This window comes from Benincasa hispida, chromosome 2, assembly GCF_027475165.1.
Source record: "Benincasa hispida cultivar pf3 chromosome 2, pf3_genome.v1.1, whole genome shotgun sequence".
In the NCBI taxonomy this organism is placed as follows: Eukaryota; Viridiplantae; Streptophyta; class Magnoliopsida; order Cucurbitales; family Cucurbitaceae; genus Benincasa; species Benincasa hispida.
The window spans coordinates 18,078,365-18,150,453 of NC_143479.1; the positions used below are offsets into that span (position 1 = coordinate 18,078,365).

The 72,089-nt window shown below is 30.9% G+C and overlaps 1 long non-coding RNA gene across 1 annotated transcript; it reads right to left on the minus strand.

Moving 5' to 3' along the window:
- Positions 1-9,540: 9,540 nt before the first annotated feature.
- LOC120070812 (uncharacterized) lies at positions 9,541-11,674 on the minus strand. The gene is made up of 2 exons (XR_005480026.2): positions 11,532-11,674; positions 9,541-9,815 (listed from the first exon to the last, which is right to left on the minus strand). It is a non-coding gene; the product is annotated as an uncharacterized LOC120070812 (long non-coding RNA).
- Between the last annotated feature and the right edge of the window lie 60,415 nt (positions 11,675-72,089).

Sequence of the window (72,089 nt, forward strand, 5' to 3'; positions counted from 1 at the left end):
TGGGAAACAACAAAACAATCAGATTGACAAGATCTTAATGACAACATCTTCTCGGAACGAAATGTAAGTTTTTATTTTTTTTCATTAGTAATTGTGATACAAGTCTATCAGTGATAGAAAAATATTAGTTTTGGTCTATTAGTAACGGGGTCTATTAAAACACTCAAATAATTGTAGGGAGAGAGCCTATTAGCGACATAGTTTATCAATGATAGACCAATATTACAGCATATATCATAGATAAATAGATAGACCATATCAGTGATATTGGTCTATCAGTAACGGGGTCTATCAGTGATAAACCTATATCATTGATATGATCTCATTAAATTATGTCACTGATAACTCCTACCTATGGTTATCTGAATATTTCAAATCTCATAAAAAGAAGGTATTCTATATACAGTACTAATTAAATATTATGTTTTCAGCTCTCTTTAGTTCCTATTGTTGCATCAGAAGAAGAAACGGCATTAGATTACTTAAAAAAATTTATGAAGATGGAGAAGAAAAGATTGGAGGAAGGAAATATGTTGCAAAAAAAGATAAAAAGACTTCTTTATAAGAAGATATTGAAGGTCTAAAAAGGCAACACAAAGAAGATTTAGAAGATCTTAAAAAAGGACAAATGGAGATTCTCATTTTGTTAGATTCTCTAACGAAAATTGTAAAGCAAAAGGTTGCACAAAAATGTCAAAGTGAAAGACAATCTCAAGAGTCATTAAAAAAAATCATCCTCCATCTTTGAGTCTCAAAATGATAAATGCCAACATTGATGCTAATATTGATAAAGTAGTTAAATATGCAACTACTTATGCCAAGGAGAAAGAGGTAAAAGTATTAAAGCCTTTTAGTTCTTTATTTTTTTCCCCTAATGATAGAATATATAAAGTACATATAGTTTACTGACAACATTTTCATTTTTTTTTTATTGGTATACTAATATCTATATAAGCTTGAAGAAAATTGTGAGAAAGAGAAGAAAATAGAAGAAACCATTATTACTAAGGGAAAAGAGGTATCCATCTAGTTAAATAGCAGGTTATTGCTATTTTTTATAAACTTCAAATGTGTTGCTCATTAAAGTTAGTCAGTGATAGATTTCTATCACTGATAGAATGTTGTCATCTTTTTATTAAAGTCTATAAGAATGTTGTCATCTTTTTATTAAAGTCTATACTAATATCTACAGAAGCTTGAAGAAAATCATGAGAAAGAGAAGGAAATAGAAGAAACCATTATTACTGAGGGAAAAAAGGTAACCATCTAGTTAAATAGTAGGCTATTGCCATTGCATTTTTATAGACTTCAAGTGTGCTGCTCATTAAATTCTATCAATGATAGGTTTCTATCACTGATAGAATGTTGTCATCTTTTTATTGGAATCTAACAGTACCAACATCTAGTTATTTTAATTTTTTTTCAATGATAGACTATATCATAGAAAAAGTACATTGACAACTTCTATAATATCGTGCATTGGTACACTTATATAATATATTTACAAAAGATTGAAGACAATGAGGAATAAGACAATGGACATGAAAAAAGGTAAAAAATGGTGCATGTCAAAGCAAAAAAAGTGAAGGTATAACAATTGTCACATTTCCTATATTGCTTTATGACTTATAGACTCAATATATATTTATAAACTTATAAGTAAGTATTGACATTTCAGGTTACTCAACAAAAGGAAAATACAACGATGCATATTGAAAATGTTAGATCGAAAAGACAGTCTAAACCATCAAAGAAGATGTTAAAGAATGCAAAAGACCAGAAGAAAGCTTTTCCAAAAAAATAAGATATTCTCCTAGAATCAAGGATATTGCCCCTAGTTTTGACCTAAAAATCTCTCAAATATAATAATGTAGTTGTGGCTTAGTTTAATGTTGTGGCTATTAGACCGTAGTTTTTATGGATATTTTAGTACTTTCATATTGTGGGATATTATACCTTAGTTTTTGTAGATACAATAGTAGTATCAGTGATAGAAACCATCCATGATACACTTCACAGTGACATTAACCTGTGACATTAACTTTATAAGTAATTCATTTTGTCATATAAATATAGAAAATTGTTGGATCGTTAGTTGAGTCAGTGCAAATTATGTACCTTTGTGCTTTCTATTTTAAAGTTTTAAAGACTAAACTCTTGTTATTATGATCAGTGATAGATCAATGTTAATGATAGACCAATATCAGTGATAGAAATCACAGTGACATTGCTTGAAATTGATCATAATAACTTCATATGTAGTTCATTTTGTCGTATAGATGTAGAAATTTGTTGAATTGTTGGTTAAATAAGTGCAAACTATGTCCCTTTGTGCTTTCTATTTTGAAGTTCTAAGGACTAAACTCTTGTTATTATGTATTTGGTGGTCAGTGATAGATTAATGTCAATGATAGATCAATATCAGTGATAGAAAGCTAAGTGACATTACTTGAAATTGATCTTACTTTCTTTTGTATGTACTTGATTTTGTGTTTTTATTCTATAGAAATATGTTGGGAAATTCTGTACTTTCTATTGAGAAAAAAATTCCAAGGACTAAATGAAGGAAATCGGAAGCGAGATTTCCATGAGCAGCGGAACAAGTTTATTCCAAATTACAATCATGAATCAACAATACATTTACAGTTGACTTCAAACAAATGGTTATACAATTCAAATGCAGAAATTACCGCATGAACAACAAATGAACAATGAGAAAAACTCTACGCACATAGGCAGAAACGTCTCCACGGTCCGTTGTGCGACCGCTCGAACAACAGCGACCAAAAATGCTCGATCTACACGACCGCAACATAGCAACGAACATAGCACGAACACTTCACGCTCGTCCTTAACAAACTCCTCGGTCACGAACTCCTCAGCAACACGAACGACCTCTAGAAAACCTCGACGGTGTCTGACACTACCAACAAGGTGACCTTGGTATTCTCGGTGTGAGAATCTAGAGGGTGGGCTCTGTTCGGACTTGGTATGAGGCAGACGAACGAAGGAAACAACGATCGCGTACACGACTAGATAATTGGAAGATGGAGGAGACCTATTGTATAAGTCGATGACCAATCGTTTAGATAAAGCTAAGCGATCGTCTAGCAAAAGCTATGCGATCATTTAGCTCATTGTTTAGCTCGGTCTGTCACCTACAGACACTGCAAGCTTGGACCAGCGATCGTCTAGCAAAACTATGCGATCGTTTAGTTAATACTGCACGATTGTTTAGCTATACTCTGCACGATCGTTTAGCTCACCTAGCCGACGTCTGTAAATCTGTATTTACTTGACGACCCAGTGAGTTTCTTTTGCGCAGAGAGAAAACTCAAAACTTTTTCAATCTTTTGTAAAAAACTTCTTTTTAAAATAGGAAAACCATTCTCCTTTTAAACTTACCATGATTTAATAACCACCCACTACTTTGGTTATTTAAAAGAAAAAGAATTAATTATCCAATAATTAATATTATTATAAACATAAATGATAACCAACTTATCATACTATATTTATAACCTATAGTTTTAATATTTCATCTCATGAAACATATAAACCATAGTTCTTTTTCTATTCCATGGTACTTAATGTAAATCTCATTTACATCAATCCTCCACTAGATGTATCTTATACATCATACCGATTATATCATATATAATCAAAATACCTCTTGTCAATTTGAACATTTTAAATCAACACCAAGAACTGATCCTCAACTGAATCCATTGAGCTACCAAGGGGACCTCATGGACCTGTAGCTCGAAGCTCCAACGATACGTGAATAATTGATTAAACTCTTTAGTCACGGGATCCACCATCCGTTAACTGCCAGACACTCCATTAAAGATCGACAGCTGAACTCTCCTTACCACAGATATATTATATGTCCATCTTAACCAATCAGCAGTGCGACAACCCTTCACAGATCGCTCGTAATTACAGCTGGACAAATAACCGTTATGCCCCTGTAGTTACATCTGTCTTCTTAAGTACCACTGATCCCTCTAATGAACATAAGTCATAGTCTTACTATGATCGAGTATTCTCTTCCAAAGAGAAGTTGTGGCCACTATGTTCAAGCCCCGGAATTAGCCCTTAAGGGAGCAATCTCTCTGCTTATCCCTACTTCGGGAAATGAGTGAATTTCATCCTGTGGATTGAGTTCTTAGCTCCCAGATCAGACAAGTCCCCAAAAAGGTAGGCATGTTGAGTGGCAATCTGGCCACTCTCCATACTATTCAAAGGATCGCCCTCAAAGGTAGGAGTTCCCAAAACACTCAGGATTGAGGTTGTGCCACCTATGGTCGTTTAGGTGAGATGTAAGTCTCTATTATCAACGATGTTATATACAGAGTCTAGTCATCTCGTGGTCTAAGTCTTATACAAACTCTTTGTATAGGACACCCCGCTCCACATCTCTATATGAATGGTTAGGATCTACCATATGTAATAGTTTACAATACTTGCAAACTTCTACAAAGCAGGCCGTATCCGTAGTGTCACCAGGATCAGGTATTCCACCTTAATCCTTATACTACAGACCTATTTAGGTTATCACTTAAGGTATGATCCACTTGTATATTACATATACATGCTTAAGTTCACATAAGATAACCAAGGAGCTTTGTTTATTGGATATGAGTAAATGTCAGAATTAAATAAAACATTTTTTATTCATTGAACAATGTGTATCTTTACAAAACAACGAGACTCAGGAGAATTAGGACACCAATCCCAACACTATATTCTATACTTTCAGTGGCATTACTCACATTGAATAAGAAGAAAATTGTATATATATACTATTGACAAAAAATGGAAAAAGAAAAAAGGTTATATATTTCTCAAGCAGAATGTTATGTTCTTATAAACAATATAACAATCACACCAATGGTAAAAATGGAAAATCCTACAACATTGTAAAAATATTGGCAACATAGTGATAGAGTAAACTAACATGCAGCGGAAGAAATCAGAATTAATAAGTACTTTAATTACACTTAATTTGAGTTTAAAAACATGCATTGAAACAAAAATTAAGTGAAAGGATTTCAAGAACTACAACCTTTGATGAATCTTAGCAATACCAACTTCTCTCCACGAATTGGGTCTCCAAAAAACCAAAGGACCACCACAAGGATCTTCTCTACTATCCTCTAACTTGGAATGAGAGGTGGAATATCAAAATTGAGGTTATTTGATTGAGAGAATATGAGGGTTTGTAGAGAATTTTTGGAAATAACCAATTTCAGCTTGCATAAGTTCTTAAATATGATCAAATCAGATGTATTTAAGCAAGTTAATCATACAATCATTTTAATCTCAACTTAATGACACCTCAACTAGCTGATTATAATTGGGCTAGGTGTTTCAATTGGGTGAAACCACCATAATTAGAAAGGAAATGTTGGAAAATTCCACTTATAATTCCACTCAAAGTGGAATTTTCCATTTTAAAATTCAATTTTGAATGTAATTTTAATTCTCACTAAAATTAGAGAATTAAAATCAAGTCTGAATTTTTATTTTCAAAATTTGAAAAATGTTTTATTTAAATAAATAATTAAATAATTTTAATTAATTAATTAATCAATAATTTAATATCAAATATTAAATTAATCTAACACATAATTCATACATGAATCCTATTTATGTAAATCAATATTTAAACCAATATTTAAATATTCTAATCTCTTCGATTTCGTTTAATTTAAACAAAATTAAACCTTTTATTTATATCGAATATAATTATGAAGGAACTCTTATACAAGAGTACCTCTGAGCGAAAGCGAATCTTTCTAAAGACATTGTGACAGAATTTCCACATTTACATTCAAACAAACAGATATGCATCAAACTACTAAATTACCAGCATGCTTTCAGATAAATAAACAAGAGAATGAGTAAACTTACCAGTTGAAGACTCTCTTCACAGCAAATCTCGGTCTCTCCACGAACGAACGCTCTCGCTGGAACGACAAGTTATCGTTCAGCAACACCCGATCGTCTACCACGAATGGACTCCACACGAAAAGATGAAGAACGGAGAGTGACACCAAAATTGGAACCCTTAGTATTCTCAGAGTGAGAATCCAAAGAGTGGGCTCTGTTCGAATTTTGTAGAAGGGAGGAGGAAAAGAGATCGTATACAACGATCAAGCAAGTGGGAGAAAGGCGAGTCTATCGTATATACAAAGTGCTTGATCGTTTAGGCGAGGTACACGATTGTGTAGGAAAAGGTAGGCGATCGTCTATACGATCGTTTAGTAAAGCTCGGGCTCTAAGCGATCATTTAACAAAAGGTAGGCAATCATTTAGTAGAAAGCGCGTGCGTGTAAGCGATCAAGTAGTAAAATGTGAGCTATCGTATAGTCTCTCAATTCACTAAGCGATAGGATGCAAACACTTCGTGAGCAATTATCTGCGATCTTTTCAAAATGAAGACAAATTTCATTTTATTCTTCAGTTACGAAAACCGAATGGAACCTCCCAATAACGCACAGTTACGGAGAAAACGACGGTCAATTATCCCATAATTTCCAAATTAATAATAATAAATATAATCATATTATATTCATTAACCTATAGTTTAATATCATATATCAACCATAGTTTTTTCTTCTCCACTAGATATAAATCATATTTATATCCAGTTTCCTCCAATTAATGTATCTCATACATAAAGTCAATCATATCATATATAATTAACCAATTCAATTATATCATATATAATCGAACTCCCTCTTGTCAATTTGAATATTTCAAACTGACCCAAAAACTTATTCTCAACTTGAGTCTAAGCTACCAAGGGGACCTTATGGACTTATGGCTCAAAACTCCAACGGTACGTGAATAACTGATTAAACTCTTTAGCCACGAGATCAATCATTCATTAACTGCCAGACATTCCACTAAAGACCAACAGTTGAACTCTTCTTACCACAGATATATTTCTGTGTCCATCGGATATAACCAATCGTTAGTATGATAACCCTTCACAAATGCTCGTAAGTACATATGAGCCAATTTACCGTTTTGCCCTTGTAGTTACATCGTACTCCTTAAGTACCATTGATTCCTCTAATGAACAATACAACATAGTCCTACTATGTATGGACACCTCTTAAGCCATGAGAAGGTGTGTGGTGCCACATCGTTCAAGCCCCAGGATCAACCCTTAAGGCAGCAATCTATCTACTTACTCCTACTTCGGGGAAGAAGTGAATTCCATCTTGTGTAGCTGAGTTCCCAGCTCCAAAATCAGACGAATCCCCAAAGTGGTAGGTTTGAGTTGGCGACCTGGCCACTCGCACCCATACAAATCAAAGGACCGACCTCAATGGTAGGAGTTCCCAACTCACTCAGGATTAAGGTAATGTTACTTATGGTCATCCTAGTGAAGTGAAGTCTTTGTCATGAACAACGTTATATAACGAGATGTTAACACTTCAGGGTTAGATCTTATACAAACTCTTTGTATAAGACGCCCCCACTCGTATATCCCCACACGAATGATCAGGATCAGACCATCTGTTTATAATACTTGTAACTATTCTACAAAGTGGGCCGCATCCGTAGCGTTATCAGGATAAAGTTTCCCTCCTATATCCATATACTACAGACCATTTTGGTTATCACTTAAGACATGATCTACTTGTATGTCACCACATACATGCTTAAGTTACATAATGACAACTAGGGATTTTAGTTTATTGGTTTGTGATCAAGCAAATAAAACATCCAATGTACAAAGTCAAGTAGTGAAGAAAATATCATATATTATACATCACAAGCGTTTATAGTCCAACTTATAAACCATGTCCCTCTCTGGGCTCCATTGTTCAAGACCAGGAATCAACGCTTAAGTTCCATCTAACAGAACTATGTCTCCAACTATCTATCCGGTCTTACCCCAAAATGAAAGGCTTATTGAACAGTGCTGTTCGACTACTCTCACGTATGCAGATCAAAGGATAATTCCGAATAAACACGAGTTCATAGTTAGAACAGGATTAAGATCGAGTTACTCTAAGTCATTAAATTTGAAATAGTCAATTTTAACAGTAAACGGTCGTTATAAAGAAAAGTGACTATTTTGAGGTTCGATCTTATGCAAACTCATTGTATAGGATGCCCCCACTCACATGTCTCCACAGGAATAATTTTGAGATCATTTATATCAGTATATAGAGGTACCCAATCTCATCCATATATTTATACACTATTTTGGCTTTATACTAAAACTTGATCCTATTTTATGTCACCACATAAAGTTAAAGTATTTATATTATAGCCATGTATTCATTTATTAGATTTTTATAATAAAATACAATATCAACAACAATTTATTGAATAAAATACTTAATAATACTTTTTATTAATAAATAGAATATATTAACAATATTTACGAACTGCGAGTTTAAGACATTCCCAACACATACACGTTCACATCTATAGAAATTACATCGATAGTAAACGCTACATCATTGTATAGATGGTGGAAATTTACATGTTCTACGGTTGTGACCAATACGACGACAATGACCGCATTTTGTCTAACTTTTTTTCCTCGTCAATTGATAATATTCTTTGTTTTCGAGGTCGACCTACTGGACGCTTAACAACTAGAGGTAATATACTCATGTCAATTGTTGTAGGTTTCCAATTAGCATGGTTCCCAACTGGATGAACAGACCAGTATAACATGAAATAAAGGTACTTGACAAAAAATACTTAGGAACAAAATAGTAAGTATCCATATTGCGTCCACGAAGAACAGCAAGTGCGTGGGCACATGGAATTTTATCAAGATCTCAAACACGGTACATGATTTTGAATCTAAATGTACCATAAAGTGATTGCTTCCATCAATCACTTGAAATTCAACATCATTAATTGCATTAATCTGAGAAAAATGACACATAGACAACAAATTAATTAAGATCCATCAGTGATAAAAGTCTATCAATGATTGAACTCAATCACTGATAGATTTTGCAATACATCCCATGAAAATAAGTAACTTTTATTGTGAAGCTTCTTGATATCTAATGTTGTGTTCGTAATTTTCCCTCAACTCAGTTTTTCAAAACGGTTTTCATACAATATGCAACTTTACTTTTATCATAAAACCATTTTTGAAATAATTGTCTGATAGAATCGAGTAGTGATGCCACGGCTAAATCTCTAAGCTCTTTTAGAATTGCATTTAAGCATTCTGAAATGTTTGTAGTCGTCATCTGATATCTTCTCCTTCTACAATATGCACAAGCCAACTTCTCGAAACCAACATTACTAAGATGGTCTCATATGCTAGGATATATAACCTTCATCCATCTCATATTTAGCTCAAAATCAACAACAGTATATGCTTTTTCACATCTAAAAAACATATTATCAATAGAAGAGTCCTTATATGTCAACTTCAAACTTCTCGAAAAGGTGTTGCAAACAAACACAATATTCAGCAGTTGGAAAAACGTTTTGAACACATTTCAGAATACTTAAATGTCGATCATATATAATAACTAAACCTTCTTGATCCCCTAACTTCTCTTTATATTCTCAAAAAACCATTTCCATGATGCATCATTCTCGAAGTCTACAATACTAAAGGCAAGAGGAAAAATCTGTTTGTTACCATCACTTGTTGACACCGTCAAAAGAGTTCCACCATATTTACATTTTAAAAAGGTGTTGTCAAATGATATGTTTGGCCTACAATATTTTTCACCCCTCAATACACAATCCAATTGCCATAAAACAATACTTAAAATGCCTCTTGGAATCAGTTTCATATGTAGTGAATGAACCTGCAGTAAAATAAAAAAGATATATCAAAGAATAATTACATCCTATTTTACAATAGATCTATCACTGCTAGATCAAATATCAGCGATAGACCAATAATATGCTCATTTACTATAAGATCTATCACTAATAGACCAATATCAGTGATAGACCATTTAAACAAGTCCATCAAATACTGGTTACATACTCATTGAAAGCTTGATTCATTATTTATAAAGGATAGGAGAAAAAACCAAACTTGGGTTCATTTCTTCTAGCTTTGTAAAAAATTATAGGATCAAGACATAAAATTCCTTTGCACCATTCCATAACTTCATAATATATTCTTCCACCCTCCAAGTTTTGTAGTAGCTAACATACGCATGTTAATCATAATATCATCCGGAGTCAAATGGTCACAAGGGCTAAATTCTTTTATCATATAATCACCAATCAATGATGAAGATGCTTGTCTATGAGAAGTTTGAATATCATTTATAGAACAAATTAGCAATTTACTTCCTAAGTTTCCATAGTTCCCCACTCTTATAACGAGATGCGAACGTACTATTGACAATCACCTTATGAGCACTTCAACTCAATTTATTTAGAATTTTATCTCACAGTCTTGAACTCAAAGTTGTTCTTTATAGCTATGTAGTAAAAAGACTTTGATACTATTTCCTTACTAGCAAATATATCATTCTCTTTCAAATTAAATGTAAAAGACAATCTACTAATATGAACATTTGTTAGAATGTTAAAATCATCATTAATTGGAGAAGAAGAAGACACGACACATAAAAATTTATCAAATCCACTATTGGAAACCCCTTCTAAAAGCATGAACAACTAATGGATGTCTTGTTTTGTTCTTTAACTAAATTCAAAAACCAAGTAACATCATTATCTTCATGAATTTCAACCACAGTTTGAATGCCATTGATACCAAAATCTAATAAGATCGATAATTATATTGAAGAAATAGATACATTCAATTGAATTTCCTTTAATATCAAACTCACAAAACTCTAAAAAAAATATAATCTCATTGACCAATACGTCTTTAGTCTTGTAATTCAAGTAATTATGTTTGTCATCCCACTGTCCATTATGAAATACCGCTACTGCAAGCTTAATCATATTTCCAAATCACTTCAAGAAACATAAATTAAACTCATAACATTGATAGACTAATAGAATAAATAGAAAACAATATATGTTAGTGATAGACTAATATCATTGATAGACTATGATATATATTAATCATAAGTAAACTAATATTGAAGTTCATGACTGATTGGAAAAAAAAGCCTAAATATAAATAAAAACAGAAATTAAGTTATGGAAGGAAAAATTAAAGTAGATGAAACTTGTAGAAATCATCAAATCCACTACTAACATTAGCATATTTCAGTTAAACATCAATGAAACCTAAAACATTACAATTGAAAACAAATTAAAAAAAACCTAGATGAAATCGAATAAGAAATTGAGGAAGATGACCTAAACATGGGAAAAGAATTGCACGAGCAAAGGATGAAACAATACAAAATCTTGAGTAAGAAATACCAAATCGTGAGTAGAAATACCAAATTGCGAGCAAAAAATGGATCAATTTTAGAATTGTTTCTCTCAAAACCGTTTGGCGAAGAATGAAAAAGACGTACTTGAAAAACACACATTAACTCGAGTAAAAAGAAGATAGATGAAGAAGACGCGGGAGAATGAAAGTGTACCTGAAATCGCACCTACCTGAAGAAGATGGCATGAAGAAGACGGCGAAAAACAAACACAAAGGCGATGAAGAAGACACGGACAAAAGAATGTTATTTTAAGAATAAAAAGAAAGGTAAATCATATCTTCCTAAATATTCTATATATGCCATTAGTTTTAAAAAAGGATATATATATATTTATTTATAATAAAAAAACATCTGCTACAATTTTTTTCCCTAGAAAACAAAACTAAAGGCCCAAAGGCTCAGAAATAGATTGAGTTGGGCCTCTTGAAATAAAAGTTTGGGCGAGCCTAGCAAAAATGCACGGCCCAAACAGAGCATTGACCCGTTATTTGAAGAAAGAGAAATAGGAAGAAATGGCCACTTACAAACCTTCATTTTAAAAATGGCTAATAAGATAAATGAATTTGAAGATATGACAAACTGATTTTATATTTTGAAAATTAGCAAAACGATTAAATAAATAATTAACTAATAATTTGTGAATGTCATAAATACTCTCATCTTCCATAGATTATGTAAATGCTAACAAAGAAAATATTCATTCCTCTAAATTAGTTTGTAACTAACCAACCAAATCTCAATTAAATGATAAAAAATAGATAACACAAAACAAATCAAAAATGGGAGAATCTAAATTAGGTTGTAACTAACCAATCAAATCTTAATTAAATGGTAAAAAAATAGATAACATAACAATTCAAAAGTGGGAGAAAAGAAACCCAAGAACATACCTCGAATAGGTGTCATGCATAAATACTTGCAAAAAATATGGTGGATGGACGATACTTAGTTCAAAATCGTAAATAATAAACACAAATTCTCAATCAAATATAACAAATCTTCAACAAGTTCTATGATAATATAGAAAAGTAATTAAGAAAATAAAAATTAAATAGGAACTTTTCTTTTTTAGATAAAGTGATATTTGAAAATAACATAACATTTATATATATATATAAAAAAAAAAGGTAAAAAGAAGGGAAAAAAAGAAAGAAGCAAATAACAATATTACACCTTATTAAAGGAAAAAAAAAGCAAATAACAAAAGAGCTTATCATTATTCTTTAGTTAATTAAATTGTAATTTTAATATGTTGTTGGAGAAAAATTGGTGAAAAAAAAAAAAAAGTAAATAATGACTACTTAGAGAGTTGATAGTTATGAGAGATAAGGGACTAAAACGGTTGAGAACAAAAAAATAATTAGCGGAAAAAATAATTATCCGCTAATTATTTCTCTTCCTCTTCATCCCCTTATTTCGAATTCACCATCTCTATTTTCGTCAAGCCTCCATCGCAGTTTGTCCTATCGACAAACTCATCTAGGAAAGTTTGTTGCTTCATCTAAAATCTCTCATAGTCAGGACAATGAGTTCAAAGCATGATACAATATCTTTACGTCGAAGAATCACAACAACTCCACTCCTAATTTGCATAAATTGATTAAGAAGGAGCAAATACTTCTCATTATCAAGATGTTCTTTGATGTTTAGAAAAGAATTGGTGAAGAATTATTCGGAGCATGAAATTGTATCATGATTGCACTCCAAGAAAATCGACTCCTCTGTGAAGAAAGATTTCAAAAAGTATTTATTGCATTGATTTTCAATAATTTGAGATATTAAAGAAGAAGAAGCAAAATAAATGTATAAAATAAAAGATAAAGTGAAATAATTAGATAATATAAGATTTGAAAGAAATAGAAAAAAAAAAAAAAAGAAAAGAAAAGAAAAGAAGGGAAGAATTGGAACAATAAATATAATGTGAGATTTGAAAAAATACAAAAAAAAAGTTAAATAAATAAATGAAAATTTGAGATAAAGTGAGATTGACGATTCTAATAAATAGTAGAAATTTTATAGGTTATAATATAGGAAGACCAAAATTTAATTACAGTGTAATATTTACTATTTTTTCAAAATGATAGTGTAATTATGTTGTATGTCTGAATATCTCTTTCAAAGATGACCAAATTAAAAATCTATTGAATTATGTCCCAATCGAAATTTAGATTCAAATTCGGCTACTACTTTTTTTCCCATTTTGTCCTTGATGACATCACGATCTCCCTTATTTCATGCAAAACAAATCTCCTAATTTCGCTCTTCTCCAGATTTACATTTTATAGATTATTTTTTTCAACATCATCTATTTTCTTCTAAAAATTCTACCAGATTTGTGGGAGTTACTCGTCAGTGCCCCCTTTATGAACACACTAGATTTCTCTCTTTTGTACATTATTAACTGTTACATTTGTCTATTCAACAAATTTTGTTTTGCTTTGAGGCCAGGCACATATACAGTGTATTCAAGTAATTTTTTGTTTCATTTGAGACTAGGGCAACAATTTTGTGTTTCCAAAGCTGGGCAGAGTTGAAGCCTCGTCGAAGCAGCCTATGAAGTATTCATGCCGTAAGATTGAACAAATTTTGGATTTTGTTTTTTAAATTTGAAATTTAATTTAACTGTTTTTAGATTCCATTGTGTGCGATTTGATATAATTTAATTATATATTTGTTTATTTAGATTTTGTAGGGTGTTAGGTTGTTAGGGGTATTTTAGACCATCCTTAAATATAAAATAATTAATTAAATAATTATTTGATCATATATCCAATAAAAAAAAATTCAATGACTATATTTCTAAATGATTAATTGAATTTGGCCATTTTTGTAGGTAGCCCTTGAAGAAGGGCACTGAGCTTCGTAAGCTTATTATTAGAGAAATCGTACAAAATAGCCATACAAATATCCTTAGTTGGATAAATGACCATTTTCTAAATTGTATGATTTATGGCCTAATTATGTGATAGGGAGGGGCTCACTTCCCTACTTACTTTTCCAACTTTGCCCTCACCAAATCCAATACTTCCATCAATTACGGTTGATTATATTTTGAGTTGACCAGTAAAATTTAAACTTTCATTTGAAAAAATAACAAATTTTTTTAAAAATCGTGAAAATGGTAAAGCGGATTATAATGTTAGAAAATCATAATTAGCAATCAAAACTAGCCCATATATATAACGGAATTCTAAAAGTTATGGATAAACAAATACACTATACTTAAACAACTATCCCGATAAACAATGACAAAACCATTAGCAATTGACAAAATTGCCCACAAGCAAACCCACATGCACAAGTTTAGGAATTCTAAAAGTTAACCACTTAAACAACGGTCACAATGAGCAAGTGTAATAAAATCAAGTTAGGGATTTCAAAAGGATTACAACATTCCCAAAACAGCATTTCCAAAAATAGTTTCAAGGGAAGAAAGAAAGCGCTTCTGCCTTGAAAACAACTTCATCGTAGGAAAATAAAGACGTGCTTCTATTGCCCTAAAATTGTTAAGCCTCAAACATCATCAACATGAGTACAAAAAGATCTTCTCCACGGGTATCGACTCTTGACCCTTGCCAAATATTTTTTTTTTACCATCAACGTAAAGAACTACTTTAATGGGAATACTAGATTGAAATGACTCAATCTTGGAAATCAATGATTTCAGTATTGCTATGAGGTTGGGAAGAATGATCAGTTTGCCAATTCATTATTCAAATGCAGTGTATTTCCAATGTTTTGGGGCAACAGATGAGACATGGTCAACCATTACACATAAATGAATTTGGCTAGACTATGATAAAACTGACATCAATCACAAAATATCTCTATCTTCAACAATCTTAATGACCCAGTACATTGTCAAACAGATATAGTTAACTCACCCGAGGGAGAAAGCTTACTTTGGATATATATGAATTTGATGGAGTATATGTCTCAAAAGCTCGAAAATCGTGGTAATAAGAATTCTCATCCCATCAACCAATTGTAAAACCGTAGTAAATACAATAGCTTGAGAAGAAAACTATAACAAATAAAAAATCGATAGTCACTTTGTGTAGGTAACAAAAAGTTGTTTTACGATAATGATTTTTTATAAAATAGTGACTAAATATGAAGTATGTACAATTGAATCCAATAACATATACAAAATAATTTAAATCTTTAAAAATATGAAAAAAAATACCCGATTAATTTATTAAGGATATGTATAAAATAATGAAAAACAATTCAAACATTTGAATAAATTTAAAATTTTATTAAATAAAATGAAATTTGATAATATATGGATTTTAAAATATAAATTTGGTAGAAAAATTCGAATATTTAATTCGATTAATTCGAAAAGTGGTTAAACATAATCTAAATTAATAATAAAATCTGTATTTAAACATTAAATACGTGAGGAAAATCAAGAGGGTGGTTATTTTCAGGGTGATTATTTTGAGGAAGGCGGTTATTTTTAGTTTTTCACCCAAAAATTCGTGGCCATGTGTATTTTAGTTGCCATAAATCTTTCTCAGTGCCAAGTTGACGTCTGTTGTAAAGAAAAAAACATTAAAAAGTTTGATCTTTGAAAAGAGACAAATGCAAGTCCTTCTAATTTCGTTGAAAATATGTATATACCTTTGAAACCCTAGCCCTAGCCAAAATTAAAGATGGAAGAAATGTGTTATCCCTCTTATAGAAATAAAATGTGTTGTTATAATAGATTTTCAATAGAACAATGCAAACACAAGTATTTGCATTTTTTTTCAAATTTATTAAAAGCCTTCTTTACACTATTTTTTCTTTGGTATTCCAACACTTTATAGATTTTGGCTGAGTTGCAAATATACGTGCGCTAAATGCTTTTGTCTCTTATCTCTTCTACCATTTTCTCCCAATTTTAAGTGAATTTTAAATGCTCAAATATCAATTATTTGCATGTTTTTCTCAAAGTATTCTTTACAATATTTTTTTTTAACATTTTGTTATTCTAACATTTAACACTTAGATTTTCAATGAGTTACAAATACCATGCACTAAATGTTTTTGTCTCCATTTTTCTATAGTTCAAGTGAATTATCATTGCAAATACCATGTACTGTATTACAAATTGTAATTCTTCTAAAATCCATTAAAATATTATTGTTTGGTTTAAAATAGATTTTTTTAAGTGAAGATTAATCAAATATAGGTTGTTATAATTTTCCTTAATTGATTGGATACGAATTTAATTATTTAGTAATTTTGTTGACCTTTCTTTAGTTGGATGATTTCTTGATTCATGTGATTTTGTTTGATTTTGTAGGATCAGTATGACAACCTTAAAGGGGTGAATGAAGTTTATTTAATTTAATAAAAACTTTTTACTAATGTGGATCTAATTAAATAACCTAAAATTTTTGCTAACGAGTAATTTAAACAATTATTTCATGCAAAATAATTCAACTAAAAAAATCCAAAGAATTTCTCCTTCAGGTACAACTTATTTGTCAAATACTTAATAAGGTAAATCTCATCTAGCTTAGTCCATACCTCTTTTGCAGTGTTCTGGTCATTCACTTATCAGCCAAGTACAAAATATTTGTACTTTCAATTCATCATCTGTCATGTTTGCAAGTTTCTTGTCTGATTCATCAGGAACTTTTACTACCTTCTGCTGCACGAGTAGTTGCCCTTATTTTCTTCTTCCAAAGAGAGAAGTTTCCCTTCCCATCAAATCTCTCCACACCAAACTTAGTCACCATTCTTACTTCCACAACACTGATGGGAAAAGCAAATGAAAATGAGAAATAGCCTTATTGGCTCTATTATCAATTGTGGGTTTTAAGCAAACAAACCAAACTAATGAAACTAAACAGAAGCTATGCAATAACAGAACAAATCAAACAATGCTAAAGAGAGGAAAAATGAGAAGACAAGATTTATAATGGTTCGACCAAATAAGGTCTACGTCCACTGTAGTCATTTTTATTAGATAATTTTATAGCTTACTCAAAGTACACAGCAGGAGAACAATAACAATGAGATAACTCTATACTTTACTGATCTCAGTAAAGGACCCAATTACTTCCTTCAACATAAAGAGGACCTCTGCATCAGCTCACTTAAAGCTTCCCCTCAGAACAAGGAAAATATCCCTCAAAATCCCTCAAATAACTCAGAAAATTGCTATTAAGATTCACGTTACTTCTGTTGCTTCTCTGTAATTGCTCTCATCCACGATTCCTTCAACTTCGCCTAGGGATTTTATGCGAAGCTATGATAATCACACTCTCAACTCTTTGGCGCGCTTTCAATTGATTCTCTATAACAGAATTTGTTAGGAAGATTCGTGATAATATTCCGTTAGTTTTATAAATCATCCCACAGAAATAATGAGACTAGCATCCAGAAGAAATAAAATTAAGCTATAAAAAAAACCATTAAAATTAAATTTAAATCAACCACCAATCATCTATCATCTTCAACCAAAATCTCTTGGACGGAATCAAAATTGAAAGGATCTATGGATAAAATTTTCATGTGGCATGCTCAACTTGATTCAATCTCTTGATCCTCCTAATCTTTGGATTATACAAAATAAGAAATTTAAAATTCATCAAACACAAAATCTCTCCATTTTCATAGGCTTTGAGGAGTTTTAATGATGTCATTGAAATGAATAGATACCACCCAATCTTTTGGCATGTCATCAATAACAAATTCTCTTATCCACGAATCTTCTCTTCTTCCACAACTTTGTATCATCCTCCACGCTACAATTTTGTAACAAGGATACATGAAAAAGAAAGTTGCATAAACACTCCCAGTAAATGCTTGGAGAGTCACCCATCTCGAAGACCAACCTGAAAGAGAAACGATTGTTTCAATCCTCTCGTTTTGGACATTAAAACCACATATGATATATTCATACCCGTTCTTTTTATCTACACCAATTCAATACAGAGCTCCATCGAAGTAAGTACTATGGTTGCTAACAAGTAACAAGGATACTATGGTTGTTTCAATCCTCTGCTGAGCACATATCCTCCATTGCTTACTTTCCCCAAATGTAAAAACAACAAAGATGGAAAGGGATTTCTTTAAATCAAGTGAAACTCTGACTATTTTGTAGTGAGTTGTGTTAGAGCTAAAACCAATCCATAACAGTAAATTCCATTTGGTGGAGCATTCTTCAAATTTTCAGGGAGTTTGATGTAGTGATTAGGGAGGGATTTAATACACCGGGACAACGAAGGTCAGGACAAGATTTGGAAACTAAGAGCAGTCCGTTGCAGGAAGTGTTAGCTATGGAATAAGAGCCATAAACTTCTACAAAAGGAGAGGAGGCAAAAAATCGAAACCCTCCCAAATGTTTGGGGTCAAAGTCGACACAATACGTCTTCGATCCAATCGGTCCAGAAATACAGAGAAAGAAAGAGTATGGTATGATTTACAAGTTGAAGCATGATTTAAAATCAGATCATTCCAAAATTTACAGACTAGTCTGCAGAGGGGAAAATTGAAGACGAGGAGTTTGGAGAAGATTATCTGAATGATTTGTGGTGGAAGCCTCCGATTTATGTTCATACTTTCCGGCGGGGGAAGAGATTTAGAGTCCAGATAGTTTAAGATAAGGCTTTTGAAACATTAAATAAATAAATAAAGGTTATGAGATTATAGGGAAATGTAAGGAGACATTTCTGGAGAAAATTGTGGTACTTGATTATGGAACTGCTAGGGCTTTTAGCCTTTTTAGATTATGAAAAGAGCAATAATTAGGTGTCTCACTTATGCTCTACTTCTCTACCACACAAAAGATGAATTAAAAAAGAATATTTTTATACAAAATAAAAAATATCACATGGCGAAATTTTATTGGACTATACTCGGGATGTACCAAGATACCTGCATCCAAGGGAACACCTAAGTTTTTCTCTTATGAAAATGTAAAAAGGTATTTTTATAGACCAATATTACAAATCTCTAATGTATAAATATATAGAAATTTCAAACAGGTAGTTCATTACATAGAGAGTATTATTGTAAAAATTCAATTAGAGGCAACGTATCTGACTATAACATGGTAGTAACAGGAAATTTATTTGAATGTAAGAAGAACGTAACCTGCAAAAAAAAAAAAATCCGTACAATGCTAGCCACTTAAATATGAGTGAAAATCTAGAAGTTAGGGAGTTTGAAAATAAAATTCGAGAGAGAGAGAGAGTGTGTAGAAATTTGGGAGTTTGAAAACAGGATTCAAAAAACTTCATAGCTATAATGATGCATGTTTCGGAGTCCAGGCATCTAATAACCTAATTAAATCCTATATGGAAGATTTTTATTTATGTGTGTTGCTAAGTTTGACCATTTAATGTAGGGAAATTTGACATTTTTACCCTTTTGTAGGGTTTTTTTTTTTTTTTTTTTTTTTTTTTTTTGGAGTTTTGGACTCTTTTTGAAAGATTTGTTTTTTGGATACCCCAAACAAACTCAGTCGGAATAATTCTATGATTCTAAATTTGTACCTAGGTCCTACCCGACCAAGTGTATCCCGAGATCCTCGTACGTGCCTCGAGCCGAGGACATGACTGAGGACATGACATTCTGGTTTTTAGCCGGTGGTGGCTCGACTGGATAGTCAACAAGGTGGAACGAATTTGTTATTTTTATTTTATTTTGTTTTATTATATTTTGAGTTATGCACCCATTATAATACTATTTACTTATAAAATTTTGAAGGGGAGAGTTGAGAGAGTTTGACATAGAGATTGAAACGACATACAATGAATTTCTGAATCAGGTTTATATGATAATTGGTATAATTTAGATGAGTGCAATTGAGGTCCAAAACTCTTGCATTTATTATTAGAGAAATGATGAAGATATTTACACATTTCTAACATGGGAAAAGTTTCAGTAATACCTCCACACTTACAAAATATTCGACCACACTTACAAAGTATTCGAGTAATCAAGGGTTTCATTCATAGTATCTTGAGGTTCTCAGTTATTTTAATTCATAAACCTTGTTATATTATTTCACTTACTTTTGAGTTTGAATATTATTATTGTATAATGTGTGTACTTTAGTTTCTATATATCGTTTTATCCAATAATATCCACTTCAATATTCTAAATGTTGGATTAAATGCTTTGTTAGATGGAGTAAAATAATTGAGAATATTGAACGCTCGAAGAATAAAGATCATAACACATATCTTTTACATTGTTAGAATGATGGAAAAGAGACAATTTTAAAATAATATTTTTCATGAGAAGCTGTCACAAATTTTAAAATACAAAAACTAAATGGTTGGAAAGTAGAGTGCATATATAAAGTTGATCCAGCCACATATTTACTTTCTCCTAATAATTATTGCCATAAGAAGTCATTTTATTTAGTGTTTCCTCAAAATTATATTCACTCTCTCCTAATAATTACTAGTTGTAACGACGTGCGTGGCACGTGTTTCATAATATTAAAAATGAAATGTAAATGTATAACTTGAAATAAAAGTCTTATGGGTATAAAATAAAACACAATAAAGTGAATTTGAGTACTAATGAGTGAAAAATTGAAGAGAGCTATCAACAGATATCTTTTCCACAAAAATTTGATTTTTTTTTATCAATTTAAATCTTTGATATTAAGAGAAGAAACAAACTTCTTTCTCAAAAAAAAAAAAAAAACTGATAATATTTACATTTGAAATACAAGAACTTTAAAATAAAAGTAAATGACTTGTATTAAAATTAAAAACCTATTTCTAATATATCTATAACCACTCTTCAATTTTCTTAAAAGAAATATATTTTTTTTTGAAGACTAATCAATTTAAATCTCAATCCCAATCTCACACAAAAAGAATAAAAAATTAATTAAATATAAATAAATATAAATAATATTGTCAACAGAGAAAAAGTAGTTTAAATGTGTGGGAAAATGTAAATATATATATATATATATATATATATATATATATATACCCTAGAAAATTGTGAAAATAATTTAATGAGAATTTTCAAAAATAGAAAAATAAGGGAATCTATTTACACAAAGTAGCAAAATTTAAATTTTCTTTGATTGAGGCTAATAGAGGCGACAGAAGCCCATTAGTGTCTATTTAGAAACTGATAGAAATCTATCATTGATAGATGCTGATACAAGTCTAGCAGATAGATGCTGATACAAGTCTAGCAGTGATAGGAACGGATACAAGTCTATCACTAACTATTCGCATTTAATATTATTTATTTTTTACTATTTCTGTAAATAGTTTGATATCTTTATAAAAATTTTCCATAATTTAATTCATTCATAGAAAATATCTTCATTCAAAATTTAGTTCGATTTAATCTTAATCCAGTCTCGAAATTAGTACACTGAGATTTTTCTGGTTGAAAATTTTGTATGCATGTGAATGATTTTTCTTTTTTGAAAAATTGTTATGCATTTCACTCGAATATAATGAAATTATTTAAGAATGCTAGACAAAATGAGATTTTTTTTAAAACTTCAAATTACTTATCGTGAATTAAATGAGTTTAAAGCATTTTTCGTTTTTTAAAAAAGTCTTTTCACGTGAATGAAATTTTTTTAGATAATATGAGATTTTGTCAAAAAAAATATTTTTTTTATGTGAATTAGATATAAATTTTAGATATTATGAGCTAGAGATAAAATATGATTTGAAAAAGAGTTTTATTTAAGGTGAATTAGAGGTAAATGATAAAATGTGTCTTTTTTTTCTTTTCAGATCTACTGGGATTGTGAAAAAGATAAGGAAAATATTTTAATACATTTTTTTAATGTTTCGTGTGAATGCCAAAATAGGAAAGTAATTTTTTAATTTTTAATTTTAATTTTTTTCTATTTATTTAAGTTAGAGCAGAGATTATTAGAGATAAAATGAAGAAAAAAAATTGAAAAAATACATACCTGAGATTGAAAAATTGTAGACAATGTCTAAGAATAAAGGGAAAAAAATACAAAAATGTGAAAACAATGGGAAACCAAATTAAAAAAAATTATATACTTGAGTGCTACAAATAAATTCTATAAAGAATTAAAAAATATATACATAGGGAGACCAGGTTAACAAAATTAAAACCAAAACCAACAAATAAAAAAGGGAGAATTATTATGAATATTATATAGAAAATAGATGTCCATTGTTTAGTATCCCAAAGACAATGTGTCACCATTCATGTTGTCCATGTGCCATTTAGTTATTCATGCTTGGTGTCCATGTAAGTCCACATCCTACTTGTCACTTTGTAGTGACATTTGGTGGATCTTAAGAACACACCTACATTGGTGAGAATTCCACTTCCACCAATTTTCATATTATCCAATTTCTTGATTTTGGTTATTTTATGTTTTAGTTATTTTATTTTATAATTTTAGTTATTATTTATTATTTATTATTATATTATATTTTTCATATCCGTATTCCCATTGTACTCCTCAATTTTTATAACACGTTATTAGCACGAGCTCCTATCATTTTCTCTACTAAAGGTAGGTCCTAAAGGTATGTCGATTTTTCCTTATTCGTTATAATTAATAAATTAAATGTTATTTTGCATATTTAGTACTATTAAATTTCTAATATAAATATAATATTTTGTGATAGGGTTGCCATGACAAACCTTACAAAATTAGAATTCACAGCCCTTGACATCAATGACAATAATTATTTGTTGATATGTTAGAGAAGACATTTTCTATATTTCATGTCTCAAATATGCTCATGCAATAGCAATATCGAGAGAAAGTTTTAAACAATATTCTAAATAATTTCATGTCTTCTCGTGGCCGAACAAAATAACGAATTATTGATGAAAAATCATGAATCTCGACCAACTGGAACAACACCATTTCCTAAAGTGAATGCTGTGAATTTTAATAATAATCGTGGTCGAGGTCCTGGTCGCGGTCGAGGACGTGACTGTGGCAGAGGAAGAAATAATTATTATTTTCGTGGTGGTCGTTCTAATAATTTAAATTTCAAAAGAACCACATAAAATGATTATCACAAAGGAAAACCTCCACAAAATAAAAGTTCAAAGAGTGTTGAAAATAAATGCTTCCAATGCAGAATGACTGGACATTGGTCACGTACTTGTCGTACGTCAAAACACTTAGTTGACCTCTATCAAGCCTCCCTGAAGGAAAAAGAGAAAAATGTGGAAGCAAATTTTGCTACAAGGATAATGACATATTTAACCCATCCCATATGACAAATTTAGATGTGGCGGACTTCTTTGAATCTTCTGAAGAGAAGATTGACACAGTTGATGGCACATCAAGTGTTTCTTTTAACTTTGAGAATTCTAGACTTAATGTTGTTGTTTTCTTTTATTTATCTTCATGTTTTTTAGTAACTTTTGTATATTTTAAGTGTTGTTTTTCTTATTATAATTATTTTCTTTTAATGAAGAAACATGAATCATTTTCATATGTTGAGTGTTTAAAAAATGAACAAAGAAGATCTATGTCTGGCAGTGTAACTACATATACAATACTTACAAATAAAAAAAATACTTTTCTAAATTGACAATGCTGAAAACAAAAGTAAATACAATATCAGGTTCTGCAAACTTGATCGAAGGTTTTGGAAAAGTAAATATTATTTTGCCTAGAGGAACAAAATTTACAATTGACAATGTATTGTTCTCTAGTCAATCAAAGAGAAATCTTCTAAGTTGTAAAGAAATATGTTGTAATGGTTATCATATTGAGACTGTTAGTAAAAATAATGTGGAATATCTATATATCATATCCGCTATCTTAAATGAAAAACGTATATTGGAAGAGTTGTCTGCTTTATCTTCTGGATTGTATTATACTCATATACGAATAATTGAAATATATGCAACAATGAACCTGAAGTTCATGAATCCAGACATATTTACAATTTGACATGACCGATTGAGTCATCCAGGATTTATAATAATAAGGAGAATTATTGAAAATTCAAATGGACACCCATTGAAGAACCAGAAGATTCTTCAATCTAATGAATTATCAAGTAATGCTTGCTCTCAAGGAAAATTGATGATTAGACTATCACCATCTAAAGTGGAGATTGAATCACCCGTATTTTTAGAACGAATTTATGGTGATAAATGTGGACCCATTAACCCACCAAGTGAACCATTTAGATATTTTATGGTATTAATAGATATATCCAGTAGATGGTCACACGTATGCTTATTATCAAGTCGAAATTTACATCTCAAGCTTTTGATAATTATTGTATGTCAACTGGGATAAGTGTTGAACATCTTGTAGCTCATGTTCATACACAAAATGATTTAGTAGAATCATTTATAAACTGTTTGCAATTAATTGCAAGACCATTACTTATGAGAGCTAAGCTTCCTTCATCTGTGTGGGGACATGTTATTTTTCATGCCGCTTCATTTGGACGCATCAGACCAGTAGCTTATCATAAGTACTCGCCATTACAATTAGCTTATGGTCATGAGTCAAATATTTTCCATCTGAGAATTTTTGGATGTGCACTATATGTTTTAATTGCTCCACCACAATGCACTAAGATGGGTCCTCAAAGGAGGTTAGGAATATATGTTGGATATGATTCCCCATCAATTATTAAATATCTTGAGCCCCAGATGAATGATGTATTTACTACACAATTTGTTGTTTGTCATTTTATTGAGACAAATTTTCCAACATTAGGGGGAGGAATTAAGAAGTTGGAAAAAGAAATTACATGGAATGCACGTTATTGTCTCATTTAGATCCTCGTACAGATCAATGTGAACTTGAAGTTCAGAAAATAATTCATTTGCAAAATATCCCTCATACACCGGAAGGCTTCTAGCTTCTCCGCCTGAAGTTTTGGCAACAAATCAATTACCAAATGCATTTATAGATGCAAAGAAAATAACTTGGTCACATATATCAGCTGCAAATATTCCATAAAAAAATGATATCCCAATACAACAAGTTGTCACTAATGAGTCTGGAACATGCCAGAAGCGTGGTAGATCAGTAGGTTCCAAAGATAAAAATCCTCGAAAACGAAAAATAATTAATAGTGAAAAAGACTTGGCTGAGGATGTAAACACCCATAAAGAAAACCTCGACATGACTGGTGAGGAAGGTGAAATACCTAATGATAATAATGAGATTTCAATAAACTATGTCATGACAAGAAAAAAATGAAATCAAACAAATGTAATTATTGACAACATTTATGTGTATAATGTTGCTATTGAAATTATATCTGAAAATAAAGACCCTGAACCAAAATCTATTGAAGAATGTCAAAATAGAAAAGATTGGCTTCAGTGGAAAGAAGCAATCAAGGCGGAATTAAACTCACTTTCAAAACATCAGGATTTTGGACCTGTAATACTAGAAGGTGTTAAACATGTGAGATACAAATGGGTATTTGTGAGGAAAAGAAATGAAAATAATGAGGTTACAAGATATAAAGCAAGACTAGTTTCACAAAGTTTTTCACAAAGACCTGGTATTGATTTTGAGGAGACGTATTCTCTGGTGGTAGATGCAATTACATTAAGATATTTAATTAGCTTGACTATGTATAAAAGTCTGGATATGCATCTTATGAATGTAGTCACAATATATTTATATGGATCTCTTGATAACAATATTTATATGAGAATCGCAGAAGGATATAAGGTACCTGAGACATATACATCAAATTCCTAGAAATGGTATTCAATAAAGTTACAGAGATCACTATATGGATTGAAACAATCAGAACGGATGTGGTACAATTGTCTGAGTAGATATTTATTGAAAAAAGGATATTAAAATAATCCAATATGTCCGTGTGTTTTTATAAAGAAATCACAACTAGGATTTGTTATTATAACTATATATGTTGATGACTTGAATATAATTGGAACTCCTGAAAAGCTTTCAAAGACAATAAAATATCTTAAGGAAGAACTTGAGATGAAAGATCTTGGAAAAATAAAATTTTGCCTTGATTTGCAAATTGAGCATTTAACATATGGAATATTTATTCATTAGTCAACTTATATAGAAATTTTTTTTAAAAGATTTTATATAGACAAAACACATCCATTAAATGTTCTAATGGAAGTCCACTCATTGGATATAAAGAAAGATATATTTCGACCTCGAGAAGATAATGAAGAACTTCTTGGTCCTGAAGTACAATATCTTAGTGCAATTGGTGCACTTATGTATCTTGCTAATAATACAAGACCAGATATTGCATTTTTAGTAAATTTATTAGCTAGATATAGTTCTTTTCCAACAAAAAGACATTGGAACGAAATTAAGCATACACTCCATTATCTCCGAGAAACAATCGATATGAGTTTATTTTATTTAAATAAAGCAAATTTTGATATAGTTGGTTATGCAGATTCTAGATATTTATCTGATCCACACAAAACTAGATCTCAAACAGTTTATTTGTTCACATGTGGAGGAACTGCTATATCATGGCGATCGATGAAACAAACTATAACGGCCACTTCCTCAAATCATGCTGAAGTTCTTGCAATTCATGAGGCTAGTAGAGAATGTGTTTAGCTAAGATTAATGACTCATCACATTCGTGAAACGTGTGACTTGTCTTCTAATAAAAGCATTCAAATAATATTATATGAAGACAACACAACTTTCATAGCTCAAATCAAATGAGGATATATTAAAGGAGATAGAACAAAGCATATTTTACCGAAACTTTCTACACTCATGATCTTGAAGAAAATGGCGACATCACTGTACAACAAATTTGTTCGAAGGATAACTTGACAGACTTATTTACAAAGACATTACCAACCTCAACTTTTGAAACATTAGTTCACAATATTGGAATGCGACGACTCAGAGATCTTAAGTAATGTTTTCATGAAGGGGAGTAAATATATTATATTCTTTTAGAAGTATGTATTATGAAATATGAACTATTTTTCCTTCATTAGGGTTTTTCCCATTGAGTTTTTCCTAGTAAGGTTTTAACGAGGCATATTCTATATATATATATGGGCATCTAAGGGGGAGTATTATGAATATTATAATAGAAAATAGATGTCTATTGCTTAGTGTCCCAAAGGCCATGTGCCACCATTCATGTTGTCCATGTGCCATGTAGTTATTCATGCTTGATGTCTATGTAAGTCCACATCCTACTTGTCACTTTGTAGTGACATTTGGTGGATCTTAAGAACACATACATTGGTGAGAATTCCACTTCCACCAATTTTCATATTATCCAATTTCATGATTTTGGTTATTTTATGTTTTAGTTATTTTATTTTATAATTTTAGTTTTTATTTATTTATTTATTATTATATAAAAATATTATTTATTATATTTTTCATATCCATATTCCCGTTATGCTTCTCAATTTTCATAACAAGAATGACTTAACAAAATTAAACCAAAAGCAACGGGCAAAAGTAGGGAGAATAGGTTAATAAAATTAAAACTAAAACCAACAAAAAAAAAAAAAAAGTAAGGAAGAAAATGGAGAAAAGATACCTTATGATAATTGAAGGTTTAACTTAGCTATTTATATATCAATTTTTTATTTGAAATCTTAATTTTATGTTAAAAAATAAATTTAGATTTGTTATTTTGTAGTGATGTTTGTTAAAAAAATTAAAAAAAAAAGATAATAGTAATATTATTTTGAAATAAAAAAATTATTTAATTAATATTTATCACCATAATAACCTAATTAGATATCTTCCAAAAAGAAAAGAAAAATTAACATGACTGAGAGAACTTTTTTCTATTGTTATTATTTATGTGATATAGAAATTGTGATTTCTTTCAAATGTGAAACGCAGAATTTTTTTTAATGATAAACTTTACATCTTAAATCAAATATTAGAAATAACCAAATTTTAAACCAATTTAGTTTAAGAAAATTGCATTGTATGACATATTTAAGAAACCAAAGTCATGACTTCAACTTTATTGTAATTGGAGGTGTGACAATCACATAACAATCAGATAGCAATCATATATAAATTTGATAGCAATCACATAGAAATCAGAAAATTTTCAAGCAGGAGTTTTTTGTCATGTTTACAAAAAAAGCAAAACTAGGGACAAACTGAATTTTCAATTTATTTTTTATTAAAGTTGCAATTGCCCCTTTTCTTTATCTGTAATTTTAGTTTTTTAATAATGAATTTTGGATCTTCAATCAAATGTTAGAATCAATTATTAGAGATAACAAAATTTTAAAACCAGTTTAATTTACGTGTAATTCTTATTTATCAATGATAAATTTTGGATTTTAAATCAAATATTTTAATGATAAAATTTAGATCTTAAATCAAATATTAGATATTACTAAATTTTAAACCAATAAAATCAATGATATTTTTTTTGAAATCCACGTAAATGAGATAATTTTTTTAATGATAAACTTTGTAATCAAATATTAGAGATAAATTTAATTTACCTGAATTATAAACTATTTTTTTAATGATCTTAATGTAAGATTACGTGCTCTATACCAATCACTAAAAACAGAAAATGGGGAAAACAAATATTTCTCCCTATAGCCCTTTTTAGATAGTATAGATTATTATCTTTTTTTTTTTTTTTAATTTATCGTGTGAATGCCAAAAATAGAGGAAATTATTTTTTAATTTTATATTTTAAATTTTTTATATTTATTTAAGGTGGAGTAGAGATTATTAGAGATAAAATGAAAGAAAGAAAAAATTTGAAAAAGATGCCTATCTAAAAAATTGCTAGCGAAGTCTTAAGAATAAATGGAAAATAAAGGGAAAAAAACACACAAATGTGGGAACAATGGTGAACAAAATTAAAAAAATTATATACTCATAAAGGAGAACAGGTTAACAAACTTCAAACCAAAACCAAGAAAGAAAAAGGGAGAATGAGTTAACAAAATTGAAACCAAAACCAAAAAAAAAAAAAAAAAACAAAAAACAAAGTAAAACTCTGACTTTTTATAGCGTTTTTGTAGAGCTAAATAATAAAGTATGAAGGTATAGCTTATTTATTTTATAAAAACATTTAATAGCGTCTTTCATTAAAGTTATAGTATGTTTATATAGTTAAAATAATATGCCATCTTTAACTTATAATAGTACTTTTAACGCTGTAATATAGTATTTATAGCTTTAAACTTATGCTATAGTAAATTTATTTAGTCTTTTCTAATAACTATAATTACTATAATAATCTTTTGATAGAACTTTTTTTTTTTCACTATATATATTTTGTTATAGCTTTGCTCATGGTTATAAAAAGTACAATTTTTTTCTCAACAAGAATAATTTGTATAATTATTATTTATATTTGTATTAAAAATAAATTCATGACTCGAACTCAACCCACACATATTAAATACTTCATGACACATTAAATACCATGACTTTCATTCATAATAACATTAAAAAAAAAATGTAATCATTTACTAGAACAAAGTATACAAATGATACAAAATAAAGTAACGTATCTTTCATGTTCATTTTTGCAAGCCTTCTTTGTTCATTTGTAATTCCTAAGATTTTCTTGATCTCCCAATGAACATTTCTTTTGAAAGTTGATTTGTACCTTTTGATGGACACCTATTAAACAAAAAAACATAGACACATATTAAATAAACAAACATAACAAAAAAACTATTGAATTAATAGCACAAGTCATTTAGAATAGAATTATTAAGGGAAATTGCCGATTTTGATTTTTGTCTCGTGAGATAACTTCATGAGACAAAAGTCAAAATCGAGAATTTTCCTTAGTAATCCTAATCTAGGCTAGTGATACCAAATAATGACTATTTGTAATTGTTATTATTAAACTTTAAACATTTTACATGTGTTCTTTACTAGAACTCTATATTTACTCTTTCAAATCGCGAACATCTCCAAATATAAATTATCCATGATCAGAAGAAGCAGAGAAGCAAGAAGAACAAGAAGGATTACAGCAGTTTGTCCATTGAAGCCTATATCTACTTTACATGGTATATATTCTTTGTATTTTTCTGTTTTCTCAAGGTTTCATTACAATTCATTCCCCTCTAAACTATTTCTCTCTAATCATTTTCACACACACCGAAAAAATGTTCAAAATATGAGGACATATTGGCAAATATGTGAATAAATTGAAACTAAAAATCAGTCAAAAAGACGTCATAAAATATAAGACCTTACATTTAATAATTAATAGGTGCTCTGTTTTCAAGCCTCTAGTACTTCACTGGAAGAAAACTACAACCCCTTAAAACCTTCTAGCAAAATAATAGACTCAGATCCTTGCACCCAAATAATCCATAAGCAAAACAAAAATACAAAAAAAAAAAAAAAAAAAAAAAACACAACCATTCATGGACAAAACAACTTTCCAACTCTATAATATTCATGGACAAAACAACTTTCCATTTTATCACCCTGATAGCATTCATGGACAAAACACAACTTCCCTTCTTATCACCCTGATAGCATTCATGGACAATTTTTTTTTTTAACTCTATAATAGCATCCATTATAGATTTAGAAAATAGACTTAAATGGCACTTGCACACACAATAGGTTCAAAATAACAATATAATCACACAAAGACATGAATCAAACTTTAGTCGGACACAATAGGCTAAAAAATTTGAATAGGAATGGGCCATAAGAGTGGAAAAAAGAAAAAGAGAAATAAATAGAGAGAAAGATATACAATTGAGGAACATAAAAACCTGTGCAAAATGTGCTGATTTGTGATTTTACCATATGACTTGTTTTTTGATGAAAAGTGCCTCATTTCATGATCTTCTTTTTTGATGAAAAGTGCCTCATTTCATGATCTTCTAACTCGTCCCTGAGATTCATCGTTTGCAGTTCTTCATGGGTATCTTGTCCTTCCTTTCCAAGTTCTATATACATCATTAAAGACAAGTATATAAAGACTTAAGAATCTTGGAAGAAAGACTGATGTATCCAAGGAAACATAAAAGAAAGAAAAATAGCCATTAGCCTACAATCAATAAATTAGTGAATTGACCTTGTAATGTGGGGGAAAGAAATGTTCAAGTTTCACTCTCAAATAGAGACCAATCACAATCTCCAAACTACAATGTTGAATTGTCTAAGTGAAACTCATCCTATGAGATAAACTGAATCTTAAGGCATTTCAATCAAACTTTAGCTATATTAGAAATCTTTGAAATGTGTTTGTTTATGTTAAAGCAATATGATTATGAATCAACAATCTCAAATTTTCTCTCTATACTCAACAGTTTTAGAGAGAATAATGATCTTATTCAATTAATCAGGCTGAAGATACATATATATATAGGCAACTAAGAAACCCTAATCTAGGAGATATAAAATTAAAATAAAAGAAAACTAATTATAATTACAATATAAATACATATCATAACACTCTCCCTCAAGCACGAGCAAATATGTTAATCATGCCCAACTTGTTGCACAGATAGCTTATTCTTGCTCTGTTTACTGCTTTAGTAAGAATATCTCCCAATTGTTCTCCAATCTTCATATATCCTATAGATATCTGATGGAGTTAGCATGTAATTAGCGGAAGAAATCAGAATCATTAAGCACTGTAATTCATGAATTTTAGCATTTAAGATAGCATGCTCATAAGATAAAAGAAGATTTCAGCAACATATCTTTGAAGAACTCTTTTCAAATCCGAATTTAGCTTGAATATTCTCAGCAACAATGTGTAGACCACCACTTGATCTTCCCTACAATTGTGTAGGACCTTAGATTAGCTTGTGGGAACCAAAATGAACTTGAATAGAGGGAATTAAGAGAGAAATTTTTCTAATTTTCAGTTGAAAATGAAGAACACCTTCATCAAATTTTCTCCCAAAATTCAGAATGCATGGCCTACAGAATCTCAACAACTTCAACTGGTTTTGATCGCATTTCATATGCAATCTGATTACACAAAAAATTGACAGCACCTACTTGGAGTTGAAGTGGAATTATGACTTGTTTGACAGTCAAAGGTGGGAAAAACCCACTAAAACTCATTTTTCCATTTTTTAAATTTTTATTTAATTAAAGATCAATTCTTAAAGGTTGAATTTATAATTTCAGTTTCAATTGATTTTCAATCAATGAAATCAAATTTAAATTTTGGAAAAATTTGTAAAATTAATTTTGTTTTCTAAAATTAATTTTAATAATTACTTTTAATAAAATTAATTCTAAATAATTAATTAAACTATTTAGTTAATTAAATTAATTTAATATCTAATATTAAATTAATTAAACGCCAATTCCATAGATATGAATCTCTATTAATGTAATCAATATTTAAATCAAATTTAAATATTACCCAATTCTCCAATTTTGTTGAATTCGATAATTAAATGTGTAATTATATCGTATATAATTACTAATTTCCTTAATTCGAATTTGAATGTTTCAAATTTACTCATCACTCTATTCTAAAGTTTAATTTATTTGTGAGCTAGTAGGGGGATCTAATGGACCTACAGATCATGGACTCCAACGATACGAGATTCGGCTAAACTCTTTGAACCGAATTACTTAACATTGGTTAACTACCGGGTCACACCACTAAGCTCAGTAGTTGCATTCCCTTCACTGTAGATATATTTCTATCCATTTGATTTAATCATAATCAACAAGTTGACGCTTCACATGTTGTTCGTAATAATGACTAGATCAAATGATGTTTTACCCAAAAGATTACATCTTGCTTCTTAAGTTCTACTGATCCTCTGATGGACAATTGATTTGTGATCCAATAACTAAATTGAGTCCCTCTCGGGCCAATGAGAAGGTGGTACCCCTTGTTCAAGATCTATCAATACTTAAGAGAACAACCTCTCTACTTTCTCTAAAAGCGAGTAGGAGCGAATTCCATCTTGCACCCTATGTCCCCAGCTATCTACCCGGTCTTATCCCTGAAATGGGAGGCTTATTGAGATGACACTGTTGAGCAAACCTTCACCTATGCAAATCTAAAGATAATCTCGAATAAACAGGAGTTCATAGTTAGCTCAAGATTAAGGTCGAGTTACCTAAGTCATCGATTTGAAATAGTCAGTCTTAAACAGTAAACAACATTATAAAGTAAGAGTGACTTATTTCTTGGTCCTAGTCTTATATAAACTCTTTGCATAGAATGCCTCCACTCACATGTCTCCACATGAATGATTTAGAATCACATTTTTTGTACTAGATACAAAGTGGGCCGCATCTAATAGTGTTACCAGAATAAAGTACGCAACCTTATTCGTATACTATAGACCGTTTTGGCTATTTACTTGAACTTGATCCATTTTATGTCTCCACATAAAGTTCAGGTACTCATGTAATAGCTATGGATCTTAGTTTATTGAATTTAGTCTTTACAAGTGCAATTTACATATTCAATAACAATTTTATTGAATAAACCTCAATAATATTTTTATTGCAAATAGAATATGTTTAATATTACAAGCTGCGAATTTTAGGTCATACAACCCAACAAACTCCCACTTGGACTAAAACTCCAGTGGATTTACATATATACAAATATATACAATGTTGAGTATAAGAGAATAAACACAATAAACTAGGGTATCAAATACCTAGTATTTCCTACTTGCCTTAGATTTATCTATCTTGTAGTCCTAGTCCCACTAGGTGACCCTCGAACACTTTAGTCGTAAGGGCCTTTGTAAATGGATAAGTTAAGTTGTCTTTTGAGGCTATTTGCGTGATGATCACATCTCCTAGGTGTACGATCTCCCTGGTGAGATAGTACTTGCATTTAATATGCTTTCTGTGCTTATAGCTTCTTGGTTCTTTGGAATTTGCAACTGTTCCACTGTTGTCACAATAGAAGGTGATGGACAGATGCATATTTAGAACAACTTCCAAATCGGTCAAGAACTTTTTGAGTCATACTGCTTCTTTGGCTGCTTCACATGCAGCTACATACTTAACTCCCATGATAGAGTCAGCAATACAACTTTGCTTTATACTCCTTCACACTCTAGCTTCTCCATTCAGAGTGAATATTGATCCCGAAGTTGATTTCCTAGAATCCACATCGGTCTGAAAAATTAGAATCCATGTATTCTGTAAGGATCAGATCCTTAGCACCATACACGAGTATATAGTCCCTCATTCTCTGAAGATACTTGAGGATGTTTTTAACGGCAGTCCAATGATCATATATTGGATTGGACTGATATCTGTTAACAATTCCAATTACATAGCATACGTCAGGACGTGTACATAACATGACATACATTAAACTCTCAACTGCTGATGTATATGGAATTCGTTTCATAACCTCAACCTTTTAAGGTGTCTTAGGACATTGTTCTTTAGACAAATGAATTCCATGCCTGAAAGGTAACATATCTCTCTTGGAATTTTGTATTTTATATCTAAACAATATCTTGTCTATATAAAATGTTTGAGATAATATTAATGTTTTATTCTTGCGGTTCCGAACTATTTGGATCCTAAGAACATACTGTGCATCTCACAAATCATTTATTTGGAATTGCGTAGCTAGCCATTTCTTAACGCCAGCTAGAAATTCTACCTCATTTCCAATGAGTAGAATATATTAACATATAGAACTAGAAAAGCTATAGACTTGTCGATAATATTCTTGTAAACACAAAGTTCGTCAACATCTTGTTCAAAACCATAAGATTTGATTGCAGTTTCAAATCTCTTATTCCAGGATCAAAACACCTGTTTTAACCTATAAATGGATCTTTTAAACTTACACTTTTACAAATCTTACCCCTGAAGTGGGAGGCTTATTGAGCTGGCGTTGTTGAGCCAACCCTCACGTATGCAAATCTAAGGATAATTCTAAATAAACAGAAGTTCATAGTTAGCTCAAGATTAAGGTCGAGTTACCTAGGTCATCGATTTAAAATAGTCAGTCTTAAACAGTAAACAACGTTATAAAGTAAGAGTGATTTATTTCTTGGTCCTGGTCCTATACAAACTCTTTGTATAGGACGCCTCCACTCAAATGTCTCCACATGAATGATTTAGAATCATATCGTTTGTACTAGATACAAAGTGGATCGCATCCAATAGTATTACCAGAATAAAGTACCCAACCTTATTCGTATACTATAGACTGTTTTGGCTATTTACTTGAACTTGATCCATTTTATGTCTCCACATAAAGTCCAAGTACGTATGTAATAGTCATGAATTTTAGTTTATTGGATTTAGTCTTTACAAGTGCAATTTATATATTCAATAACAATTTTATTAAATAAACCTCAATAAAAATTTTATTGCAAATAGAATATGTTTAATATTACAAACTACGATTTTAGGACATACAACTCAACAATATCAACCCTTCTTGTATTTTCTCGCATATAAAATGATAGTCCACTTCAATATGTTTAGTTCATTCATGAAATACTGGGTTGGATGCAATATGGAGAGTAACTTGATAATCACACCATAGTTTAGCTGGCACAGTAACAATGAAGCCCATCTCAGACAAAAAGTTGATGTATTCACACTATTTCACACACAGATTGTGCCATAGCTCTATATTTTGACTCAACACATGAACGAAAACTACATTATGTTTCTTACTTTTCCATGACACCAAGTTTCCTCCTACAAAAGCACAATATCTAGAGGTCGATCTCTTATCTTCTCAAGATCTAGCCCAATCAGCATCTGAAAAATATTCAACCCTTGTATGACCATGATCTTTATATAAGATCCCATATCCAGTTGTAGGTTTTAGATAACATAGGATTTGTTCAACTGCAGCCCAATGATCCACAATCGAGGAAGACATAAATTGACTCACAATACTCACAAAATAAGCAATGCTAGGTTGTGTCACTGTTAAATAGTTCAACTTTCCTACTAATTTTCTATATCTCTCAAGATCTTTAAAAATTCTCCACCCTTAGCAAGTTGCAAATTTGGTATCATCGGAGTACTACATGGTTTAACTCCTAGTTTACCTATCTCAGACAATAAATCAAGTACGTATTTCCGTTGGAATAAGTAAATACCTTTCTTGCTTCTCATTACTTTAATACCTAAAAAACACTTTAATGGCCCCAAATCTTGGGTATAAAATTAACCCTGGAGAAAAGTCTTGAAAGAGGATATACCTGATACATCATTTCCAGTGATAACAATATCATCAACATATACAATAAGCAAAGTAATACCATTGTCAAATCGTCGATAGAATATAAAATGATTAGATGTACTTTCTTCATACCAAAACATTCAAGTGCATGACTAAGCTTACCAAACCATGCATGAGGACTTTGTTTTAGTCCATACAAAAATTTTCGAAGGCGACATACCTTATCATTCTCCCCCTGAGCAACAAACCTATGTGGTTGCTCCATATAGACTTCCTCTTGAAGAGCATCATGAAGAAAAGCATTTTTAATGTCAAGTTGATGCAAAACTCAATTGTGAGTTGCAACCATCAATATAAATAGTCAAATGGAAGTTAATTTAGCAACAGGAGAAAATGTGTCAGAATAATTAGTCCCATAGATTTGGGCATAACCTTTAGCAATAAGATGAGCTTTCAACCGAGCCGTTGTTTCGTCGAGATTAACCTTTATAGAGAACATCCATTTACACTCAATAGCCTTCTTTCCAGCTGGACGTGAAACGAGATCCTTAGTACCATTAGCGTCCAAAGTAATCATCTTCTCGACCATTGCACTATGTCACCCGGGATGAGATAAAGCTTCATTGAAAGAGTTAAGGATAGAGGTGGAATCAAGAGATGTAATAAAGGAATAAGTGGGAGAAGATAATTGGTTATATGAAACAAATGAAGAAATAGGGTAAGTACAAGTGTGTTTACCTTTTCGAAGGGCAATGGGAATATCATCACTCGGTCTTGGATCAGATGTCGAAGAAGCCAGTGGTGGAAGACATGGGTCTGAAGGTGGCTGTAGAGGATGCCTGGAGTAGACTCGAATAACCAAAGGGTCAGAAGGAAGAGACACAGAGGAAGTTGGAGGAGAGGATGATGTAGAAGATGTAATCTCATAGATAAAAATATCTTCATCCTCCCCCTGACACGGACTCAACGATGATGGACTAAAGGGTACATCTTTGAAGAATGTAACATCAAGAGATACAAGATACCTATTTAGAGTAGGACAATAACAACAATAACCTTTTTGAATACGCGAATAACCTAAAAAATTCCATTTCAATGATTTCGAATCTAATTTGGTATGATTTGGACGAATATCCCGAAGAAAACAAACACAACTAAATATCGTAAGAGCAACAGGAAACAAAGATTTTGTGGGAAAAAGAGTACGATAAGGAATCTCTCCATTTAGGACAGAGGAAGGCATTCTATTAATCAAGAAGCAAGCAGTACACACAACATTAACCCATGCTTTAGAACATGCATTTGAAAGGATAAGGCGCAGGCTGTTTTAAGAAGGTGTTTGTTCTTTATTTTAACAACTCTATTTCGAGATGGAGTGTGTGTGCAAGATGATTGATGAATAATGTCATGACCACATAAGTAAGATCTAAGTACATGAGAGAAGTATTCACCAGCATTATCAGTTTGTAAGGTTTTGATAGAGACATTAAATTGATTTCGAATCTCGACATGAAAAGTACAAAAATGAGACAATAACTCGAAACGATTTTTCATTAAGTATAACCAAGTTACACGAGAATAATCATCAACAAAAGTAACAAAGTACCGAAAATCTGTTTGGGACACAACTGGATAAGGACCCTAAATATTATAATGGACTAACTCAAAAGAAGAACTAGCTCGTTTATGAACCCTAGGACTAGAACTAAGACGATAAAATTTAGAAAACTGACACGAATTACAATTCAAAGATGATAAGAAACGTAATTCTGGATAAAGTTTCATCAACACAAACAACGATGGATGACCTAAACGACAATGAACTTTAAACAGGGATGTAACTCCAGAGGAAGCCACAAATTTTCATATCTGATGGTAAAAAATGTAAAGACTCCCCTACTCACGTCCTCTACCAATAGTCTTTTTCATAATACGATCCTAAAACAAGCAATAACCAGGAAATAATGAGATAAAACAATTAAGGTCACGAGTAAGCTGGCGAATAGAAATTAAATTAAAAGACAATTGAGGCAAATGTAATACAGAGGACAAAGAAAGTGATGGAGTGAGAGAAATAGTGTCGGATCTAAGAACAGAAGAGGTTGATCCATCTGCCAAAGTAATAGATGGAGATGAAAAAGGAGACAGCGGCATAGAAAATAGGTTAGAATTACCTGTCATATAAGAGGTGTGTTAGGGTTAATACTCTAAATCTCGTAGGGTCCTATAATTTGTAAACATTATTGAACAAACTCATTATGTATTTAATAAAATATATGATATTTTATTCATTGTCTATAAAATATATGATATTTTAGTTGCATTAACCACAAACCAATAAACTAACATACAAGGTTATCTTTTTAACTTAAACATGTATGTAGAGACATACGGGTGGATCATGTTTAAGTGATAACCTAAATGGTCTGTAGTAGATGGATAAGGCTGGGTACCTTATCTGAAGGAACTCTTAAAACAAGAGTATCCATGAGTGAAAGCGAATATTTTCGATTTCATTGTGATAGAATAACCACACATACATTCTAACAAACAGATATGGATTGTAACACTAATTACTGGCATACTTTAACAAATAAAATACAAAAGACCGAGAGAAACGTACCAGTTGAAGACTTTCTTCAATCAAACTCAGTCCACCGAAAGCGAACTCCTCTACGCTCCTTAGCATCCAACAAACAGCCACCTAACAGTACCACGGTCGTTTACACGATCGGCAGCGCACGAACCAACAACAACCTAGGACGACACTACCACTAGAAGCCCTCGGTATTCTCGGGTGAGAATCCAAAGAGTGGACTTTGATGGACTTGGTAGAGGGGAGGAGGAAAAGCGATCGTGTAGAACGAACAAGCAAGTGGGAGATAGTCGAAGACCATCGTATAGTCGGGTGCTTGTCGTTTAGAAAAAGGTACACGATCGTGTAGGTTTAGCTAACCGATCGTCTATCAAATGGTAAACGATTGTTTAGTTCGCTCGGTGCACTAAGTGATCGTTTAGATATCGCAGGCGATCGTTTAGTGTGTGGGTGTGCAATCATTTAGGAAGACGGGTACTATCGTATAAGCTCTCAATGCTATGGGATCGTATACTTTCACCCCGTGAGCAATTTTTCTTGTGTCGTTTACAAAATAAAAATAATTTTCATTTTATTCTTCAATTACAAGAACTGAATTCGAACTTACCACTTTCGCATAATTCCGGATAAATACTCGGCCAATTATCTCATAACCGCCTAATTAAATAAACAATGAATATAATCATATTATATTCTTTACCTATAGTTTGATATCAAATATCTACTATAATATTTTCTCCTCTACTTATATAAATCATATTTATATCCAATTTCCTCCAAAATAATGTATCTCATACATTTAATCAATTATATCATATATAATTAACGAGTTCGATTATACATATATAATCGAACTCCCTCTTGTCAATTTGAACATTTCAAACTGACCCAAAAACTGATTCTTAACTTTATCCAAGACCTTATGGACCTATGGCTCGAAACTCCAACATCCGTTAATTGCCAAACATTCCACTAAAGACCAATAATGATACCACAAATCCACGCTTTCCCATTTCATCTAAATTAGAAGGTTTAAAAATATAAAAATTAAAATGCTAAGTCCACCTATTAATTTGATGGCATTATTTTTTGTTAGTTTCTTATTTTAAACAAAAGTAAAGGCTAAAACTACATCTCAAACATCTATCTCAAACTAACACTGGAATATTTAAAAACTATAGTGGGATTAATTGTTATTAGTCAACTAACCCACACATATTTACACAGCAATAAAAACAAAAACCCAAGTGACCAATAATTTTTTTAATAATAAATTTTGGAAAAGATAAAAAATCAAGAAGAATTGATGGAAGAGATGGAAAACTACCTTGCTGAGGTGATTCAGAAGTTAGAGTTGTCGTGGGAACTAAGACACCTCAAATATTGTGGACAAATGATTAATTATCTTTCCTACTTTAATTATCTTTTCTTAGTAGGAGATGAAATAAGTCTAGTATTCGTACCTTTAAAACTTTTTATGTTAACATTTGAATTTTAAATAATTTCTAGTTTTATCTAATGTTTCCGGAGAGCTTGAAAAAATGTTTTAAGTTGTTTTAGTATAACCTTGTTAATTTTATTTGACACATGAAATTGCTTTTTTTTTTTATGCAAAGAGTTAAAAAGTTCATTTAGGTTTATGCATGTATCTAGTAACGTCCTGTTAGTAAATGTTAGAAAAGTCGAGTTATTACATCTTTCATAGAAAAATACTTTTATACAAAAAAAGTGGAAATCATTACAACAAATATTACATACAATGCTATTGTAGATTGTTCATAGTATTTTTGAATTGATATTATTACTTATGTTATTGAAAGTTCCTGACTTTACAAAACGTTTTTTTGACGTTATAAAAAATGCTATAAAAAATTAACTTTCAATAACATATATGAGTATGTCTAGTTATTGATGTTAGCAACTCTAAGTTCAAAGTTTTCCTCTATAAGATGAAATTTTAATTTAATATAAAATTATAAAATTGAGAGATGCATGCAATAAACTACTAACTAAGACCTTCTCAATAATTAGTTTGTTTTGTATTTTGTGTTTTTAAAATTTTAATTTACATACGCTAGTTTTTTCTTTTTTTTCCAACAATAGTAGGATTAGGAGATTGGATCTCCATCCACTAAAATGAAAGATCAAATGCCAATTATCATTGAGTTAAATTCACTTGATATTTACGTATACAATTTTATCTATACTAGATTTTAGCACGTAAATTGCACGTAGTATTTTAGTTTTAAATGATCAAATATTGAATTTAAATCTTTGTATGAAATGTTAAATCCAAATTCAATTGTGATATATTTGAAATTCTTCCTAATTTTCTATTGTTTTTATTCTTTTAAAGAAACGACATCAATCATAAAATAACCATAAAAATAATAGAAAGATAAATGTTTTTACATCTATGAACGTTTTTTTTAAGTAGAATTTGTCTTTTCATCATGACAAAAACTCTAGGATAAACAAATTATGATGAAAGAGAGAACATTTTAAAAAATGGAACTCAATTTTTGTGGTCAGATGTATGGAAAATAAGACATTTTTAAATAGGAGATATTATTATCTTGAAAATATTACTAAATTATGTTTTTAGGTGTCTAAATAGAATATATTATTATGACTAATTATTAATTATTCATATTAGGATGGATGTGTATGTGGAGTAATTCATTTATTTAATATAATGTAATTAGTATTTTCAATAAAAATACAAAATTGTTTAGGTATTTGTTGCGATCATTGTTTAACGTCTTCGTTATTAATATAACGGTTGAGGGAACCCAGCGGCTTCCACTAAGTTCAGTGGCCAACTCTGAAGGAAGCCTACACACATTTCCTCAAGGCCCATACAATGCCACACACAATCATGGACTAATGTGGGTAAAAAACCTTTATATAAAAAGAACGTAAGAATTGGATTTTTTCCGATGTGGGAATAAGCTCACAAGTTTGTTTTTGCTAGGAAAATATATATTTTTCTTCTCTTTTTCCTTCCCAAACTAACTTAGGCTTTTATTTAGGATTGTTTTTGCCGTAAGTGAAAAAGCAATTATAGGAAAATTAAAATAACCTATTTATTAATTTACTCAAAATCACTTTTAAATTTGTTTTCGTGTTAAAGTTATTTTATGGAGCTTTTTTATTATAGCTTTCTTAAAAATTTGGTATCTTCCCTTACTCATCTCAAATTTTCACTTCATTAATTCGTTTTCTCACATTATTCCAAATTTTAATTGGTATAATTTCTTATAATTAAACAAAATTGGTTACAATTCAAATAATATATATTTTTAAATAATTATATTATAATAAAATATAAATTAAATATGAATATAAAAAATATTTGAAAGGATAATCTAGAAATTGAACAAATTTAGTATTAAATTACTAAACAGCTTAACTATTTTTTTTAATTTATAATTAAACGTTACCAACCAAAGTACAACTATAAGTAATTATTTTAAAATCTAATTTATAATTAAACGTTATCAACCAAAGTACAACTATAAGCAATTATTTTTAAATCTACTGTAATCCCAAACTTTTCCTTAATGTGAGATGGGAGATAAGAGCGGATCTAAATAAATGTAGTTGGGAGAGTGAAATTTAAGAATCAACAACATATTCTATCATACCAACTAATAGTTAAGTCTTACTTGAATAACCTTGAGAAACTATTTTCAAACTTTGATTACTATAGACAAAAAAATGTAACATAAATTAATTATTGTAGTATGCTAACCAAAATATTATATAAAAAATAATGAATAAATAATTTAGTAACCGATTCTTATTTATAAGTTTAACAATTAATATATAATTTTAACTACTGATTCCTATGATCACAAGCAATTAATACTTAAATGAATTAAATACATGATTGGATATTTAGGGACTAATTTAAAATTTGAAAAACTAATCTGGTAATGTATCGTTCTTATTAATATATTTAAATGCATTCATAAATAATATGTAGATTAAGTAATATTTATAATAAAGTTTAATAAATCATTGTAAAATTATCCCCTAGCTATACTAAAACCTAAAGGGGTATTTTTAAATATAAAACAATATTTAAAAAAAATTACATTTTATAGCAAAAAAATTCTAAAAATACTTTCGAAATTTTTTACTATAAAGTATGAATATTTTTAAAATTTTTCTATTTATAAGAATTTTCCAAACCTAAACTCTAAATCCTCAGAAAAAATATATATATATTAAAGACTACTAAAAAATAGATATTTTATGTATTGATTTTTCTAAAATAATTTATTTTATATATAATAAAAAACAAAACTAGAAAGAAAAAAGAGCAACAACAATATCAATCAAGATTTGAACCCTAGACTTATTCTAAATCCACGTTGATGGGATTGGAAAATTTGAACATCTAACTTTTTCTATCAAAGACATATGGCTAAACTAGTAAAGCTTAAACTCAAGTTGACATCACTTATAGAAGTTTTTCTTATAAGAGAAAGACCCCTTGACATAATAACCATATTTCTTAGGCCCTATTTGATAATATTTAGGCACCATTTGGTTACCATTTTTTTTTATTTTGGTTTTTGAAAATTAACCTATTTTCTATCAATTTCTTACCATGATTCACATTTTTTTTTAAAAAGTAAAATGGTTAAATTCTTAGTCAAATTTTAAAAACAAAAACAAGTTCTTAAAAGCCACTTTTTTAGTTTCAAAAGTTTGTTTGGTTTTCTAAACCATTGGTAAAAAAGTAGATAACAAATGAAGAAATTTGGAGCCATAAGTAATGACTATAGACTTAATTTTCAAAAGTAAAAAACTAAAAACCAAAATGGTTATCAAATGAGATTTTAGTTTTTATTTTTTTTTATTTGGTTTTTTGAAAAATTGTACTTATATTCTCATCATTACCGTGATGTTCATATTTTCTAAAGTAAACATTTGAATTCTTAGGCAAAATTCCTTTTTAAAGGTTTTTTTTTTTTCAAAACTTGACTTGGATTTTAAAAATACTTATTGTGGATAATTTCAGACCGAAGAAGTAGGGTAAAACCAGGAATATTGCCCCATTTCCAGATGGACCCAAGACAAACATAAAACATGCCCATGAGAGATGCCAGTGAAGAGTGGATGAAGCAATTGGCCTGCTTGATCCAATTGACCTATCTCACTCTCGGAGGCCGAGGCGAGACCAACTCGCCCCTCTCATTTTGGCAGATGTCAAAGAAGAGAAATGAAAGAAGACTTCAATCTCCAACTGTGATGCCTATAATTAATTTGGGAAGTGATACAGACATATTTTGAGATTCAAATTAAATAAAAACAAAAACAGTGTTAGCCCTCAAACTTCATCAAAATGAAATTTTTGCTCTTGAAATTTAATTATTAATAATTTAGTCTATAAACTTTAATTTGAAATGATTTTACCCTTACGATGGATTTAGGAGTCCTAGGGGCAATTTGTATTTTCTTTGAAATAAATTTTTGTGATTCTAGCCATTATAATATGCTAGTGCTTTACCACGTGCATGCACGTGAAAATTTTTAAATTTTTTATTTTCTTAACGCCCCTAATGTTCTGTCCTATTTAGTGTACATGATTTTAACATTTTCAGTTTAATCCTTTGTGTTTTAACATTTTTCGTTGAGTTTTTCACTTTTAGATAATATTAAAATTGGTTGCAAACTTACATGATATAATACTTAGTAAATTTACGGGAAAAAAATGACTTTTTTTTTTAAAAAAAACAAAAACTCATTTTTAAGAATTTTTTTTTCTAATTTCTCCCCTATATTTCTAAGAAATTTGAAGAAATTTCATGTTTCTATCCCCTTAAAATTAAATATTAAATGATGGAGGTTTGTTATTGGGAGTATTTTTTTTTTTTAGTACAATAAAGGTGGGAGATTTAAATTAGGACCTCTTAATCACTAATACATACAACATTTGTTATGCCGCTTTGACTTGTAAGACTAAATTAAAAAATGTCTAAACATAAGGACTAAAACTAAATTTTTTATGTAATAAAATTAATAATTAAAAAACCCATACATTATATACTAAAATATATATTTAATCTACTTTTATGTCAGTTGTTATATTCTCATGATTATGCTTAGGTAAGTAATATATGTCAATTGCTATAAAAATTTGCTCACTTTGGCACTACGTAACTCTTAATTGGACTTTCTAGTTATAGTCAATACAAATAATTTTTTTTATTACTTTTAAGGAAAATTGTATTGGGTAGTCAAATATAATTGTGTATTTGTAATTATAGCTTGAGTTTTTGAACTTTTGCATTTATAGAAAAAAAAAATGTCAGATTTTTTTTTTCTTATTGTTATCAATTGCGCATTTTTTTCCTTTTTTTAATCATTTTCTTTTTTCTTTTTTGCATTTTTCTTTTTCTTTCCTTCTCTCTCTCTCTCTTATCATTTTCATTTTCTTTCTCTTTTTTATCATGTTTTACGTGAATGTTTTTTTTTTTTTAATTTCTTATGTATGAGGTTTCTTTTTTTCTTTTTTTAATTGTTATGACTTTCTCTCACATCATTTTTGTTTTTCTCTCCTCTATATCCTATGTGAATCGTATTTTGTTCTTCTCTCAATTCGACGTGGTTTTTTTTATTCAACTTGCCCTTTCTTTTTCTCTCAATTCTTTGTGATTATGTTCTCTTAGTCAATCATCATCTCTTTTTCATAGTGTGAGTTTTAAAATTTAAACATACACCTAGGAGAGCAAAAAGGAAGAAAGGGCAACTAGGAAAGTCTTCCTCAATAAACATTGCAGAGAGAAGGGAGATTTGGAGACCACCACCACCAACACTTCATCGGAGAAGGTTGATTCGTCGACATGCTTTTAACATCATCGACGCTGGAGCTTTGTTATCAAAGGCTAATTCACTAGAGGATACTATCACTGGATAGAGACGACGAGATCAACGATGTCATTGGAGGAGGTCGGCATCTGATGTCACTAGAAAAGTTGACCATCGTTAGCTCGTTGGAAAGTAGCTTGATTGCCCCCACCTCGATCGAGATCAACCATCGAGACTTGGATAAAAAATTAACTTTTTTTTATCATATCGATATTGTGGGTTTCTAGGTGAAATATTTTTCGGGATTAACACAAAGATTCTACTAATTAAGTTTTCCAAATAATATGTAATATTTCCAAAATTTGATCCACATATTATTCCCTACGTTGAACATGCAGGTTTTCTTGGGGTTGCACAAATCAGATTTATCTAGCTTGATTAGCACCTCATTACTTCTTTAGATGAGCGTTGGAGACCAGAAACCCACACATTTCACCTGCCTTGTGTGGAATGTACAATTAGGTTGCAGGATATTGCTATTCAGTTTGGGTTACGAGTGGACGGATAACCATTGATAGGTTCATTACAATATAATTGGAAAACTATTTGTGACAAGCTCTTGGGTTGTCTACCAGATGATCTGAAAGGCTCAAGATTGAGTATCACGTAGTTGGCATAGGTATGCACGAGCATCCATTATATAGGTTATTGGAGAATTTTTGTTTGCTGACGAGTCAAACACTCTAGTACATTTTATGTTTCTCCCTCTACTGTCTGATTTCGAGCATGTTGATACGTACTCGTGGGGTGGTATCTGTCTTGCATGGCTTAGAACTTTGTCGGGCTACCATGCACAAGCGTTGGAAATAGTGGGGCCACTAAAACTACTATAAGTATGAGCTTATGATAGATTTCAAATTATAGTACCCCAAGTCCAGTTACAAGCCCTAAGTCATCGTTCACTTAGTGCCAGGTATTATTTCATTTATATATTTATTCCGTTATCATTTTATATAAGAATATAATTGTATTTTTTTTTTAATTTTAGATGGAGTGATGTATTCGCTGCCTCTGAACAGTCAGCAAATATGTTGCTAGTATACCGAAAAATATTTGACAGACTGATGCACAATCAGGTAACAAATGTATATATAAATGAATAGTTAAAACAATTTGGGTGTATAATTATCTTTTTTTTTTGTCAGATTAATTGGACGCCATACACGCAAGATATTTAGTCATCACTATTTGATTATTGTCGTGATGGTCAAGACATTTGGTTGATCGTTAGCCCTCTTATATGCTTTCATATAATAGAGTGGCATTATCCAGATCGTGTGTTGAGACAGTTCGGTCTGCGATAAATGGTACCTTTATTGTGATATACACTCCCAGCACTACATCAGATTGATTTGAGAGGTAAGCACGACCAAGATTGGTGTTGAATTCACGCGGAATATATATCCTACTGGCATCCACGACATGATCGTTGTGCACAGGAAAAAATAACAAATGGACCAGCTATATTAGATGACTACTTTTTCTGGTACGATTCAATCATGAGGTGATTTATCATACCTAACGATGCTTACTATTACTGCATGGTAAGAGATTTAAAATCAGAAATTTCTCAAATATATGATATGAATATTGTTTAATATTAATTTTTTCATCGAACATAATAATTTTGTCGAAGAAGTACAACACAATTTACCAGAGTTAGATTCAATGTGTTATCAAACATTGGTCAACATAGAAACTAGAAAATATTATTCAACAAACAAGACGACTCAATGTTGTTGACACTGATCGAAGACGTATTCGTCGTAGACGACAATGACAACAGGGCAAAGCTAATTTAGAGGGACACGAAGACAACCCCCATGTGAGGTAAGGGCCAGAAGGGTTGTCTTTAAATTTCATGTAAACTTCTATTTTCAAATTAAAGAACAACTTGTAAATCTTCTTTAGTATCATAAGATTTTTTTTTTTTTTTATTTGTAGAGAGATGTGCTACTTAGTGGAGTCACCAATTTTTTTTAATACGAGTGCAAAATAATTAAGTTTTCACTACAGATTAAATATATAAATAAGTTTAGTAATGAAATAATTTTTTAGTTAAAAATTAGAAGAAAAAGTTAAATCGAAAAAAAAAAAAAGAAATCATGGACCGGGTCCGGAGTACGTCCTTGACAAGTCCACCGACTGTACTAATGTGGTGCTGACTAGATTAAAGCCTAATTGTGTACGGGGTACACAATTTTCCTTCCCAAAAAACTATCCTATTTTTGTCAATACTTTCCATTCCCACCTATTTTTAAAAATTCTTTCTCATCTTACCCATTTTTGTCATTAATTTAAAAATGCATTGTATTCTTGAACTTAGTCCTAGAGGAAAAGAAAGATAAGAATATAAAGATTTATTTTGGGTATGAGATCGATGGTGTGGAATTGGTTGTTGTTGGGATTTGTGTCCTAATTCTCCCAAAGTCTCGTATTTTGTAAACAATATACACATTGTTATTAATAAAATAAGAGTTTTTTTATTGTGCATTTGCTCATATCCAATAAACAAAGATCCGTGATTATTCTATATAAACTTAAGCATGTATATGAGATATACAAGTGGATCATGCCTTAAAGTAATAACCTAAAAAGGTATGTAGTATAAGGATAAAGGAGGGATACCTTATCCTTGTGACATTACGATAACAACCCGCTTTGTAGAGGTTTACAAGTATTGTGAACCCTACAGATGGTCTGATCCTGACTATTCATGTAGAGACATGCGAGTGGGGGTGTCTTGTAGAAAGATTTTGTATAAGACCGGACCACGAGATGATTCGTCTCTTTATATAACGTCGTTGATACTTGAGACTTACATCTCACCTAAACGATCATAGGTAACATGACCTTAATCTTGAGTGTTTTGAGAACTTCTATCTTTGAGGGTGATCCTTTGATTAGTATGGGTGAGAGTGACCAGATTGCCAATTCAACAAGCCTACCTTTTTGGGGATTTGTCTAATTAAGGAGCTGGAAACTCAGTTACACAAGACGAAATTCAGTCCTTCCCCGAGACAGAGGTAAGTAGATAGATTGCTCCCTTAAGGGCTGATTCCGGATCTTGAACATAGTGGCCACATCCTCTCTTTGGAAGAGAGGACTCAGTCATATAGGGACTATGACTTAGATAGAGGAATCAGTGGTACTTAAGAAGTTAGATGTAACTACAGGGGTAAAATGGTAAATTGGTCCAACTGTACTTATAAGCGATCTGTGAGGGTTATCGCACTGCTGATTGGTTGATATGAACAAAAAAAAATATATATAGTGAGGAGAGTGCAGCTGTCGGTATTTAGTGGAGTGCCCGACAGTCACGGATGGTGGATCACGTGACTAAAGAGTTTAGTCAGTTCACGTATTGTTGGAGTTTCAAGTTACAGGTTCATAAGGTCTCCTTGGTAGCTCAATCGATTCAAGTTGAGAATTAGTTCTTGGGGTTGATTTGAAATGTTCAAATTGACAAGAGGAAATTCAATTATATATGATATAACTGGTGTGATGTATGAGATACATCAAGTGGAGGATTAATGTAAATATGATTTACATTAAGTACCATAGAATAGAAAAAGAACGATGGTTTATATGTTTCATGAGATGAAATATTAAAACTTTATGTTATAAATATAATATGGTAAGTTGGTTATCATATATATATTTATAATAATATTAATTATTTGATAATTATCTCTTTTTCTCTAATAACCAATTGAGTGGGAGGTTATTGGTGGTTTTATGGTAACCGTGAGATAAAAGACAAAATATTTTCCTAAAATAAGAAGTTACTTGATTCGGAAAGAAACTCACGGTGAAAGCTATCTGGTGAAAGAGTTTACAAAGCGATTGCACATAGAGTGACTAAACAATCATAGTGCATTGACTATACGATAGTCATTCAGCCAGTCGTAACTAAACGATCACGTGGCTTTGTCTATACGATAGGCTGCCATCTTGTACACAATCAAGCATATCGTCCATACGATAGACAACATACTATCTCCCACTTGCTTAATCGTCTACATGATTGTTGTCTTCCAATCTCTTCCTCAAACCAAGTGCATACAAAACGCACAACTCCTAGATTCTCACACTGAGAATACCAAGATAACTATTATGGTGGTGTTCTCACTCAACTCGATTGTGTTCGAGGAGCTTTTGGCTATTCGTGTTGTTCGTGTTGTGTTTGCTGTTGAACGTGCTGGTGTACCAGTCATTGTGTTCAAGCATTGTTGTTCTTGGACACTTAGAGACTGATCGAGAGAGTTTGAAGAATGGTTCTTTAAAGGTACGTATACTCTATCCCTTGATATTCTTTATAAGCATGCTGTAATTTCGTATTATGCATGACATGTTTGTTTTCGTTCTTGTATTGTAATTGTATATGTTCAATTTGAAATGGAATTTGGAACGATCCTGCCGCTGCTCATGGAAATCCTCATGTTTTATTTCCTTCAATTGGTATCAGAGCCAGGTTGTTCTGATATTCCAAATTTTACTTCTGGGTTTTAAGGTTTCTGTATTACGTTTAAGTGTTAAATGCGTTTGTGGATGGTTGTTGATGAATGTTCATGGGTTTAATTGCCTCTGTTTAAAGCTTTCTTTTCGATTACAAAGTGTTAATTTGTAAGGTCCCATGTGTTTTTGGGCATAATTAACAAACAATTGAGTCTGTAATTCAAAGTGTTTGAGTTTGTTGAGTCGTTTGTAATGAAGTTTCAAAGCATGGAGATGCGGATCTCATCAAGGAAGAAGACCAAAGGTTGGTCATATTGTGTAGCCTCAGGTAAACGATAATTGAGTTTTTACTAAACGATCATGTAGAAAAGTTCTGCGTGATCGTGTAGTATTTACTAAACAATTTTTTAGCTAATGCTAACCGATGGGGTAAAGCATTTACTCTATCACATAGCATTAGTTGCTTGATCGTGTGGATGCTGAAGGTAAACGGCCTTTTAGAGCATTTAGTGCTCATCGTTTAATAAGAGGCGTGTGCATTAAACGATCGTGCAGTTAGCATGCCTTATTGCATAATCACTGCCTACATGATCACCCGGTATGCAATACCTTGCGTTTGCTTAGCGATCGTTTAGACGATTGTGCTTCAACGCATCATTGTTGTTTAGTCGATCGCTTAAGGCTTGTGTTGCACGTTGCGCGCTACACGATCGCATGCATCATGCTTCATCGCATAGTAAAGGTACACGATCATCGCTAAACGATCGTTTAGCTCAGAAAATATTGGTAAACGATTGAGTAAAGCATTTACTCTATTGTGTAGGCGATCATATGGAGTTGGTACATGATCAAAGGAGACGCGTTTCTTCGCCCGGATGGTTCAAGATCTCGTTCGCATGTTTGAATCGAAGACTCTTTGCTATTTGTAATAGTTAACTTTGGTTTTGAGGATTTGAGGCTAATTATCCCGATTCATCAATTTTTATTTAATGTACATGTGATGTATGTTAGTTTATATGCCATAGCGTATGATATATAGATTTGAAACCCACCTTAGGTTATGCAATTATTAATGCATTATATATTATAAGTGTTATAATATAGCTTTTGGCATGATGAAATTACTGAAGGAAATCGGACAAGAGGATTTCCATGAGCATCAGAATGATTGTTCCAAATTCCATTCGTATTTGAACATATACAATTACAATCAAGAAATGGAAACTAACCGGTCATGCACAATACAAAATTACAACATGCTTTCAATCAAGGGAAAGATTATCATACCTTTGAAGACTCATCTTAAAATCCCTCGATCACGAATGCTCGTTCAATCTCTAAGACTGCAACACACGAACGCTCCAGCACAGCAACCGCAACACTGCACAATCATAGCGACCACCACACAAACACCGCAAACTCAACGAATGGCCTAAAAAACCTTGACATCGAGTTGAGTAAGACACCACCACAATGACTACCTTGGTATTCTCGGTGAGAGAATCCAAAAGTTTGGGCTCTGTGTGGACTTGGTTAGAGGAAGAGACCGGAGGAATAACAATCGTGCAAACGATTGAGGCAATGGGAGATGACAGAAGTCTATCGTATAGATGAATGCCTAATCGTTTAGAAAAGCTCCTCTATCGTTTAGCAAATGCTCCACAATCATTTAGCTAATGGCCACTTGAGTGAACTGTCATGTAGTGTCACTCCATAATCGTTCGTTTAGTAAATCCTATTCATTTGACAGCGATTCTGTTCTTTCCGAGAATAGAAAATCTCAAATCTTAATCATTCTAAATTTAGGGAAAACATTTTTCTTTTAACCCACGGTTACATGAAACCACCAATAACTTTTCACTCAATTGGTTATTAGATTAAAAGAGATAATTATCCAATAATTAATATTATTATAAATATATATGATAACCAACTTACCATATTATATTTATAACCTATAATTTTAATATTTCATCTCATGAAACATATAAACCACAGTTCTTTTTCTATTTCATGATACTTAATGTAAATCATATTTACATTAATCCTCCACTTGATGTATCCCATATATCACACCAATCATATCATATATAATCGAATTTCCTCTTATCAATTTAAACATTTCAAATCAACCCCAAGAACTGATTCTCAACTTGAATCGATTGAGCTACCAAGGGGACCTTATAAACCTATAGTTTGAAGCTCTAACGGTACGTGAATACTGATTAAACTCTTTAGTCACGTGATCCACCATCCGTTAACTGCTAGACACTCCACTAAAGATTGACAAGTGCACTCTCCTTACTAAAGATATATTTTGTTTCCATATCAACCAATCAACAGTGTGATAACCCTTCCCAAATTGCTTTTAAGTATAGTTGGCCAATAACCGTTATGCCCTTGTAGTTACATCTAATTCCTTAAGTACCATTGATCCCTCTAATGAACATAAGTCATAGTTCTACTATGACTGAGTCCTCTTTTCCAAAGAGAAACTGTGGCCACTATGTTAAAGACTCGAAATCAACCTTTAAGGGAGCAATCTATCTACTTACCCCTCTTCAGGGAAAAAGTGAATTCCATCTTGTGTAACTGAGTTCCTAGCTCCTAAATCAGACAAGTCCCCAAAAAGGTAGGTATGTTGAGTTGAAAATCTGGCCACTCTCACCCATACTAATCAAAGGAATGCCCTCAAAGGCAAGAGTTCCCAAAACACTCAGGATTGAGGTCATGTAACCTATGGTCGTTTACGTGAGATGTAAGTCTCAAGTATCAACGACATATATAAAGAGACGAATCATCTCTGTTTCGATCTTATACAAAAGGACACCTCCGCTCGCATATCTCCACATGAATGGTCAGGATCTACCATCTTAAGTAGTTCACAATACTTGTAAACCTCTATGAAGCAGGTCGTATCTGTAGTGTCACAAGGATCAAGTATCCCTCCTTAATCCTTATATTACAGATCTTTTTAGGTTATCACTTAAGGCATGATCCACTTGTATATCTCATATACATGCTTAAGTTCACATAAGGTATCCAAGGTAAAAGTTACTCTTGGGCAAACCTAAAAAGTTACTTAGTTAAAATTCTTAGTCGTGTTTTTTCTAGGTAAACTAAACCCTAAGTTATAAAATACTCAGTGGGAGGAAGAGATGTATCTGATATATCAATGATTCTACTCATGTTTCTCCCTGAATGTTCACACTGTGAGATTTATGCTTAGCTTTATGGTGCCCTAGGAGCATCCCCCTTTGGATGGTGTTTGCATGAGTCAATATCAAGGTAGATGGAGAGAGTGTTTATGGTAAGTGAGTGACGGGTGTGTATCAACACGTCCTACGGTCTCTGTCATTGGTTCGCACCATGAGATTATTTTGTACTCCCTCTTGGTGCCCTGGGAGCGTCCTCCTTTATATGGGTTTTGTGCAGTTGGTCAATATCAAGATGAACTCCAGAAATGAATAGGGTCACTTTAGTTTTTGCCCAATCGGATTTTTTTCCTTTGGATTAGCTACTTGGGGAAGAACTCTATGGCCTAAAATGGCGGGTCACACTTACGGGAAATTATTAAGTAAGTTAATGATTTCTTGACCAAATCAATGATAGCTAGTCATTATAAGAGCAGGAGTTATTCTGGTATTAGTGGCTGGTTGAGAATGTCTCAATTTAGAGGAGGGATAAATTGACCACCCTTTGGTGGCTTTTGTCCTAAACTTTTGAAGCGTTATTACGAAACTAGATGTCACACAAGGCTCATGTTAGTTTTGCTAAACCATATTGGATGTTGTATGTTTCAACGGGTATTTGCTTAAAACCTAACGTAGGTCAATGTGTCTTTTGTTTTCAACAAAATATTTGACTTTCCGTTAAATGCCTTTAGTTTGACCGATTTCATACAGTGGAAAAAGTTTTGTAAAACGTATTTTATGGTAAACGACCTCAAGTTTGTCATAGTTGAGGACCGTCCTCAAGTCCCGACTCGTGAAGCACCGCGAAGTATTCATAATGCATATGAGGTGTGGATGAAGGCTAATTCATTGACCCGACTTCACATATTGGCTAGGATACCTGATGTTTTGGCCAAAAGGGTTGAGACCATGGTAATTGCACGTGAGATCATGGACTCGTTGTAAGATTTGTTTGAATGTCAGTTCTTACTTTTCAAGCACAGAGGGATGGATGGAAAAGTCACCAGTAGTGTTAGTTCCCAAGTTAAAATCCAGGAAGAGAAGAGAAAGTGTTGTTGACTCTGTTGAAGTTCATCAACGAAAATTGTTCTCTGACATTGAACATGGATTTTATTTAGATCCCGATACTGATCTCACTACTCTCCAAAAGAGGAGGATGTCTAAAGACTTCTCCATCCAATCCAAGGACACAGGCCTCCCCATCCTACAAGATTGTAAAATATGCCCACTTTGCGATTTTGCAAACAATATGAAGAGAGCGGTTTTATTTCTCTAAATTATTGCTCCATTTATAAAATTTTTCCCTTTTTTTGAGAAAGTATAATAACAAAGATCTTATTTCTTTACGAATCTACATTTATAAAATTAAAAAAAAAAACAAAACAAAAACTTTTTTGTTTCAAAAAATTTGACCAACTAATGTTTTTTCTGCATTTAGTTCCAAATCTTTCTCCACCAGACATTTTTTCTCTTCCAATTTGATTCATCCCCTCAATTTATTTATTACCAATTTTAAGTCTATTATATGAAAGACACATGCGATACACGTGATTGAAATTTTTCATGACATAAAATTTTAAGGTATAATTTAAATTTTGATTGAATATACATTGAATTTAATTAATAAATGTTTAATATGAAAGGGAATAATTAAAAAAATAGCACACATAAAAATATATGAGTAAATCAAATTATGGGGTAATTTTTTTATGGTTTTTTTTTTGGGGGGGGGGGGAGATTATATATTTCCATTTAAAAAATTGTAAATAAATATTTAATGATTTTGATATACAAAAAGGAAAATCTCTTCATAAAAATAATGTTCTTTTCTTATTATTAGGATCTGTTGACCAAATCATTTTTTAAAGAAAATTATAATAACTAAAATTTCTCCCGTCTTTAAGATTTTCTAGTGTTATTCGAATTTATTTTTTTGTTTGTTGATACCTGATTTGGATTAATCTTTTTTTTTTTTTTGAGTATGGGACTAAGGTATGAAGTTTTTAAAAGAAAACTAAAAGGCAACGAAGTCAAAAACTATAATTAGACTAAAATATTCTTTTAAAAAAATAACTTTCATATCTTAATTTATTTATTCTTAAAACATAAAAATTTCGTGGGCTTTTAACATCAAAATACAGTAAATACATATATAAAAATATTGCAATAAATAAAGATACAAAAATAGGTCAATGAATCAAATTAAAATACATAATGATATAGTCGGATTGAAATAAAATTTGTGAAATATAATTGATACAAAAGTTACATAATAACATAAAATATTACTTTTATTGTAAGGTAGTTCTTTGAGTTGCTTTTTTAAATGAAAATGAAAAAGAAAAAATAATATATTTAATAAGGAAAATCTCATCGTAAACTAAATTTCTTATATGCATGAAACACAATTTTATGGTATTCCTGTTACAATCTTTTTTTTTTTTTTTCCTTTCTTTTGATGACGTAGACATTTTTTGTGAATTTGATATTAAAATTTGATAAGAAAAATTAAACATTGTTTTTTTTTTTTTTGGTATTATTAGGTACCTAAATTATAATTTTTTTTTTTAAAAAAATTATGATAAATAAATCTTCTTCTATTATTCTTTTAAAGATTTTTTTTTTTTTATTGTTATTCGGATTTACTTTTTAAGCTTTATTGATACATGCTTTTAATGAATCTTTTCCCATTGAGTTAATAACTTTTTAAAAAAGAAAAATATAAACAAAAAAAGTCAAATACAAGTATAAGGGAAAAAACTGCCATCATGTTTTAAATATTTTAATTCATTTGTTTCTTAAAATATAAAACATCGTTTTCTTTTGGGGAAGTCCCACTATTATAAAAAAAAAAAAAAAACAAAAAAAAACAAAAAAAACAAAAAAACAAAAAAACAATACAAAAATTAGCCTCGTATCTCTCCATTTTCAAATTTGCATTATAGCAAAAACAGTCAAGCCCACTAATATGAAAAAGTTCAAAATAAAACTTTATTGTTGTCTGATTGGTGTTTGATTATTATCTGATTGTTTAGATTATTAACAATATTTATTTACCATCTTATTTTTGTTAAAGAATATTGATATTGGTTGTTATTTTATTGTCAATAATACTAATTGTTATTTGATTATTTTTCTGATTACAATATGATACTAATTGCCAATGATATTGATTGCTTTTTTGTTGTTGACTGATTACTATTTGATATTGATTTCTATCTGATTGTTGTCTGATTACTATTTGATGATGATTATTAATGGTACCGATAGGTATGTGATTGTTATCTGATTACTATATGATTTTAATTCTTAATGATACTGATTGTTATTTTATACTTATTGAGAATATTATCAACAATCCCTTGTACATGTAATTATTGTATGATTATCAAATAATATTGATGGCTAATGATATCGATTATTATTTGATTGTTGACAAATTATTATTTGATAATGGTCAATAATGATAAAACAAAAATTAGACCATTTTAACGAATATACACTCCTAAGCTCTTCATATCATATTGCTATCTTATTGAATAGCAGCCAACGTTGGACCCCACCTCGCATTGCCAACCAGTTTCCTAAGTTCATTTAAAATTTTAATAGATTAATTATATTTTATTTTATATCATGAAATGAAAGAAAATAAAATAAAATAAAATTGTATAATGTTTCTTTTTTATATGTACAACAAGAAAGAGGAATTAGAGACGACAAAAGTGTTTCTTCTTGATATGGGAAACAAGAAAGATGATTTGGAGACGACAAAGAGATCAAAGATGGATGCATATGCCATAATGCAAATGTGCATTTTTTGACATGTCCATTTCTTTCACGGTGTCCTATCTTTATCTGAGACTTCTTTTTTCCTTTTCTTTCTTTCTTGTGTGTAATTTATGAATGAAAGAAATTAAAAAGAATGTAAATTTGTGTATGCCAAATTGAAATGATAATGAAGTTACATAGGAAAATTGAATAGGAGATGTAAATCTGAATGAAGACAATGAAGAAATTGGAGCAAAAATATAGAAAATAAACTTTTTTAATACAATTGGAAGACTTTGTAAAAGATGAAAAAATCAAAGAAATTGAAGAAAAAAAAATAAAAGAATCGATAGTTAGAGAATTTTGTGTGGGGACGAAGAAGTATAGATTATAAAAAGTTGAAAGATGAGAAACTGCTAGAAAGGAGAAAGAAAAGGAGGAGAACGTGAAATTTGGGCAATTTTGAAATAAATAGTAAACAAATTTCATATATTAAAATTTTGATATGTTTGATAATATTCTTGTTTTCTATTTCTTTAAAATAATAATAATAAAAAAAAATAAGAACAAAAATTTATTTGATAACTATTTCTTGTTTTTTGTTTCTTGTATTTTTTTTCCTTACATTTTTTTCCAAATTTTATAGTTTAAATATAATATAATTATATAAAATAAAAAGATATATAGCATGCATTAAAATATAAAAAATAATTATCAAATATTTAAACTATCGAATACACAAAAGTCTCGATGTAAAATTAATATCGATAATACAATTGTTTATATCATTCATATGTTGCTAAAATTTGATTTACAATATTATCTCACTCAAGTCATTTGTTTTAAATTTTAAATGATGTAGACTCAAATCTAACTCAATTATCTTATTATGTAAAAGTCGTGCTTATGAAAATATTAAAATGAACCTAAATGAATATCTTAGTAAAAAAAAATTATATTATTGTAAAATTATAATTAATTTCATATGTATATTAAATATATATATATATATATATAAATGCATATTGCAAAATTTAAAGTTCATAATTCAAAAAACTATTTATATATACATAATGAAAACGAAAATTATTTAAATGACAAAACTGTTGAAAATATTTCCAAATAATAGCAAAATATCACAGTCTATATCTGCAATAGGCCATTATAGACAGTGAAAATTTGTTATATTTATAAATATTTTGGTTCATTTTCCTATATTTGAAAACAACTCTATTGAAAAATTGAAATTTGAAAATCAAAATAATACATAAATCTAAGTATTTGAAAGTTCAAAATTCAAAATTAAATTTACTATATTGTAAATATTTTAATCATTTTCCTATATTTGAAAACAACCTTCCTCAAAATTTGAAATTTGAAAATCAAAATAATATATAAATCTAAATATTTGAAAATTTAAAATTCAAAATTAAATTTGTTAAATTTGTATATATTTTGGTTCAATTTCCTATATTTGAAAATAACTCAATTGGAAATTTGAAATTTAAAAATCTAAATAATATATAAATCTAAATATTTGAAAATTCAAAATTCAAAATTAAATTAGGGAAATTATTTCAAATGGTAAAACTGTTGAAAATATTTACAAGTTATAGCAAAATTTTAGAACTATGATGATAGACGCTGATAGACAACAAATTGATAGTTCTAAAATTTTGTTATATTTTATAAATATTTTGATTCATTTTTCTATATTTGAAAACAATCCATTAAATTAACATATAGATATAAAAAACAATAAAGAAAATAAATATAAATAAAAAAAAGAAAGAAGAAAATAAATATTAAAAAAATAAAGAAAAATGAAATATGAAAGAAAGAAAAATGAAACAAAAAGTCTTAATGAGATTTGATCACAAGGCCCTAGAAAGTGAATGTATTGGCCATATTATCTCACCAATTAGCCAAATCACAACTTTCATATAATTAAGGAACAATTTAAACAAAATAGAAACGGAACCTAAGAAACTATTCTTTGTATCTTCTCAATTTTGACATTATTTTTAGGAACCTTTCTCAAATTTTAAGAACAAGAAACATGAATTGTTATCAAATAGGTCAGATTCTTAAAAAATAAGAAACAGGAAACAGGAAACGTTGACCAACGGACCCTAAAACGCTCATATAAATAACTATAATGATGGGAAAATAAATTTAAAAAATTGAACTTATTAATTTTAAAAACTCGACAAAAAAAGATGGATTAAATCTACAATGATAAATAAACTAAGACATCTACAATGGTGGATTTGGAATTGAGGTGAGGAGAATTTATAATGGTCATAGAAAGAACTATATGTGTATACAATAATAATATGGAAATAAGTTTGAAAGAGCTAACTTTCTAATTTTAAAAACTCAACAAAAAAGGCTGACTAAGTCTACCACGGTAGAATAAACTAAAGCATCTACAATTATAGATTTAGAATTGAAAGTGTGATGAATTTGTAATACTCATAAAAAGAACTACGAATATGATAATATTAGGGATACAAATTTGACAAATTGGACTCTACATAGAAAACAAAGATATAAATTTAGATTTAGATTAGAGATTTCACAAACTATTCCATTTCAAATCACATGGAGACAGATTACCAGAAAGTGTAGACAATGCTGAAAGGATGAAAACCCTAAGGCACAGCGGAAGCCAAAACACAGAACCCAAACATATTTAAAATTGACATTTAAAACAGAATAATTTTGCATTGGAATAAAATAGAAAAATAGATTAAGCATGCACTTCAAAAACATAATTATATAGGGGAAGAAACCTTACCTTACAAAACTTGTTATTGTATCCAATAAACAAAGCTCTATGATTATTGTCTGATTATTGGGATGGGTGTCCTAATTCTCCCGATATCTCATAGTTTGTAAATTGTACACATTGTTATGAATAAAATAAGAGTTATTTGGCATTTACTTATATCCAATAAACAAAGCTCCATGGTTATTGTATGTAAACTTAAGCATGTATATAAGATATACAAGTGGATCATGCCTTAAGTGATAACTTAAATAGGTATGCAGTATAAGAATTAAGGAGGGATACCTGATCCTTGTGACACTACAGTTACGGCCTGCTTTGTAGAGGTTTACAAGTGTTGTGAACTACTACAAATGGTAGATCCTGACCATTCATGTGGAGACATGCGAGTGGATGTGTCCTATACAAAGAGTTTGTATAAAACCAGACTACGAGATGACTAGTCTCTATATATAACGTCGTTGATACTTGAGACTTACATCTCACCTAAACGACCATAGGTGACATGACCTCAATCCTGAATGTTTAAGGAATTCCTACCTTTGAGGGCGATCCTTTGATTAGTATGTGTGAGAGTGGCAGATTGCCAACCCAACATGCCTACCTTTTTGGGATTTTTCTGATTTGAGAGTTGGGAAGATGGAATTCACTCCTTCTCTGTAGTAGGGGTAAGTAGATAGATTGCTCTCTTAAGAGCTGATTTCGGGTCTTGAACATAATGACTACAACTTCTCTTTGGAAGAGAGGTCTCAATCATAGTAGGACTATGACTTACGTTATTAGAGGGATCAGTGGTACTTAAGGGTTAGATGTATTTAAGAAGTTAGATGTAATTACAGGATCTAGCTATATTTACAAGTGATCTGTGAAGGGTTATCGCACTGTTGAAAGTAGGGCATGAAGTTATAAGTCAACTATTAGAGATCAAATTTTCTGACAGTGGATGAAATATAAATGGATGAATAATCTAGAAAATCAAAATTAATCATCCTGTTGCTATCTACCTCGAAAAACAGTGAACTTTAAATGCTACTCTTTCATTAGTACATCACACATGGATAAAATCTTCAAGGACACAGTCCTTTAATTTAGATACTACACCGGAAGTATGTTCATGGAAAAGAACCCATTAAAGTTCGATTTAAATTAAATTACCATTAAGTTAACATTAAAACACTCCCATCTCCGATCAACCATCATTTTGAAACAAAATATTTTGAAGAGAATCAAAATGGAAGGAATCTAGACATGAAATCTTCATGTTGTGCTTAAATTGATGCAATGTCTTCATCCTCCCCGTCTTTATATTATAAAAAACAAGATATTTATAAACAAAGAGACACAAGATGTCTCCATTTTTCATAGGCTTTGATGAAAGTTAATGAAGACTGAATCAAATGGAAACCAACCAATGTTTTAGGTAGTTATTAATAACAAATTCTTTGATCCATGAATCCTTCCATAACTTTGTATCATCTTCCACAATTCAATCTTTGGGTTCATTGGGTTCAGAAAAGAAGAAGAAAAAAAAATTTACAAAAAACAGTGCTATTAAATGCCTGGAGGGGCACATCAAAGGTAGGAGCAACTCCTGGAAGAGAAATGGATGTTTCAATTTTCTCGTTTTCAACATCAGAACGACATATAACATATTCATGTCCATTCTTTCTTTCTTTTTTCTTTTTTCTTTTTAATCTAAACCAATCCAATAGAAAGCTCCATTAAAGTAAATAGCATGATGGTGAATGTAAAAAGATACGGGAAGACAAATCTCCATTGGTTGGTTCCACCAAACTTGAAAAATATCAAACATAGAATGGATTCTTTTTCTTTTTCTTTTTTTCTTTTTTTTATATCAACGGAAACTCTAGCTAGTTTATAGCATTTTGTTTTGGGGCTAAAACTAATTCCATGACAATAAGTTTCATCTGTCTGGCCATAATAATTTGAAGCAATCATTAGTTAGGGGATTTGATTTGCTAGCACAACTATGGACAGAGTCCTACCCTGAAAACTAACAGTCCATTGCAGCAATGGTTAACTATGCAATACTTCTCATAACTTTGTTCAAAGGGAATTGAGGCAACAAAACTATACCCCCCAAATGTTCAAGGTCAATGTAGATAAAGTGCATATGTCCAAATATACAGAGAAAGAATCTGAAATGAATTTACAAGTTGTAGCATGATTTAAAATCACATCATTCCAAATTTCACATACGAGCCTACAAAAGAGAAAATTGACAACCAAGAGTTTGGACAATACTACCTGAATAATATGGGATGAAACTTCAAAATCATCCTATTCGTATGAGATTTCAAGAGAAATTTATTTCGTGAAACTTGAACTTTGTATTTGTATTAATTTTGTGGAAAGTAAATACAATCTCTAATACATAATATTTTGATACTCTTAAAATAAACTATAGTCTTTAATGGTTGATATTCTTGAATGATCGGCCTTTGGGCCCATTGATTTTCTTTGATGATCAGCCTTTGGGCTTGATGATCTTCTTGACGATCGGCCTTTGGGCTTGTTGATCTTCTTAGATGATCGGCCTTTGGGTTGATCTTCTTGGATGATCGGCCTTTGGATTTGTTGATTTGATGATCGGCCTTCGACTTGTTGATCTTCTTGGAGGATTAGTATTCACACGAGGCTTCCAGAGAAACTTGTTTTGTAGAGTTGATGTTGATGTTGATTTGATGCGATGTGGTTCGATCTCTAGTACTTGATCTTTTGATTCTCTCGGTTGAATGCGTACGGTTGATGTATAGAAACAGGGCGTGTGGATGTTCTTGAGCTTCGAGTCTTGGAAGAATGCTTGTATCTTCAAAGGACTTCAGTGTTTTCGGTCTTCAGAATGCCTGTATCTCCAAAGGACTTCAGTTTTCAAGTGTGGTCAGCTTCAAGAGTCGAGGAGTCTTCTGATTGTAGAGAATTCCCTCTAAGCTCTCTGAAGTGTAGAATTGCTGACCCCTCCAAATGATGAGAGTTTCTCTATTTATAGAGTTCACATGTAGGCTTGATGAAAATATCAAATTGAACCAAATTAATCTTATCTGATTCAACGGTCATGATAAAACCACGTGGGTTCATCGAAATTTGTCTCAAGTTTAATTTGAGACATATGTCAACTCCTAATTGAGCCCAATATTAATGATCTGGAATTTCATCATTAATTTAGTAAATGACGTGGCAACTTGTGATTGATCCAAAATTTCTCATTTAACAAATGTCCTTTTGAGATTTATGCAAATATATTTGTTCTTGAATTTGACCTCAATTGAGATAAAATTTGGAATATGACCAAATTTACAAAAAAATGTTGAGTTTTGTCCTAATTTAATTTGATTTTAGGGATAAAACTAAAAAATTTTGAATTTAAAATATAAATTTAAGTTTCATCTCAATTTAATTTAATTTGAAGATGAAAACTTAAAAACTTGGTTTTAAGTAAGAGATTTGGAATATGGCCAAATTTACGGTTTTTTTATTTTTTATTTTTTGAGCTTTGTCCCAATTTAATTTGATTTGGATTTAAGATAAAATTTGGTATATGTCCAGATTTTAATAAAAGATCAATTGAGATTTTTTTTTCTTATCCACAATTTATTTTGATTGAAGATAAAAACTCAACGTTAAATAACTTGAATTTGGAATAAAATTTGGAATATGACAAAATTTTAATTTATGATGAATTTTAGATCTCTCCCACAACTTGATTTAAAAATAGAGATAAGAGCATAAATTTAGATGAATTTGATATAAAATTTGGAAGATGCCCTAATTTTAATTTGAGATTTTATCCTTAATAAGTTAGCTTGAGGATAAAAGTCTGGTGATTTAGATTTGTGATAAAAATTTGGAATATGCCCAAATGTTAATTTGAGATTTTATCTTTCATAATTTGGCTTGAGAATAAAAGTCTGATGATTTAGATTTGGTATAAAAATTTAGAATATGTCCAAATGTTAATTTGAGATTTTATTTCATAATGAGGATAAAGGTATGATGATTTAGATTTAGGATAAAATTTGGAATATGCCCAAGCTTTAATTTGAGATTTTATTTACAATTTAATCTTAATGTTAAACAATTTAATTTTGAATAAATTTTGGGATATGGCGAAATTTTAATTTGTGATTTTATCCACAATTTAAATTTGATTTTGAATAAAATTTGGAATATGTTCAAATATTAGTTGAAGATAAATTTGAGTACAAAATCTAATAAAATCAAATTAGATATGGAATTGTTTAATTTTTTTTATTTTAATTTGAAATTAGGATAGAATCAAATTAGGAAATCTAATAAGAATCTAATATTTTAAATCAAATCTTTATTTAATTTGAATTTTCTAATTTGTTATGAAACCTACGAATCTCTATAAATAGGACCCTAAACCCCTCTATTATCTTCATCCCCTTCTCTTCTCTATACTCTCCTTTCTCTCATTTTTCTCTTCTTCTTTTAATGTTTTCTTTTTGTTAATCTTTTCTTTCTTTCTTTTTCACCATTTTTCTTTTTTTTTTTTCCTTTCAATTTTCCTTCCTTTTTTTCTTTCTTTCGTTTTTCTTTCTTTTCTTTTTTGCTTTTTCTTTCTTTTGATCTTTTATGTTTCGTTTTTTTTTAACTTCTTTTTTTTTTAAACGAAGCCGCACTTGACTTTTGGAGATGAAGCGAAGCCGCACTTGACTTTTGGAGATGAAGCGAAAGACTTTTGGAGATGAAGCGAAGCCGCACCAGACTTTTGGAGATGAAGCGAAGCCGCACCAGACTTGTGGAGATGAAGCGAAGCCGCACCAGACTTTGGAGATGAAGCGAAGTCGCACTAGACTTGTGGAGATGAAGCGAAGCCGCACCAGACTTGTGGAGATGAAGCGAAGCCGCACCAGACTTGGGGAGATGAAGCGAAGCCGCACCAGACTTGGGGAGATGAAGCGAAGCCGCACCAGACTTGGGGAGATGAAGCGAAGCCGCATGAGACTTGGGGAGATGAAGCGATGCCGCACGAGACTTGGGGAGATGAAGCGATGCCGCACGAGACTTGGGAGATGAAGCGATGCCGCACGAGACTTGGGAGATGAAGCGATGCCGCACTTGTTTTGTGGAGATGAAGCGACGTCGCACTTGTCTTGTGGAGATGAAGCGACGCCGCACTTGTCTTGTGGAGATGAAGCGACGCCGCACTTGTCTTGTGGAGATGAAGCGACGCCGCACTTGTCTTGTGGAGATGAAGCGACGCCGCACTTGTCTTGTGGAGATGAAGCGACGCCGCACTTGTCTTGTGGAGATGAAGCGACGCCGCGCCAGACTTTGGAGATGAAGCGGGCCGCGCCAGACTTTGGAGATGAAGCGGGCTGCGCCAAACTTTGGAGATGAAGCGGGCCGTGCCAAACTTTGGACGCTAGACTTTAGAGATGAAGCGGGCCGCGCCAGACTTTGGACGCTAGACTTTAGAGATGATGTGGGCCGCGCCAGACTTTGGAGATGGATTGAGCCAGCTATGCACACTAACCATGAACTTGAAGATGGAGTCGAGCCAGCCATGCACACCAACCATGAACTTGAAGATGGAGTCTTTAAACTTGAAGATGGAGAAGCATCGACGAGACCTTCGCGCTTGAGTGTGACAAAGCTTCGACAAATTCTCTGCAATTAAGTTTAACAAAGCACTAATGATTCTTTGGCAGTAGGCTTGACTTTACGACTTTAAGCATGAAGATGACATTGCAAAGCCTCCAAACTTGAGTCAAAACTTGAAGATGGAGAAGCATCGATGAAGCCTCATGGAGGGGCATCAATAAAGCCTTCAAATTTGTAGATGAAAATTGAAGAAGCCTTTGAACTTGAAGATGGAAGGAAATCGATGAAGCTTCTAAACTTGAAAATGGAGGAACATCGACGAAACCTCTGAACTTGAAGATGGAGGGGCATGCAATCTAACCATCGAATTTGGAGACGGAGAAGCAACAGTGCAACCATCGAATTTGGAGATGGAGAGGCATCAATGCAACCATCAAATTTAAAGTTGTAGAAGTAATAGTGCAACCCTCGAACTTGGAGATAGGAAAGCAGCAGTGTGATCATCAAACTCCGAGATGGAGAAGCAACGGTGCAACCATCAAAGCAGCATTCATCTTCAAACTTGGAGATGAAGAAACAGCAACGCCAACATCTTTGTAGATGAGGCATAACTACAACATCTTTTAGAGAATGAGGGAAGCTGCAGGGAATAGTATTTTTTAGGGGACGCAGGGAAGTTGCACCAAACTTGAACTTCGAAGAGGAAGAAACGAAAGATCCAAATTTGAATTTAAAGAGGAAGTGGTGAAGCCTCCGAATTTGACTTCAAAGAGGAAGCAAAGCTCCATTCCAAGTGTGTGCTTTTAATTTACTGTGTTAGCTCGTTAAAGGGATGAACATCTTCAATTTGTTGTGTTGCCCCCAACAGCGATGAACATCTCCAAGTTTAGGCCCAATTAATCAGATTTAAGCTTGATTTGACATTTAGGTCAAATTCAACCTATTTTTGGGCTTAGTTGGACTTTGAACCCAATAATGATATCAAATTGGGCCAAATTAATATCGAAATTTGTCTTCAATTCGAGACATATGTCAACTCCTAATTGAGCCTAAATTTAATGATTTGAAATATGTCAACTCCTAATTGAGCCTAAATTTAATGATTTGAAATTTCGTTATTAATTTAGTAAATGACGTGGCAACTTGTGATTGGTCCAAAATTTCTCATTCATCATATCCTTTTACATTCCAATTTCTCCCCATCCAAGGAGAAGTGCTTATTATGATGAGTGGCTTGCAACTTGCGAGGGAGATGGAGTGAGGAACCGCCAAGGTTTTATTTCTGCAAACAAATGGGCCTAGTTATTGGCCAATTTATAAATTTTAATATAATAATAAAGATTTTATTTTCGAACTTATGTTTCACAAATCTACATCTATGAAAAGAAAAAGAAAGAAAAAGAAAAAAAAAGATGGACTAAGGAAACAAATATTAAATATTTATCATTATTTAAATCTAATATTTAATGGATATCATTAGCTACCGATATGAAAACCCTAGAAACTTGTATATTAGGAACCCTTTCAATGGATCTTTTAAGAACAAAATTTCATATTACCCTTTTTCGAGTACTTGTCTAAATATAGATGTCCGTTTGAAAGAGAGTGGAAGTGACTTTTCCAATTTTTAGTTTACAAAATAATTTAAATATTTTAAAAATAAATTCTTAGGTCGAATAAGAACAATTGATATTGACGAAACACGACTCTTCGAGATAGGATGTTGATGTTATATTACATTGATTGTACTCATTTCATGATTAAACAAAATATAGGAAATCTATCTTGTTCAAACCAATCATGCGATTACAAAAGTATTATTGTAATAGGGTAGAAATTTTTTTTTATAGAAAAATGGCATGTATTTTTCAAGTAGAAGTTTTTTAACATGTTTGCAAAAAAGTAAAATCTAGGGATACGCACCAAATTAAAAAAAAAATTTCTTATTAAGGTTGCAACTGCCTCTATATTCTATTATACTATGAACTGTAGATACTGAAATTATAGAGAAAAGTAATGAGAAGAAATTTGGACCGGACCACACAGTCTCATCTGCAATACTAAAGAAAAGAGATACTAATATTCATAATTAAATAGATATTCAACAATTAACTTGAGCAGGGGTTAGAGTTAGGAAGGTCAGGAGAATGGATGAAATTTCCATTAAACCCTAGAGGAGTTTCTTCTGCAAAATTAGAAAGAAAAATATAAAGGATGACTCCAAATGATCTAAGATACTAACAGTTGATCATTCAATAACGAGATTTTGTTGTTATCTTTACAACTGAACAAACAGAGATTGAACAGTAAATACTAGAAGAAATTTGAATCGAACCTCATAGTGTAATCTACAGTATCAAAGAAAACACAAACTAATACTTCATAATTATGTAGATATTCAACTACTACCTTAAGCTAGGATGGTCAGGAGAATGGATGAAATTTCCATTAAAGGAGTTATACTATTACACTATGAATTGAATTGTAGAATTTTTGTGAGTAGTTTCTGCAAAATTGGAAAATTAAGAAGAGAAGATGAGTTAAGTGAGAATTCGGAGAGGCCTTACCTGATTTGGTTGGAGGTGATCTCCATGGACCTACGGAAGATTCAGAAATTAGAGGGGGAGAAGATGCAGAACCTGAAGAGGAGTTGGAGTTCATTGTAGAAGAATGAAACAAACCCATATTATTTGAAATTTGCAAGTCACGTATATATACCTGATTTCTAACTTGAAAGATGTTGTGATACGATCGGAACCCAACCATGAAAACTAACAACAGGACTTCTCATAACTTAATGTCTGGGGTCACGCTAAAATACATCTTATGTCCAAACGTAGAGAGAAAAAAAGAGTCTGGAATGAATTTACAAGTTGTAGCATGATTTTAAAACAAATCATTCCAAACGAGACGAGCCTGCAAAACCGAAAATTGACGACCAACAATTTACTTTGGACAATATTACTACCTGAATAATATGGGGTGGAAGCTACATTTCGACTTCTCCATCCAATCCAAGGACACATGCTTCCCCATCCGACAGGATTGTAAAATATGCCTACTTTGCGACTTTGCGAGCAATATAGAGAGGGCAACCGCTAGGGTTTTATTTCTCTAAATTATTGCTGCATTTAGAAATTTTTTTTCCTTTTTTTTTTGAGTAAGTGAAATAACAAAGATCTTATTTCTTTACAAATCTACATTTATAAAAGAAATTAAAAAAAAAAAAAAAACAAAAACAAAACAAAAACTTTTTTATTTCAAAAAATTTGACAAATTAATGTTTTTTCTGCATTTAATTCTAAATCTTTCTTTCTCCACCAGACATTTTTTCTCTTCCAATTTGATTCATCCCCTCGATTTATTTATGACCAATTTTAAGTCTACTATTTGAAAGACACGTGCTATACACGTGATTGAAATTTTTCATGACATAAAATTTTAAGGTATAATTTAAATTTTGATTGAATATACATTAAATTTAATTAATAAATGTTTAATATGAAAGGGAGTAAGTAAAAAAATAGCACACGTAAAAATATATGAGTAAATCAAATTAAAATACAAAGTTATATAATAGGAATAAAATGTGTGAAGTAAAATTGATAAAAAAAAGTGACGTAAAAACATAAAGTATTGCTTTTATTATGGGGTAGTTTTTTTATGGTTCTTTTTGGGGGGAAAATAGGGGTAAGTTCAAGAATAATATATTTTTTAAAAGTAATGACAAATATAGGGTATATAGGAAAGAAATTACAAAAGTAAAGTATATTTTTTATTGCTTTTTGATTGAACTGGATATGGAACAAATCTATTTGAATTTCACGGTAAAACAAATCTATGTGAAAAAAAATCTATAGTAAAATAAATCTATGTGAAAAAAAAAGATTTAGCCTTCATTCGTGGCTAGAAATTTGATTCAATTTTTATTTTAGCTCTTTGAAAATTTGAATTTCACAGTAAAAGATTTTTCGAACATGCAAAAAAAGACACTAAAAAATGGAAGAAGAAGAGGGAAGTTGGGAGAAAATGTGGAAAAAAAATATAGATTTAGCCTTAATTCGTGGCTAGAAATTTGATTCAATTTTTATTTTACCGTAGGCCTTTAAAATTTGATTTTCACAGTAAAAGATTTTCCGAAAATGCAAAAGAAAACACTAAAAATAAAAGAAGAAGATAGAAGTTGGGGAAAATGTGAAAAAAAAAAATAGATTTATAAGAGTTTTAAAAAATTTGAATTTCACAGTAAAAGATTTTCCGGAAATACAAAAAACACTAAAAAAAATAAAAGAAGAAGACAGAAATTGGGGGAAATTGTGAAAAAAAAAATAGATTTAACCTTAATTCGTTGCTAGAAATTTGATTCAATTTTTATTTTACGGTAGGTCTTTGAAAATTTGGATGTAAAAGATTCTCTGAAGATGCAAAAACGATAAAAATATTAGAAGAAGACAGAAGTCGGGAAAAAATGTGAAAAAAAAATTAGCCTTAATTCGTGGCTGACCTAACCTTACATAATAAGGTCTGACTGCTACGACATGCGTACTTAAACTTTTCTATCATGAGATGAATTTTGATAAAAATTTCAAAAGAACATATCTAAAGTTTTATTAATTAGGTAGAAAATTGAATAAAAAGTTTATTTTACAATACATCAGGAACCATAAAACATTATCTAGTGATACAAAATGCATATATGGCCATAATAGTGAGTTTGATGGTTGGCCCTTTGAGCGACGTCCAACCACCTATCCTGTGTCCTTACCTACAAAGTCTATAAAATAAGATGAGTATATAATATACCCAGTAAGTAGTTCTCACTTAAGGTAGTGACCAAATGCACAATCACATGCAACATGTCATGAAAACATATGATTGGGACCGAAAACATATAATAACATGAGGTGGTCGATTACGCTTCCAACGTAAATTCCTCCGCCCTAGTAGGAAGATGAGAACTTAAGCGAAAACTAACTCATCTGATGATTAGCGAGTCATCCAATCAGTAGGGCCAGAGTCACATCCAACATCCACCATTAGCATAAACGTAAGATTGGACTAGAGGGGTGCAACCATACATACCCTACTAGTCCCTAGCATAAACTTGACATAGAATTGGGTCTAGAGGGGTGCAACCATACATGCCCGGCTAGCCCTATAAGCATAACCTCTAATTAAAATTTAATCTTATTTCATCATCGTGAACAAACATAATGCATGGGGTCCCTTGTCGAGAAACGTATTTTAAACATCTAATGCAACATAATAAAGGTACACTACCATAAAATACTTAAAGAGAGGGTGAGATAAAATACTTATCTTGACTGCGATCCTAATTATTCCTTATGGTTTGGTCCTATAGATTTCATAAAGAACACTTATGATTAAAACTAGTTTTAAGACTATTGGATATGGAAATTTGATTAACATAGTTTACTTATTTTTAGAATTATAATTATTAAATCTTTGGAATACTAATATAACTATGCTTAATTATTTAACGATGATGAGGACAATATGATAATGACGATGATATTGATGATAATAATAATAGTAATAGTAGAATAATAATAATGATAGTAGTAGTAGAATAATAATAATAATAATGATAATAACAATTTAGTATAACAATAACAGAAATAGTAATAGTAAAATAATAATAATAGTAATAGTAATAGTACTAGAATAATAATAGCAACAATAATAGAAAATAATAATAATAATGATAATAACAATATTAATAGTAGTCATATTAGTATTAGTAGTAGCAGCATTAATAGTAGTAATAATAATAATAAGAAGAATATAATAGCAGTAGTAATAATAATAGCGATAGTAATAATATTATTAATAATAGCAATAATATTATCATATTATTGATAATAGTAATAATAATAATATTATTTGTATTGATAGTAATAGTACTAATAATATTAGCTATATTGATATTAATAGTATATAACATAATAATAGTAGTAGTAAGGAAATTTTATACATTTTGTTAAGTTGTTATTCTTTTGATGTTTGTAATGTATAGAGAACTTTATTACCTTAATAATATTGTTGATTTATTTTATCTTTCATTATTGAAGTTAAGAAAAGAAAAGAAATTATTAAATGTTAAAGAAGAAGACTTACTTAAATTAGTCCACTTCCCAAAAATAACTTCTTTAACCTTTATTTTTATACTCAAATTTCAACCCACCACTCCTATTTATAGGAGTGTTCTACTGTTTTTTTCTTTTCAAACCGCCTCTCCTATCCTTATCTTTTTTTTCCTTCCAAATCGACTTTCTCTCTTTCTTTTCCAATCTTTTTTTTAATTTATCTCTCTTACTAACCAATTTATCT